Genomic DNA, 72,089 nt, shown 5'->3' with positions numbered 1-72,089 from the left:
GTATCTTTCCGCCGTCTTTGTAGGCCTGTGATATTACTGGGAGTTTCAATAATTCCACTAGCAGGACTATGGATAGACTCACTACTACATACATAGTCAGAGAGTACTAAAAAAAGTCTTCTGTTTTTTTCTCTTGTTTTGCAAAATAAATCAATGGTACGTGAACTTGTGGTAGCCGGCATGGCAGCTCACACCCAAGAAAAACAGACACAAGCCATGATTACGCAGACTCGCAGTACTTTAAGCAGTACATGCAGGTGGGGATAGGAAGCTCTTACTTTTCTATAGGGGTGGCACTGCCACTGGACTGCTCAAAGTAATGATATCTTTCGCACTGCCACCCCCCCCCCCGGGCCTTGACTATTACAATGAAGATTATTCAATTCTGATCATATATCATTATCCTGCCGATCACATGATCTTTGGTTATATGATGGATGACTTTAGGTGCTTTGTTTTGATAGATTGAGTGAACTACAGCGATAGTCCACCCATGACACAGCTGAAATAAAATTATTAACATAGGGAGAGAGTGTGGTACCCATAATTGCCAGAGGAAGGGACTTGACTTGACTTGATATAATGTTGTCAACTATACAATACATACACAATAGATGCTGTGCTTGCAAAGTAAAGTACTGTACCGTTAGTCAAGGCAGGGAGTATTTGTGAACAATCACAAATTCTAGTATTTGGATTTCTTCAGCTTTGCTACTCTGGCACGGACATGCTGTTCAAAGTACCAATCTTCATCCACTCAGTGTCTGCTCTACTACATCATACACCTCTGCTATCGATGAGGAAAAAGAAGATAACATCCAGGCTTCCAAAGTACGTCTATCATTGTTCTTAATGTATCAAATGTACCAAGTTTTCTTTTTCTCAACAACCAACTAACACCATTTTCATTATATTTTGCAAACCACCATCTTCTTCTCTTGACTTGCATTCAAAAACACCATTCTTTACAGTCATAAAAGTTAAGACTCGCTCGTCCTTCGTTTCACCTTTCTTTCACTTTTCGTTCTTCACATCCCTAAAGTACATCTGATATGACCTGGCTTCACGATAAAAGTTTGCCAGCTGAGTTGAGGCCAAATAGAGGGGGCCATTGCTTACCCGAGAAGTACCGCCGCTAATGCTATTACAATTCAAGGTTGACTGTCTTCTCCGTGATAGCCAAAAAAGTAGTTCTAAATTAGTAACTGTTCTTAACAGTACAGTGTACTTGTCCTAGTGTACTGTGTACTGTACAGTACAGCATACACTGCTTTGCGAGCCTACTCAAAAATTTCAATAAGTAAGGAGTATAATAACTTACCACCATCCACCGCCGCTGAGTCTTCCCCACCAGCTCCTCCTGGTGGCGCTGCCGCATCCGCCCCTAGAGTGGACCCCTCCGCACCGCTGGCCCCGGCACTGGTGGTCATCTGTGCCACATCAGATGTTGTGATGTCTAGAAAAAACATGTCATATTTTCAGATGCCATATACAACCCCCTATTTCGTCTCGTAATGGAAGAAAATGTTACATAACACATTTTTTATTCCTGGGATTGAAAAAAGTAACGGTTTTGTGGAGGGTGTTAACTTTTTATATGCTTATTCCATTAAATGCTACACTTCTTAGGACAACTGATGAATGCTTGCTTAACGTGCACCATTTTTCTAATTACAGAAAGAAGATTACATTGCCCTTCTGCCAACAGGACGATTCACCAACTACTAGTAAGTCTTCACCAGCAGTACTTTAAGTACTTTAAAGAAGGTGGGGGCTCCCGCACAGTTATTCTAATAATTTCATGTGTCTGATAACTATTTAGTTAAAGTAATTTGATTCATGGGAATGTTGTTTAAACTTTAACGTCATCTATCAACAGTGCTCGCTCAGAATACTACGCTATTAAAATAAAGAAATATTTTTTTCATTTATTAATTGAAAATAAAACTTTAAAACTAACAAACACTGTGTGGTTTTTGTTCAAGAATGAGTGAGTGGAAGGGTATGAACTACTGCACTTGGCAGTCATGTTTCAGTGACTCAGATAGGCCGGGACTCGGCGGTAGTCTTCTTCTGTTCTTCTGGGTCGTAAAATCATTGGTCAGACACACTAGATAGTCGGTCAGGGGATTGGGGGTGCAACTTCTGTACTGGATCAGAGTTTGGTTTAACACCGTTTGCCGACTGTGCAAGCTTAGCTACATACACAGACCGACTCATAATCGTAAATAGTAGTAGCATAGAGAGTGATGGTAGAGGCAGGATAAGAATGTAGAAAGTAGTCTAGATTAGAAGAAGATCAAAGACTATTTAGTAAAAAATAGAATTAGGAAACAGTTTGTAATGAATAGGAGCTGTAAAAGTTAGGGAAGTATAAGTATTAATATAACAATAGAACAACTTACTAGGGCCAGCAAGGGAGTCTGCAAGGGACCGATCCTGTGACTGTCCACCTTCTTCCACCGGAATCTCAATGGTGCAAGTCGCCTTGCCCCTGGGAGGTGCTGATGATCATGAAATAAAGAAACACAACATGGATGATTGTTTTTTTGAAATATTTGATATCTTTGAACACAATCTAAAATTATCTCGGGGAAACAAATTAACAACAATTGCACTACATGTATTGACCTATCTGATCTGGGCAACTAGGAGGATAGTACAGTATTGCTGGATTCGCAGACCGTCTAATAGGAAAGTTATGTAATTCACTAACTACACCAACAACAAAAAGGTTCTACTACGACTGCCATCACTCATCAGCACGAGACATCACATGACAGACACAGTCAGTCCGTCATCATGATTGCAGATCACTAACAAATGTCCTATAACAAGTATTAAATAATATACTCAACGTATCAATCCACCACTATCTCTTCTTAGTGGCAGCAGGAGTACAAAGAAGGACTAGGCTTGAGTCTCTACTGTCTCTAGCATTACGCAGTTATGCTCTCAAATGAGCAAAAAGTTGCAAACAAGTAAGCATAGTAGTAACGCAAATCACCAGGCGAGCAACTGCAATGACAGAAGCTATTTAAACATTAATTTACCTGCAATGTAATGGAATCAGCAGCATTTGTACTCTTACGGAAAAAAATAGATTAGCAATATAACACAGAGCAGAAGAAAACAAAGTAGTTATTAAATAGCTACTCACCAAGGCCAGGTATCTCCACACCTAGCAGGTGGAGCAGGTCCTGCTCCCGGTCGACGACGTCGGCCCACCGGTGCATCGCTTGGTCGTAGGTGCGCCGGACCCCCGACTCCCTCCGCATGGCCCGGCAAACCTTATCCCACCGCTGGCGACGCTCCCGGAGGCCATAACCTTCACCGGGCCTGCCCCCTGCTGCCACGGTCTTAGGGAGGTGGCGCAGAACAAAAAATATAAGGGCGGCCACCTCCACCGCGGTACTTAACCTCCCTGGCCACTACATCCACTCCCCTCAATCGCCCGCAAGGGAGCCGGCTACGGGGGTGCGGGACCCTTTCCACTTGCCGGCTCCCTTTGCCATGGTCCTGGGCGAATGAAGAAAGGAATAGGGGGAAAAAAAAAGAGAGAGCTAAACAAAAAAAGAGTTATTAAAATAACAAAAAGTTTTAAAAAACACAAAATATAGATCTAGACAAATAGAGAGATAGATAATGAGCAAAAAAGAGCAAATAAAAGTTCAAGGAAACAAAGGATTGCAAAGATTAAAAGAGGATAGAAAAGCTATGCCCAGAACCATAGCAATGAATGAAAAACAAGATGGCTGCGCCCATTGAGGACAGTGTGGGTAAGTTTGCGCGATATTTCCCCCGCGAGCATGCAAAAACACACGCAAACTCGTAATAGCGCGCCACCCACAATGCGAAATTGCCAAAAGCGCCCGGAAATGGAAATACACAACGCGCACAAGATGGCCGCGCCCATGTACGACGCGATCGGTGCACTGCAAGCGGCCCACGAATACGCAAAAAACCCTGCGAACACACAAAAAAACAAAATCCGCAAATTCGCACAAATTCGCGAATTTTGCAGTTCGCAGATTCGCTTTCGCACGAATTCACGTACCGTGAATTCGCACATTTAGCCCATACTTAACCTTGACATGTTCTTTTTACTCTGAGAACTTAGGAAGGTTAGCGTTGGTAAAACATAGGGAGCGATGTGGTTGGTAGAGTAAGACCAGGTGTCTAACATACTTTGTGTCAGTGTTTGATCATAGTTTGAGCATATAGCACATTGTTTTAAAACAAATTCTTCTTTCCACTGGCAACCAGTGGAGTTCATTCAGCAGTTTAGCTATAGAGGTACATTTTGGTGGCTTTAAAAGAAGTCTTGCTGTAGCATTTTGTACTAGATGCAGTCGGTTGATAGCGCCTTTGGTAGCACCCAGGCATAGAATGTTACCGTAGTCCAATCAGGAGAGAATCAGCACCTGTATAACTGTTCTTTGAGATGAGGGTAGCGGAGACTTTTTTTCAGCCAACTGAGTCCAAAGCAGGATGCTGCTACTTTGGTGATCTGGGTGTTCTTTGAAAGCTTGCTATCTATCCACATATCCAGATTCTTGACAGCTGCCATTGGTGTGGGACGCGTCTCAAGGCTCTTAGGCCATAGATGAGGGCCCCTCAGCTGGGGTTGGTTGCCTACCACCAAAATTTCGGTTTAAGACTTCTGCATTCTGGTTTACCTAGGCTGTCAGAGAGACAATGATCTGGATGTTGTCCACATATGAGAGCAGAATCAGACCACAACTCCACAATGTCAGCCAGAGGATGCACATACACATGTGTTCTCATGGCATTGACAATGGCTATGTGATATGGTGTGCTAAAATGCACCAATGTTGACTGGGGATATATCTAGGCAGACTCATGTAGATTGGTTCTCTGTGCTGAGATCGCACACCGCTTGAAGCCATATTTTCTCCTTTCAACTATTCAGTACTACATGTGAAACCTAGCTAAGCAACTCATGTGCAACTTTCAACTGCATCATTTGTCAGTGGACAGATGTGTAAGTGTCATTTGGGAAGTATGAACAGTGTGGGATGGGCACTGTCATGTCACCTTCTTCTTGGTAGTTACATTTTGCAGTAAAGTAGCTGTAGCAGTTGCCCAGTAGTTCTAAATTTTGTGGGTTAGAGACACCTGGCCATTTGCTGATTGCAGTGTCTCGCGTGGATAGATAGTAATGCATTCCATGTGGAAATTCTCTTTGATAACATCAGGTAACTATGGTATGCTACAAGGGCCAAGTTTGAAAGGGTGAAGATATCTCCTGCTACACACATGAGGCTAGATTTGAAACAATGTCACGCATGCAGTTTGAGCAGACTGTGATTATAGCACCATTATGTGTGACTCTGCACAGGTTTTGTAGCTTTCATGCATGTGCTCATGCCAATGTTGGAACCAATGTAGTCATCCCAGGACATGTTGTGATCTGTGCAATTGTGTAATGGGTTAAGTTATGATCTGTTTGGCCAGTATGTTAAAGCAATAGTAGTTTACCTATTTGTATTATGTTTTTCAGTCACAACCCAGGGTCGCAAAAGAGACAGGGCAAAGACTATTGGGGAAGCAGCTGGCCACAGTCGTCCCTGTTACAGCAGTGGCACAGAGGAAGACAGTGGCCCAGATGGTGAGGTAAGTGCCACAGAGGACCAAGCTGACATCAATTGATTGTCATCTTCATCTGAGTCGAACTCTAGGGAACACTCCCTGGTGGTGATGGAGTCCCCTGGACCTACATCTGCAATATCCAAGTCCACCACCCCCTGTTTCTTCTCCACTCTCGCTGCTGCTCCCCAAACAGCTGTCCGGGCCTGCTCCACTGAGAGGGGAGGAGTCTCCTTTGTGCCAGGCACCGCACCCCTTGCCGCTGACTCCCGTGCTGCCCTGAGTGTGGAGGCCATTGACATCCTGAGGCAGATCTCTCTGGGTCAGACAGCTGTGCTGAATGTACTGCAGGTACTAAGCCATCAGCAAACACAGATAGTGTCCTGGGAGGGCATTCACTCTGATATGTCTTCCCTACAGAGATTGTTTCAGACTCTAATTTCCACACTCCCGGCAACCTCCTGCCAATTCCAGATTTCAGCCCCAGATTTTTAGCACTTACTCACTTCCGACAGAGGGAGGTTGGCGCTCTAGTGCCCCAACCCTCCCTACTTAAATGGGAAGATACAGGCTCCGCGAGCAGACACACGCACTATATGGTGACTCGGACTCGATTTGTACATGCCATTTTAAAAAAAGTTTCTGTGTAGAATTTGTGCTGCATTCAATGTCTTTGAACTGCTGCTTACTTTTTTAGTCTGTTTCTGACTCCCCGGTCCACCGCGAGCGCCACTCGTTTGATGTGGAGGGAGGTTCTGTGATTTTGTTTTTTAGCCTAATTTTTAGCACCTACTCACTTCCGGCGGAAAAAGGTTGGCGCTCTAGTGCCCCAACCCTCCCTACTTAAATCGGAAGGTACAGGCCCCGCAAGCAGACGCATGCACTATATGGTGACTCTGACTCGATTTGTACATGCCATTTTAAAAAACGCTTCTGTGTAGAATTTGTGCTGCACTAAATGTCTATGAACTGCTGCTTACTTTTTTAGTCTGTTCCTGACTCCCCGGTCCACCGTGAGCGCCGCTCGTTTGATGTGGAGGGAGGTTCTGTGATTTCGTTTTTTAGCCTAATTTTTAGCACTTACTCACTTCCGGCAGAAGGAAGTTGGAGCTCTAGTGCCCCAACCCTCCCTACTTAAATCAGATAACACAAGCAACGCCCAGCGGATGTACGCTGGGGGCGTGCGGGTGGGCGCCGGAGGCCGCCAAAGGCAAGTCCGTCTGCGCCAGTCTGCGGCCAGCCGGGGCCAGGGGCCACTCATTATGCCAAAGTTATCTCCTACACGGCGATGGAGCTGAGGCGCTTACAAGATAATTGGCCTATCAGCCCCTGCACTAAGGTCTCTTTGCATACTACAGGGATTTTTAAGCTCAGGAATACCTTTCCTGACCTTTCTGCCTTACCTTCTGAGCAGATCTTTCCTGCTAGCTTAAAACCTCATCTATACCTGTAACATTCCTCCTTCAGGAAAAAAAGACCTTGACAATTAGCTACTTGAACACTCGCTCGCTAGTTAAACACCAAGTAGAAATATTTCAGTTACTCGATTCCAACAAACCTGATATACTTCTTTTATCGGAAACATGGCATAATACTGAGTCTGTACCCGATATTCTAGCAGCAGTGCCCACGGTCTAATATATACTTCAGGCCAATAGGCCACCAAGGAAGCCTGGAGGCAGGGTTGCAGCTATTATTTGTCCAAAACTTAGGTTCGCTGCTCTTGAAGTCGCTAGCCTCATCCTAAAATTTGAACCGCCCCAATTCTCTTTTATTTGTGGTCTTTTCTATCGACCCCCTCACCACATGCCCCAGTTCCCTCAATTGCTAGGTGAAATGATCTCCCAAATAATTATTATTAACGCTAGGATTATTATCATAGGAGACTTCAATTACTGGCCCACGGATGTAAAAGAGAGCTCCGGCTCTTTAGAATTTACGGATCTCTTATCCGGACTTAGCTGAACCAAGCATATACAGGTCGCTACTCATATTAAGGGACATATTTTGGACCGAGTTTTAACCTCAAACCTGGACATTACATGACTTTTAATCTCCCCATGACCGTGGTCAGATCATCAAATTATTACATTCTCCTTGGACTGCGTTCTCCCCATAAAATCTTCACTCTTGGAGAACCACCTAACTAGAAACTGAAACCGGGCTAATATCAGCGACTTTTGTACTCTTTTAAAAGCCTCCTCTCCCAGTGAGCAGGTTTCCTTAGGTTGTCATGTAACCAGCTTCAAGCATTGACTTGAATCAGCTAGCAATATTATTGCCCCATTCAAGAGAACAAAATCTTAAACGCCCCCCGGATGCTCAGCGTTGGTTTAGTGACGAGTTGAAAACTAAGAAACTTGCACTCAGGCAAGCTGAGCGAAGATGGAGACGAGATTATGCCCAAGAAAAAAAAGTCATCTACACTTCTCTGTTAAAAGTTTATAAAAATTCCATTCTTCAGACAAAGATATCATACTTTTCTCTGAAAATCACAAATTCCGCTTCTAAGACTTAAGACATCTTTTCTATAGTCGAAGAACTTTCACAACCAGACAGAATGATAGTTAGACCTGTTCCCTTACAAACACTCTGTGACTCTTTAAATTTGTATTTTATGGAGAAAATTGCTACTATAAAAAGCAGCATTCCTTCCCCTGTCTCGCCAACAACTTCTCCCTCTCTGTTTAAAAATTCTCAGATATTGGATAAAATACCATTGATATCTAGAGAGGTGTTCCTAGTCCTATTAAAAAAAGTCAGACCAGGCTCCCCAACAGATTGCTACCCCCCACATATCTTACGAGAAGCTTTCTCCACTTGTCCAGACCCCCCTCTTGCACTCCTCAATAATTCTCTTAGACAAGGCATCATCCCTGATATCTTTAAACTTGCTGAAATCGTTCCCATCTTGAAGAAGCTCAACGCCGATCCTCTGATATTGAGCAATTTTAACCCCATTTTGTTACTTCCCTACCTCAGTAAAATACTTGAAGCCCATGTAGCCAACTGCCTCAGCTTCTTTATCGAACATTCACAATTCCTTGACTGTCAGCAAGCAGGATTTAGACCAGAACATTCTACGGCGCTGGTCATCCTAGCAGTCATGGATAAACTTAGGAAGCGGGCCGGCCAAAACATCACCCAGGCACTGGTGCTCCTGGATTTGTCTGCCGCTTTTGACACAGTCGATCATGATCTCCTGATCGACCGAGTCAATAATGCTGGCATCCACGGACTGGCCCTTAGGTGGATCTCCTCCTTCTTGGACTATCGTTTTCAGACAGTTCGTCTTGGCAATTTTACGGCTAAGAAGGTTCGGTTGACATGCGGAGTCCCCCAGGGGTCCTCTCTTTCACCCCTTCTTTTTAATTTGTATATGTCACCTTTGATCCGCTCTCTTCGCAACAGTAAAGTTGCTGTCTTCAACTATGCTGATGATCTTCAGTTGGTGTTTGATATTGATTCTTCTACCACTTCAGTGTCTAACTTCCAATCCACCATGAACCTCATTAGCGATTGGATGTATGCCAGCCAACTTAAGCTCAACCTGGACAAGACTGAGCTGATTCTGACCGGAGGCACTTCCAATCCTTGGAACTAGAACTTTTGGCCTCCTAGCTTAGTTAATCCCCCTTGCCCAGTTGAATCTGTAAAAAGTCTTGGGGTTACAATAAACAAAGATCTGTCTATGAAATCCCAGATCGGTGCGGTAGTATTATCCTGCTTTTTTCTTCTACGGCGAGAACGGAAAATCTGTAGATTTTTAACCACTGAAGCTTTAACTTCGGTCCTTCTTGCGCTGGTTATCTACTGCATTGATTATGCCAACTCACTTTATGTTGGCATTCCTGCCTATCAGCTCCATTGCTTACAACAGGTACAAAACCAAGCAGCCAGGCTCATTTTCCATCAACCAGACATCAACATGTTCGCCCTTTGATGAAGAGCCTTCACTGGCTCCCGGTGGCTAAACGTTGTGTATTTAAATTGGGATGTACCATCATCAAAACCCTGACCGGCCTAGGACCGGCATTTATTTCTTCCTTGATACATCATTATACTCCTGTCCGTGAACTCTGTTCTTCTCATTTGAACTTGCTTATCACCCCCTTTGTTAAACGAAAGAAGCATGGCGGTCTGAGATTCTGTTCTCTGGTTCCTCAATTTTGTAACACCTTCCTAATGGAATTCAGATCAGTAACTTCCTACACTCAGTTCAGAACTCTTCTAAAAACCTATCTTTTCTCTCAGACATATGAGTAAGCTTTTGTTACTATTCCACTGCTGCACCCCGTCCACAGCGCAATAAAACCGCTTGGTGTAAGTGCGCTATATAAACGATTTTAACATAACACCAAACTCACAGACACACCAGCTGCCAAAACCCATAACAGACATCACATAACATACTTAGTCACCCCACCCTACCCTTCCACATCCCCCCAAAAAACAGCCCACCCACCTACTAAAGCCCAACCGACCCCACAATGCCATAAAATAAGAAAGATTACCCATCCTGACACTGATCCACCCCCTCCTAAAACTACAAGAAAAACTCGTAACTGGTCTAAACTTCCCATTGACAACTGGTTGCAAGCTCTATGCACCACGAGACCCTCTCTCTCCCAAGACCCAACCTCTAATAACACAAAATACGAGGAATGGATAACCACCTCTCTTGACTCTGTCCTTCCAGAACACTCATCAAACTCCAAGAGACAAAGCAAAACAGCTCCCTGGTACACAGAAGAGCTCAGGAACCATAAACGTCTCTGTAAAAGACAGGATAGAAAGTGGCGCACCTCATACAATCCTGAAGAAAAAGCTACCTGTAGGGAAATGATCAGGAACTACAAGCTGGCCATAAAATCCTCGCAAGCTGCCTACTACAACCTTAAAATAACTACGGCGAAATCTAAACCCAAAGAAATCTACCGTATAGTTAACTCCCTGATCAAACCTCCGCCACCGGTCACAGATAATAACAACTCACCAGCCAAGTGCAATGATCTGGTGGAATTCTTTTTTCAAAAAATTAATAAAATGTATCTCTCTTTTTCCAATCCGTCCACCGACTCCCCTGTCCAAAACCCGCACTCGACCTCAAACCCGACCAAGCGGTTGGAGTCTTTTCCCCTGATAGCACTGGAAACCGTAGAGAAATTGGCACAACAAATAAAAAACGGCTCCCCATGCGACCCTGCTCCCCCAGGCTCATTGAGCCTGGCCAGCACTATTATTTTTCCCACGCTCCTGGATCTAATGAACTCCTCTATAGTAAGCAGGACAGTTCCCACAACATGGAAGCACGCTATGGTACGGGCTCTACTGAAAAAACCTTCCCTTGACCCGGCCAACTCTAGTAATTATCGCCCGATCTCTCTACTCCCATGGGCGTCGAAAATTTTGGAGAAACACGTCAATACCATCCTGACAAAGTTTTTCGAGGAAAACCACCTCCTCGACTCTTCCCAAACAGGCTTTCACACCAAACATGGGACAGAGACCGCTTTACTTGCTGTAACTGAGGAGGCAAGACGGATTCTGGATCGAGGAGGATCAGTGGAAGTGATCCTCCTTGATCTAAGTGCCGCATTTGATACGGTACATCACAAAATCTTGTTAACCCGCCTTGCCGACTTAGGAGTGGCCGGAGATGCCCTGATATGGTTCGATTCTTTTTTATCTGACAAAACCTTTCAGGTCTTCGACGGCACATCCCGCTCATCCAGTCATCCTCTGGGATGCGGAGTCCCCCAGGGCTCCTCTTTAAGCCCTACGCTCTTTAATGCATACATGAGGCCACTGGCTGGGGTTGTTCGTCCGCATGGTGTCAATATCATCTCCTATGCGGACGACACCCAGCTGGTGGTCTCCCTTGCACAGAAGAGCGGCCTCCAGTCGCCACCAGACCTAGCGGCCTGCCTGGAAGACGTAAAGAGGTGGATGATGAGCTCATGCCTAAAGCTTAATGATGATAAAACTGAGCTAATGCTCCTGGGCCCAGCCTCCCCTGCCTCCATAGAGCTGATCTGGCCATCAAGCATGGGAGTGGCCCCACCCCCCTGAGACAACATCAAAAGATTAGGCGTCTGGCTCGATAAATATCTGAGCCTTAACACACAGGCCACCAAGATTTCAGCCACCTGTTTTGGCCTCCTCAGGGTGATCAAAAAAGTCCTTCCCCTCCTCCGCTTCGAGGCCAAACAGATAATCATACAGGGCCTCATCCAATCTCGTCTGGATTTTAACAATGCCCTGTACCTGGGAGCACCAGACTACACCCTACAAAAGCTTCAACGCACCCAGAACTGTGCTGCCAGTGCGCTGCTGGGAATCCCTTGGAGGACCTCAATAAAAACCGGCCTAAAGACCTTACATTGGTTACCTGTTAGGGACAGAGTAAAATTCAAAGCGCTCTGCATTGCCCACCAGACATTCTGGGAAACGGGCCCAGACATCAACCGCTCCCTGATTTCTCCCTACAGGCCCAACAAGTCCCTCCGCTCCTCAACAGCATTCCTGGCCAAGATTCCCAGAATCCGTAGAGCCAGAGCAGGAGGACGCTCCTTTTCGTATAATGTCTCCAAACTTTGGAACACCCTCCCTCTGCAGCTGAGAAACAACCCCAACCTGACTAGCTTTCGCAAACAGCTAAAAACCCTCCTGTTTAATGCTTAACAAAGTAACCTTATGAGGGCTTTCTCTGTTTTAGCGCCTGGACGCCTCAGGGCAGCTGCAGCGCTCTACAAATCACATTTTCATTTCATTTCATTTCATTTCTTCCCCACCCCACCTCTTCTGAGAGGAAGAAAAGGAAATCCAGTCCCCCATGACCTGCTTCTCAAGATATATCAATTAACCCTGACGCTGCGCTGCAACACCCTCCTTCAAGCAGCACAGCAAGAGCTCAGCTCGACGCTCAGTTCTTTCTCCCAGCAGAGGTGAGGAGGGTATTGGGGGTAGGGAGGAAGTCCTGTGCTTATGTTTTAATATCAGTGGCACACACTGTTTGTGTGTGTATATTATATATATAAAACATGTAACAAGTATAGAAGTGGAGGACTAAAAGTGCATATTTATTTTTTTAGTCCTACATCAATGTTGGGCCTGCCCCGGTTTTTTGATTTTCAAACTTGGGCAACCATATGGTGACACCCCCTCACTTATGCTGACCATGATGCGGCCCATATTTTCAATGGCCGACCATCGACTTGCTGTTTACTCAATGTCTATGGATAGGTGTGTCACTTACCAGCAGTTGCATCCATAACGGTTTTGATTTTGCAGCTAATCGAGTAGATAGAGCAGCGGCATGATGTGTGCAATGGGCTCCATGTCTGCACTGGATGTAACAATCTGTGTAGAGGTGAGTTTCGGCAATCTATCCTCACTTTCTGCCTCCTCTGATGAGATGGTTGGATTGCCACAGATGGCTTGTTGGAAATGTATATCATAATTGAGTAGGCGGTTCGTAAAGCGGTCCGCTCTCGGATTGGCTCCATTGGTCCTTTCTGACACCACCGAGGTCAGAATTTCCTGTCAGAGTCAGAGGAACCACAGCAGTCAGAAAGCTATGTTTTCGGCTGCATCATAATCTGTCAGTTGGAGCGCAGAGGTCCAACCGCCTCTGACAGGACCGCGGAATCGGGTCCGACTGGCATCGTAATGAGGGCCAATGTAATAAAAATATCCAAATATGAATTATTATAATATAGTACTATTTATTATATACTAAAAAAGCATATAAAACCTGTATACATTGACATATGTATGTGTAAAAAATATATATTTGAAAAATAAATATGTTGCACTTTTTAAAAAATGTTTATAAATGTTTAAAGTCTAAAAGAAAGACATTACTTGCACTGTTTTTGGACAAAAAGTGTCATAAATTTTGTACCAAAACAATAATTCAAACTTTTTATTTTACCTTAAAACAATGTATATATATATATATAATATATATTTGTTTCAATAAATGTAAACATATAATTAAATAAAATGACAATCTAAACACCATAATTGTCAAAAAAGAAACAAATATATCACGTTTTTATGAAATGATGAATACTAAAAACTTTGCATCTATTACTCACACTGTTTTGCAATATATCAGGGTGAAGGTGTTGAACACTAAAGGGGTCACATTTACTATTCCCACTTCAACTGAAACCACTTTGGGGAAGGTGTTGGAGACTAAAACTTTCAGATTTAGTATAACAGCTCCATGTTAAACCAATTAGGGGAAGATGCTGGACAATAAAGGGGTCACACTTACTATTCCCACTCAGATCAAAAATATTTAGAAGAAGGTGTTGGATATTAAAGAGAGCACATTTACTATTCTAACTCCAATCAAAACCAATTTGGGAAGGTGTTGGACAATAAAGGGATCACATTTACATTACAACTACTATCGAAACCAAATTGAGGAATATGCTGGACATGAAAGATATCAGATTTTATATTTATCACTCCATTATAACAACTATTTTCTTATATTTACTAGACCAAATAAAATGTATTTTATATTCATAATCAAAAATATATATTATATATAAAACACATAAAAACACATTCCTTCAGTTAAATAATATAATCTAGAAATCTATATTACTAATGTATTATCTAATAATAATAATGAGATATTTAAATATTAATTCTAAATATAAAATAGACACCACACATTTTACAAAGTAACAAATGAAACGGTAACACATCAAAGTAAATAGATAGTAAATAATCACAAATATAACAATAAAAATATACAAAGTATTGTTTTAAAAAAATACAAATTATATTTAAGTGAAGCTAATAAAATTATACTACAACAATAAATAAAAAAATGATGTCTTAATTTGTAATATTTTATCACACCCTTTCCAACAAATGTATTATATAAAAATATAAATTATCATTAATTCAATAGAAATAAAACGTAGTCTTTGAAAACATAAAACACATCTTATTAAAGACGAAACATGATGTACTTTTAGTTCGAATAGATTCGAATATTTTTTGAATTACATTTACAAATTGTATAAATTATTTCAAAGAGTACACTTTTATATTTCTAAATCTACAATAACATAAATAAATATTACAATATTTGTAAATCACTTTCAATACACAAAATAGATAAAGCTTGAATATTAGTAATCATTTCACATAAACACAAACCTTAAACCATATCAACAGAAAAATAAACAATCTAACATAATTATTTTAATGATTCTTTCAATACAAATTGATTACAAAAAAGCAAACTATTTACCAATCAAAGTAATTTTTAAAAAAACACAATAAAAATCAATAATTAGTACAAAACAATGAATTAAGAATTAATAATTGATACATGAAAATGTATTTTAAAAAGTTATACAAATATTTGTAATGTAGAAGAACATAAATATTTGAATAATGCATTATTAATGTTTTATAAATAATTTAAATTCTGAAAATAAATTCTCGTGTAATTTAGAATATGAAATATTCAATGACATTACTAAACAATTATTTTATCCATTTTATATTTATTCTAAAAGTATTCCCCTAAAAACAAAATGACTACAAATATATTTTACAAATCTTCCCAGGCTTTTCCTTACAAACCCATTACCGCGCTACTAACATTTTTAAAAACTAAAATGTTATAATTTATAATAAAGTAAATCATTAAAGCAAACTTTAAATGTAACCTCTTACAGTAAAATTTACATTTGACAATAAAAGTTGATGTAAAACAATTAATAAGAAGCAACACAAAAACTACAACATATTGTCCTAAAAAATTAAATTATATACAGCAATATTTTTGGTAGTAATTTTTTTCACAATATTAAAAACAAAACTTAACTCAGTCAGTCAAAACACTTTATTCAATTAATTAAAATCATAAAAGACAAGATAAAAACGTGGTACATTTAAAAATTTAAGATATTTACAAAAGATATATATACAATTATTGCAGTCGATGTACGTTCTATTATACAGTGCAAATGTTCATCAGCAGTTTAGCTAAATCGATTCAATAAAACAATTCATCCGAGTAAGGGTCCAACAAGAATATTATACACAAACAATCTTTTTGGTATTAATCCGGGCAGCAGCCAACAAAAAACTAGCAACGCAATAGATGTAAGGCGTACTACTGAGCATTTGCAAAAAAGCAGGGCGGTCCTAACTTGTACATAACCTGCCTCTCTTAATATTGGGGTTAAAAAAAAAATCTGTATCTCAGAATAATACTCACAAAACATGACAAAATGCAAAGTGTCTTGTGTGGAGACATTATCGCAGGAACATGGCATAGAATTTTCTGGTTTTCCCCAAGTTGAAAAAACTCCTAGGGTGAGGTGAATTAAGTTAAACCGAAATCTGACCAGCAAGTAGCGATGAAATGACTTGGTTACAATTTTTAAATATGGTTCGATAGAGGGGAAGGTTAGCAAAACATAATTAGCTTTGACACACAGTTTCTCAAACTCCTGCTCCTCCCGTTCCAATTCTAACATATTTAGAAAGTTATACTTAATCCAACTTATGTCCTCTTTTTTTATACATTCAGGTGATGTGTACAATTCAGGTCGTACAAGCTTGATGAACGCCGCTCTAACGTACATCAACCAAGGCACCCTGTTTGCCGTGTCTAATACTACACAATCACTGAGGATCTTGTGGTTCAGAGTGATTTCCTCATTTAACCATGTTTTCACCCAACAGATTAACAGAGCCATTTTTAATTGATCTGAAATATAACCCAATCCTAATTCTGTGTGTAAGGTATAGGTTGGGGTCGACTGGGGAACTGCCAGAAGAGATCTTAAGAACCTATTTTCTGCAACTTGTATTTTGTTCTGAGATGTGTACCCCCATAGAGATGCACCATAGGAGGCAATCGCCAAATATTTAGATTTATAAATCTTCAGAATTGCCTCCATTGGTCTTGCTCCCAACCGCTTAGAGAAACCTAGGAGAGCTGAAGTTGACCTAGCTACCCCATTGCTCTTGAGCTTTTCTTGTGGTCCCCAAGTACCCTTTTCATTAAAAAGGACCCCATGGTAGGTAAAAACCGGGATCTTCGATAGTTCAACACCATTGCAGGAAAAAGATTTTGACTTCGCATTCCTGCCTCTAGTTCCGGCCACCATGACGTTCAAATTTTTGATATTAACTTTTAGGTCCAAGGAGTCCATAAAGCTGCCGAAATGGTCCAGCAGCCTCTGGAGACCAAGACCCGTATGTGCCAGTAACACTGCATCATCCGCGTACAGGAGAACCGGAATGACCGATTCCCCTATACGCGGAACATCCAGAGTAGCCACACCCAAGGACTTCTCTAAATCGTTGATATATATAGTGAAAAGAAGAATACATCCTTGTCTGACGCCCCTCTTTGAGCTAAAGTGGCTAGTGCACCGTCCTTCCCCGGGTCACCCTAACTGATGCTGAGAGGTCCTGATGCAAATCACTTAAAAAATTTACCAGTGGTGGATCTATACCTATTTCCCATAGAATTGCCCACAGTGTGGAACGGTTGACTAAATCAAACGTTGAGGAGAGATCCATAAAACCCATATATAAAAACCCTTCCTTAGCCACTGTGTACTTACTTATAAGGAGATGAAGGTTCAAGCATTGGTCCAGGGTGCTCCTATGTTCTCAAAATCCATATTGGAGGTTAGAGAGGACCCCCCTGCCATCTAGCCAATCCCTTAGTTTATGTAAGATAACTCTGCCCAAGATTTTCACTGCTACGTCTAACAAAGAGATTGGCCTGTAGCAGGCGGGGTCCCCTCTATCCCCCTTTTTAAATATTGGGACTATGGTTGATTTTGCCCATGAAGACGGGAAGCCTGCTATGCTAGAGGCATTAAAAACGTTGGTCAAGATCTTGGCCCAAAATTTAGGGTCAGAACTATATAAATCTGCAGGCACCCCATCAGGGCCTGGTGCTTTATTTTTGACATGTCTTTAATCGCTTTTTCCACCTCACTCTCTTCAAAGTTTACAAGGTGTACACCTTGAGACAATGTATCACCAGCATCCAGAATCTCTAAGTGCTCCTTGTCATAAATTTCATTAAAGTGTCTGAGCCATCGTTCATCAGGGATTACACATTCCATGTTTGAGTTTTCTTGCTCAGAGAAGACCGGGTGGTTTATAATTGCCCAAAACTTCTTACTATCCCGCAAAACTTCAATTGAGAGAAGGTTATCACACGCCTCCTCTTTAATTTGTTGTTTGCGTGTAGCAAATACTATTTTATCATTATTCCGATAGTTAGCAACAAGGACCCTATCTCTTGGCCTTATTTTCAACGCCTGGAGATGGGCCCCATGTGCCTTGGAACAACTACTATCAAACCATCTTTGTGCCTTCCTTGGTTTATCTCTATCTTCTACCTCTAGGTTCTTCGCAATCTGACTACGTATGGCAACATAGGCTTCTATAATCTCAACACTCGGAGCAGAGCTATCAAGGCAGATTGCCAAATTTGCATCGGCCTTAATAGCAAGCTCCTCAAAAAAAGCTACCGGCACCATCCTGTCCCATTTGATCCTTCTCCCTTGGTCTTTTGTAGACAGGCTTCTTGCCTCCCCCCTCCCATTACCCTTTGGGCCACTCAATTCCACTAAATCTGCCTCTAAGAGGACTGGATTATGGTCACTAAATGTTGAGAACACCACTCTATAGGATATGGTCTTATCCAATACCGTGGGTGATAAAAAGATGTAGTCAATAACTGTATTAGACCCTCTTCCTTTGAAGGTGGGAACTCTCTCCCCCTCTTCCTAAACACCTTATTCAAATAAATTCATATTAGCTAAAAATTCCTTTAATGCCTCTCCCTGATTACTATGCTCAAAGTGAGGAACCAGAACACCGGGCGGCCCACAAGAGTCGCCCATGTAGCAGTCCTATTTACACGGATGAATATTAAATTCTCCCATGAGGATCACTTCGAAAACAGTGTTATAATCTGACAAAAATTGATCCAAAGCACCTAAATGCTCATTATACTGTGAGCCATCTTTGGAATTATAAAAATGTATTATTAGGTACTTATGTAAATTTGTACTACTCCATTCCAGTATCATAATATTACTAGAGTCTAAATCAAACCTTTTAAAAACGCCTTTCAGGTTGAGTGAAATGAGAAAAATTAACTCTCCCTTCGGCCTTCCCGCAAACCCTGCTACAGATGGGACGGCAAAACTTAAGTATCCATTCATACTAAAACTTCTTGTAAAATCCCACGTTTCCTGCAAGGCAATGATGTCATACTGTTTCACAAAATCCACCCATAACTCATCTGACCTTTTATGCCTAATACCTGCCACATTCCAGCTAAGGATCTTCCATGGTATAATCTGTTTAGCCCCACCCTCTGAGCCATCCTGGCATTGGTTGGTAACATAATGTCAACCGTTTGAGTCCAATTGTGTCAGGTGAGAAAAACGATTTGAAAGGCCTATCTCCATGTTTGCCTGATACAGAGGGGAGCGGGTAGGTAATAGGGCTGGAAGAACCCTGTCTACCCTCTGCAATGACCCCCCTGCTGGCCTATTCTGTGTGGTGTCATCCAGTTTGTTTGGGGTAACAGGCAAGCTACACCGGGTGGCCAATGACTGGTGTCTAATAGAATTTTTTGGGTATGGCCTAACTGGGGGGTAAAAGTAGCCCAGAGGCACAGGTCTAATACCCATGTTATCCATCTCTGAGGCATCCTAAAATAATCTAACAGCGATTGACCTGGAAATAAAATTCACAACCACACAGTCTCCCGTAATACATTTAGGGCGACAACCAATCCAGTCGACTCTCCTTGCCATAATAATGGATTTAGTGATGTCTAGCCCACCACTACTGTGTTGTGCACACCAGTGGCTGGCTAACTTCTGGAGATCATGAGTCGATTCATTTATACCATCCCTTAGTGGAGGGACCCCGGTAAAGATAGCCACCAATGGGGCGGCAACTGGTGGCAAATTCAAGATAATACCCTGTGGGTTCTACTGTCTAATACTAGGTGGGGAAGGTCTCCAGATATTACTAACTCCACAATTGGTGTTCCCTACTCCTACCTTATTAGTGGTAAGGGAGTTGCTTCCTTTGGTCAATTTCGGACTCTTCCCCCTTAAAACCTGAATCTCCCTCTGCAAATTTTCATCCCTAGGCTTATCGGACTGGTTTTCTTGGACCTGAATGGGGCGCCCTTGTTTGCCTGTGTGCTGTTTCATAAATGAATCCATTTTTTTCACATTTCTTTAATAAACCCGCTACGCAGGTGTTAAGAGTGTCCACAATGTCTTTAGCGATGGCCACTAAAGCAGGCTCCAGCCGTGCTGTAAACAGTTCCTCCACCACTTCTGCAACATATTCCCTACGATTAGGGTCCATATGTTGAGCAGCAACAAAATGTTTTTGTCTCTTAGGGAGTTTCTTAGTCGGCCTGCGCTTATACAATAGATGTACAGAAGGAGCTTCAGGGCTTTTGACCCCTGGTTCCTCTGGCGCCACCACTATATCAGTCAGGCCTGGGTGAGACTCAGTCACTGTAGGTGGTTTTAGAATCACAGTGTTCAGCTCCAAGGGTATACTAAGGGTCCGGTCCAACCGTGAAACACCTGCTTCAGAGTTTTAAAAGGGAAGAGGAGCTGCGTATCATCTCGTATGATACGGGGATGAAGCCGTACCTACGCAATACTCCTGCCAGGGGTGCCACATAGATATTAAAAAGGGTGGGGCTCAAACAAGAGCCCTGTGGCACCCCCTTAGAAATCTCTATTTCCGCTGAGCGATACGCACCCATGGTGACTCTCTGGGTGCGATCAGATAGGAAACTCTTCAACCAGTCAAGGGCTTTGTTCTTAATGCCAGCGTTCGACAACCGTTCAGTCAAGATGGTATGAGACACGGTGTCGAACGCTGCCGACAGATCTAATAGAACCAAGATGACTGAGAAGCCCTTGTCCTGGTACATGTGAAGGTCTGAGGGATCGTGCTGGAACATAGGGAACAAATTTCCGCTCAAGATAAACGGGCCCCTGTCCATTCAAACACTTATGGATCAGGCAGCATATTTTGAATTTGGCTCTTTGTCGGAATGAGAGCCAATGCAGCTGTTCAAGGAGGGGCTTGGAGGCAGTTCTCGGGGGGGCATTCAGAACAAGGCGAGCTGCCGTGTTCTGAATGACTTGTAGCTTAGCCAGCACTCCTTCATTTGCAGAGAGCAGCAAGCCATTACAGTAGTCGATCCGACTAAGGATCAGTGCTTGGACAAGGGTTTTCCTAGCAAAGTCGGGTAGTAGTGGGAAGACTTTGCGAAGCAGACTGATGGTATAGAAGCATATCCCTGAGATGTAGCTTGTATGTTGTTTCAGTGACAGATCGTGGTCAAACCGAATTCCCAAATTCTTCATGACCTGTTTAGGTTCAGTGACTGCTCCTAGGTCTGATGGCCACCATTCCGGAGTTATTTTAGCCTCCCCGAACAACATGACCTCCGTTTTGCTGACATTACATTGGAGGTAGTTGGTGGACATCCATTTTGCCACTGCCTTCATGCCTGAAGAAAAAGAGTTCCTAACCTCAGCGGAAAGAGTTTTAAAAGGGAAGAGGAGCTGCGTATCATCTGCGTATGATACGGGGATGAAGCCGTACCTACGCAATACTCCTGCCAGGGGTGCCACATAGATATTAAAAAGGGTGGGGCTCAAACAAGAGCCCTGTGGCACCCCCTTAGAAATCTCTATTTCCGCTGAGCGATACGCACCCATGGTGACTCTCTGGGTGCGATCAGATAGGAAACTCTTCAACCAGTCAAGGGCTTTGTTCTTAATGCCAGCGTTCGACAACCGTTCAGTCAAGATGGTATGAGACACGGTGTCGAACGCTGCCGACAGATCTAATAGAACCAAGATGACTGAGAAGCCCTTGTCCTGGTACATGAGAAGGTCATCAGTGACAGACAGGAGGGTGGATTCTGTGCTATATTTGGGGCGAATCCCTGACTGGGAGTAGTCCAGGGCATTAGCAAGTTCAATATGTCCGGATAGGTGGCGATTTACATGTTTTTCTATAAGTTTCCCCAGGAATGGTAATAGGGAAATAGGTCTTAAATTGGTTAGGTCAGACCATGGAGTGGCAGTGTTTTTTCTTATAGGTCTGACAAGGGCTTGTTTCCACTCCTTAGGGACAATGCCTGAAGTAAGTGAGAGATTCACCAGTTCAGTAATCGTTGGGCATAGTTGTTCTGCCAATGCAGGCCTTATCCTGGCGGGGATGGTGTCCTCTGGACTCCCACTCTTAATCTGCTTTATTAGTGTAGATGTTTCTTGTAGTGAGATTGGGGGAAGGATATCTAGGGAGTACATATCCGATATAGCTTCTGTGTGTGTCTGAGGGGGTACTGGGTCTGAAGGTGTAGCCCGGTTTGTGTACACTATTTTATCATAGATTTTCTTAATTTTATTGGTGAAAAAACAAGAAATTTCATCACACAACTGTTGGGAGGCCATCTCAGGGGATTTGCATGCAGTAGGTTTAGCGAATGTTTGTAGGATTTGAAAAAGAACCCTGGGGGAGTTTCCTGCCTCTTGTATTTGTGACGCAATATGGGTTTTTCGTGCTGTGCGAATCGCTTTGTGGTAGAAGGATAATGCGTCCCAGTATTTTTTCTTATCCTCTTGAAGATGGGAGGTTCTCTATCTTTTTTCTAGTTTCCTTGCACCAAATTTAAGTGTTCTTAGATGGTCAGAAAACCAGATTGCTTGCTTTTTGGCTGGCCTAGATTTGAAATGCTTCAATGGGGCAATTTTATCTATAACTTTCTTGGTTTCTCCTTCGAATTTATTAAGAGCAATTTCAATATTATCCAGAGGTAGAAGGACCGGGGGATTACATTTTTCACTGAAGGTGAAGTTGGTAATTTTATGCCACTGTCTACAGACACTAGGTAGTGAGCTGGGGCATGAAGGAGTGGGCACATGGAGGGGGTAGTGAATTCTACAATAAAATGGTCAGTCCAGCTCACCTGAGTTGCAGGTGGGCAGGCGGCAAGCGGGGCGTTGGAGAGTATCAGGTCTAAGGTGTGACCTGCCTGATGCGTGGGTCCACAATTCCTTAATATTAATCCTAAGGATGATAGGACTGTTAGTAGGGATTGTGCTTCATTGCAGTCTGATCTCTCACTGTGTACGTTAAAATCTCCAACTAATATGAACTCACTATCGTTGTTGATATGTGGGGCTAGTAGTTCGACCAAGGTATTAGAAAAAATTATTGTAGGGACCAGGCGGGCGATAGACTAGAGCACCTTTATAGTTTTCTTTAGGGGATGTATGTATTTTGAAAACTAGAATTTCAATATCGGAGGAGCTGAGTTCTTCTAGGACCGAGATGGCCAGCTCTTCTTTGTGTACAATAGCAATCCCACCGCCAATTTTTGGTGGACGGTCTAGTCTAACTATTTTATAGTTACATGGGATTCCTAAAGTTATGGCTGGGGTACAGTGTGGTTTAAGGCACGTTTCCGTAAGATAACTTACATCTGGTTGTTTGGAGGAGATTAGTTCCCAAACCTCAGCGGTATGTTTCGAAAGTGATCTGATGTTACACAGGATGTTTTTCCTCCCTAATGGAAGGTCATCTGCAACTTTCGAAATAGTAGGAATCAAAGGATTGGGACAACTTCTATAGTACGTCTTTCTCATATGCGTAGAAAATTGAGTGTGGCACAAGCGGCAAGAGAAAGGGCCTTCGACCTCTGGCAGAACGCTGCAGCTTACGCCTAATGTATGGTGCGTATTTAGACTCAGCAGTACCTGCGAAGTGTAAGTTAGCCTTTCCGGGATGAATACGTGAGGTAGAATTGTATGATCCTCCATGGCCCCTGGCCCGTTCTGGCGCGGACGGGCGCAGGCGGGCAGGTCTTTGGCTTGTCTTCGGCGCGTATGAAGGCGCCACCCTGCGCGCAACCGCTGCGCGCTAGAGCCGACGAGTGGCTAAATAGCCCTTAGTGTTCAAAGGCTAGAGCGCTAACCGCTCGACTGAACAATCAGGAAGTGTTTTGGGCATGTCACTCTGGCTCGTACCTGTCCCGCCCTCCGCTCAACGGTATTGGATACCGAGTCGGACCAGGGCAGGCAGGCTGCAACACTGAGCACATAGTTTGAAAGTGATTCCTATAACCCCTGTTATCTCCGTGAATGAGCGTGATGCAGGGGAAGTAAGTGTATTGAAATTATTAATCAAGATTAACACAGTGTGGTGATTTAAAATTCATTATACTAATGGGATTGTGCTCCAGGTGGGTGACAGTCTTATTTATAAGAGATATTTTTACATCTTCCATTATCACATTAATAGAAACAAAGTTCTAAAGGTAAAATTTTCCCAAACATATGCTGTATGACAATGGCACTTATTTTTGTTCAAATGTAATAGAGGATTTTCGGAAGTCGTGAGGTATTCAACACAAGAAAAATTCCATTTATCATACTGAGACCAGTAGGGCTGTGGATTGGTTTAATTAGCTTTTAATGATGGCACTCAGTTAGCTAGGGACATCACTGTATGTTGCATGTCTCCTCACACATGCACAGGAAAATCACCACTAGAAATGTTCAGTGGGAGACCTCCGTGCATCAAAATGAGCCCAGGGTGGATGGTGTGGAGTATAAGCGTAATGTAAAATAGGTGAGTGGAGGAGAATGAGAGAAATGAGATACAAATCAGGACTAAGAAGTATTCAGATGCGAGGACAAGGGTGAAGGTCACCAATGTCAGTGTGGGTGACTGTAAAGGTGACGTCCCTGTTGGTTGGGAGAAATGGTCTAAGTATACTAGGGCATTGAAGGTGAGCAGGTTGTGCAGAAACAAAAGGGGCTATTGGTGTGAGAATGGAAAAAATGCATTGGATTTTAGGAGAAGTGGTTTATTGTGCATCAGCCATGTTATTTGCATGATTAGTTCAGCTCCTTTGTTTTCAAATACATCTTTGGAATACACTTTATCTTCCTTTTTAATTTTCACATACATTTATTGAGCTGTGTGTATTTCCAAACCACTTGAAGTCCTTAAAAAACACAGTGGGAACTCTGATCCTGAGGACAATCTTGGTGAGGCCAGAAAAATGGCTGAAAAATGAACAACATATTCTGCAACTATTTTGCTGACCTTTCACCTTCAGGAAAATACAGAAAAAATACAAAGCACACATCTTAAATGAAAAATAAATGCCAAAATATTTGGTGGGGAATACATTCTTTTGGGCTATGAAAGCTGAATTGGTTAATGGGGTTACTGCAGATGTCTCCGTGTGTGACGAGAAAGTCAGGTGGGCACTGTAGAATACTGATGTACATTTTTAGTGCTACTCGGTACCAGCCTGTGACTGAAAGTACCGTGAATATGCCAGCCCTTATTTTAAAATTGCATTAAACCGCAGTATAAAAGAGGCTGCCACAAAAGAGATGAAGGGGCAGATTTACTAAAGTTTCATGCAAGGCAGCACAGCAGCCAAATGTATGCTGGGATACATGAAAATGAGCAGTCAGGGCAGAACAACATGTACTAAAATGCACACTAAGATATGGTACTGGTATCTCCTCTCCCTGTGTTTTAACCCTTTTAGGGTGATGTGCACCAACAAGCACACCCGAGCACTGGGGCAAGGGAGTGTATGTTCGGGCAAGCATAGATTTTGCACAGGAAGGGTACCCTTCCAGTGCAAAATACTATGCTCAGACATGTTTAACGCTTTTCCCTCTTTGTACATGTGCTGTACAGTGCAGCACTTGTGCAAAGTGGGAAGAATTGAAGAAATAAAAACATTTCTCCAAATCAAAGCCAGCCTCAAAGATGTGTTATTTTCTGTGCAAAGCCCTTTCTACAAATGTTAGTAGATAGGACTTTGCATTAAAAGCCATAGGTGCATACACAGGAATTACCATACACCACCCATGATATGTCACCTGGATGCAAAGCAGTACTAGAAATACTTTGCATTATTTTAGGGCCACTTTCCAGAACAAATATGTTTTGCACTGGAATGTAAATACCAAATCAACTTCACCAGTTTGTGTCACTTTTGTAAAGCCAAACCGGCAAAAATTGTCAGAAAGTCTGCCTCTATGTGTTTAAGCTAAAAAAACTAGTGTGCTAAAAATATATATGTTTAGCAATGCACAATCAGACTGTAGCTATTGCAAACCTTTTTAATACGTTTTCATTAGAAGTATGCTCTCTACAATTCAACTGGTAACACCGTTACTTTACCTCTCAAAAAGAATAAACCCTTGTCATCATTAAGCCTCAAATAACTGCATCAAGTAAAGACATATCTTGGCTCCTAAGCACCACTTGGATTTGTCGATGAACCATTTGTATGCATTTACATTTCTATCATGTAGAATGCACCCTGGAAATTATAACTGTTTCCTTTTTTTTGCAGGCTGCCTCTCCTTTGCTTCGCAGAACAGAAGACCCTCTCTCCCCTCCTTTCAGGCAGAGGAACCTGACGTCATATTCATTCTGGAATGATTGTTATTTTTTGTTTAAAAAAAAGTATGGAAACTGTTACTATAAAATTGAAAAAAGTTTGGAATTGTCGTTCCCAATAGAGACCACCCACTTCAAGGACTGAGGTCATCCAAAAGCCATTTACTGGTAGAGGAGACTTTGTTTGTTTTTCCTTGCTTCTCATACCTGATGGTGTTGCACTCTCTGCTCACTCAGCCCACCTACAAGATGCCTGTAAAAGAAATAGGCCCTGATTGGAAACAGCGTGGAGGGAAATTGCCATGTGGGAACTAATTTCACACAAATTTAAAAGGTCCAGTGTTCCTGAACCCAGATTTACTGGGAGCAGGAGCAATGAGCCATATTTTACCGACCGGAAAATCCAGGTGCTAAAATCACTGAAGGAAAAGTATATATTGTTGCCAGGACTCTTTCCATGACTCCTTCCCAAACCTCAAACATAGTATAGGGGGAATCATACATGCAACCCGTCAGAAACTAATCACTGCTCCATTCGTCCCCCATCTCACCTTCCCACTCCACCCCTACCTTAAAACAGCCTGCTGCACACTTTTATCTAAGCACCCTCACACTTTTACAATCCTGCTGAAAGCATGGGGCTACCATGCAGAGTGCCACCAGGTTAATCCGGGTCCTCACATTAATTCCCCCCTTCTGTGGGGTTTAACTCATAATTTCATAGTGCAGGTGGGTTGTTACTGCCCAGTACTGGTAATTACTGATGCGCAGCATGCCCACCACCCCAGAGCATTACAACTTATAATCAGGGCTATGGTAGGCTACTTAAAGTGCCTAGGGATAGATCAACAGGGTTAAATGGACTAGTTATCACATCCTACCACATTTACAAATAAACAAGAGGGCAAATTTGTCACACTTTATCTTTAAAAAAAGAAGAGGGGATGCAAGATTATTTCACATATTGCATGTATAGGTTTTCAATAAATGTTGAGGGTGCTTTAAGACACTAAACGCAGGGCTGGTGGAAAGTTAAATAATAAATTGAGCAGAGATGATGGGTTGTGGCCCTTGTCCTTTAGAGATGGGGCATTCTCATCTGAGCAATAACTCAGGTATCTGGCGTCTGACTTACTAGGAGACTGAGAAATAGCTTAGCTATGTGAAGCCTCGCTATATAAGTTATGCCTAACCAGACGGATACCTATGCCACCTTAAAGCAAATGCCTCTCTGGTCAGTTTCTCACAGTGCATTGTGAGACTGATGCAGAATTTGCTTTAACAGATGCCCAGTGTGTTTTTCTCAAGGATGGAGCTGGTGCAGAGGAAGCACACCAGCACGCCATATGTGCAGACTTAGCATCATTGTGTCCTGCCTCTTTGAAGTAGTGTAGTTTGGCAGCAAAATGCTTATGATACCTTATTCTGCTCCCAAACTAAGCCTGAGTCTCTCAAAAGCAGCTTAACTCTGACACTGGGTATATTACCAATGCAAAAGCATTGAAAGATAACACTACTTTGTGTAATACTTTTTCCAATGCTACTTTGAAAAAAACACATTGCCTGCCTTGTCCCTTTCTCTACCCAGGCCAGCCTAATTGCTACAATCAGAGTAGAATTTTCGGGACAACCATTACAGAGAATATGGCAATTCTTTTCAAATTAATGTTGGAGAAACATGTAACAAATGTTACATTCTAAAATGCAAATTGCCTCTACAGCATTTAAAAATAACATTGGTATTGCAATGGACTTCACATCGTATGTGCCAGGGCTTCAGAACAAAATGAAAGCATGGTTGCTGTTACTATAACATATGCTATTAAGTGCCACTGTTTCTGCGGGAGTGAACGCCTTGCAGGACCTTACCCACCAGCCTGACTTTCTATGTGCACTGTAGGTTGAAGGAATGTGTGTCCCTCATAGGCTATACCTCCACTTGTTGCAGAGTTATTTCAAGAAAACTAACTTTCTGTAGTCATCTCACGTGAGAACAGCTCAGTGTATGATGCTACAAGGCTGTTTTGTTTTAATTTAGAGTAGCACAGATTCCCGTCAGAGTAATTAACATGTAGTGATATTACCAATTGATTGGCGTTTCACAATTTAAACTCAGGATGATTGAGGCGCAACTAGAGCCAAATTTCGCAGGGGTAGGGGGGCGCCCAAATTTTTTTGGGGGGGGGCTGATTCTTCCAGCAATATGCAGAATGGAGATGCAGGGGCTCTAAGAAGGGGTGAAAACACAACAAAGCCTCATTAACAAATAAATGGTCCTTTAAAGACCAGTGAAGTACTCCGGTGCGGCTGTGTGTGTGCCCGGGAAGCTGTCACAGCCAGGGCTGACACACACGACGCCCTTTGAACCCAATGAGTGTTGCACGCCTGACTGGAAGAGGCATTAGGAATCAAACCGCATCAAAATCTCCCCCCTCCTCACAAAGTTCTGGTCTGGTTCTGCCCCTGCATGTCCTAAAACACAAATAAACAAAAAGGGAGCCAACATATCTTGCACTTTCTAGCCCTGACAGGGCCTTCAAGAGCGACTAAAAAAGGCTTAACCGCTGAAGCGCTACTGAATATGGTTTAGAGTATGCATATTACATGACATAATAAAATGGGGTGTTAACTGTGCCCCGCTTGGGCACACGCCAGTTTTCCAGAAGACGTGTAAATCGCCTCACGCGCCACATCTGGTGTAGCTCAGGGAGGTTCTTTTCAAATAAGCACAAAATGTAAAACTGGAGGTCCCTTTTTCCCCAGAAACGAAACACACGCTCCCCACAAACACCTGTGTAAAATGGTGATTGCACATAAGGGTCCCATAATCCAGCATGGGGCAAAAGACAATGGGAGGTGCCCAGAGGCTGCGCCAGCACCGGTAGGTGCGTATTTCGCCAAACCCCGCAGCCAGGGGAAGCATGGTGTATTTTCTTTCGCAAGCTCCTCCTTCTCTGCGCGCTTTCGTTTCCATTGGTGGATGAGTTTAGAGGGTCACGAGCCAGACCCGCCCCTTTGTACTCACTGCTGCCTGCCAGAACTTTACACCTGAAGGGATGTACAGGCACGGTGCGTCTATATATATAAGGAGGGTGAGCCGGGAAACTCAGTCAAACGAAAGAGGGAAAGGAAACTCGCGAAGGGAGATACAGCCGGTGCCTGACGCAGCCATGATCGTCCCCGCTCCTCTCCACTGCTGCGTCCTCCTGGCGTGCATCCTCGTCAGAAACTGCCTCTCCTTCAAGAACGATGCCACGGAGATCCTGTACTCTCACCTGGTGAAGCCCGCTCCGGCGAGCCCCAGCAACAGCACGCTGAACCAGGCGAGGCACGGCGGACGGCACCCCAGCCTGCAGGGCGCGGACCGGCACAGTACGTGTTTTATTCTTCAGTGCTTGAGACGGAAATAGGAAAGTGCATGCACCCCTGTGCCAGATTACCAGATTACCTGTTTGCTTCTGAGAAATGCATGTACTCTTCCATTCAGAGGGTTCGACTCTTGCTGCTGAGAAGTGCCAGCACTGTCCTTTTCAAATGAAAGAAGTGCGGGTACTCAATACCAGGGAGTGCCTGCCCATTTAAAGCAAGGACATGTAGCATCCATTAAAGGCTGCTTAGGTAACCTTGCGCGTACTGCATTGAGAGCATCTAACTCTTGTTATTCGAATGGGAAACAGTATGCCAATGTGGGTATCACATAGTTCAGTGGGTCAGTGCACTTATTGCAAAAAACGTTATGCTACCTCGGAGTTACAGGTTCAAGTTTCCTTAGGGCTAACACATCATTTCATCCTTACAAGGACAAGAGAGACAAAAACATTGATTTAGGTGATCTTATAGCTTCTTGTTTTACCACTGTACAAAAATGTACGGCCCCTCTATATGTATGCGGTATTTGTATAATGCGAATTTAGGCGCATGACTGCGGAGTCCTGGAAGGGTGTCATCGAAAAGTTGCATAATGATTACACCGAATTTAGTATAGGGGCCAGTGGATGGGTGAGGCCTGGACTGCCAATAGCGCGATTGTACAACATATCCAGTTTGTTTTTAAAAATGCGAAATATCACATAGCCTTTTGTCCAGAAACCTGTTTTTTTAGTTAGATTGAACTCGGCGGTACAGACGCACAACAACGGAAAAGGTTAAAAACAGTTCAGGCATTTGAGGGGAGAACGTTTGGCTGATGAGAAAGACCACAGGAGTGAAACTGACCAGTGTCTTACTAATGGAAGCTTCTTTTTATTAAACTCTTAACTCCACAATTTACACTGTGTCTCATCGCTGAAAAAGTTGCCCACTTTTGAGCGTACTTCATTATTTATCGACCCATGAAGGATGAAGGCTTTGTAACCCACCCAGAATTTAAACTGTGGTCTATAAAGGTGGCTCATAAGGATAATAATATCAACAGTTCGCACAATACAGGCGAGCATTTAATTTGACCCCTGAAGTGCCCGCCACGAGCGCTGCCCCGGCAAACGTTCAACTCTTTGGCATGCAGACACATTTTAGCTTGTTTTAACGGATTGTGCTAAATTGTTACCTTAGTGTTAAAATCTTCAAACTCCAGGTGTCGATTCCTCTTACTGAAGGATTTGAAAACAACATATGAAGAGAGCAGAGGCGCAACTAGAGCCACATTTGGGGGGGGGGGGGGGGGGGGGGGTAGGGTGATGAACCTTTAATCAGTAGGCAGAGTGGAGCTGCAGGGCCTCCAACAAGGGGTGAAACAACTGCAAGGCCTAATTAACATTCAAATGGTCTTTTAAAGACCTGTGAAACGTTCGGGTGCGGCTCTGTGTGTGCCCGGGATCTGTCTCATCCCGGGCTGCCACACACGACGGGGGGGCTGAAGCCCGGTGAGTCCAATGGGTGTTGCGCGCCTGGAAGAGAGTGCAATGTAGACTGCGCGGACGTCTCTGTCTTACTTTGTAGCGCCTATGGATTCGAATTGAGGATTCTAGGCACATGTATTTTATGCGTAAAAATACTATTGTGCAGAGTAAAGGAGGTATTGTCTTAGATGTTAAGATGCAGAGGGAGAAATCAGGAGATCTGAGGTAAAAAGTTCCCACTTAACTAAATTACCGTGATCCTGGGCATATCAGCGTATCCTTATCTGCTTCATTTTATTGACTCCTGATACACTTGGTCAAGACACACTTTTCTGTTCAGCCTGTAGCACCAAGAGGCAATTTCGTCTGCAGTAATTGCGCCTTTCGAAGGTGCTCTTCAGTGGTTTTCACCACTGATCCACACTGTAGTGGGCGAAGTTCTATGCTACTGACCTCTTCTATAAAAAGCATTTAATAAGCCACTCGATCTGATTTGGAGTTCTAGTTCATTGTGGGAACAGACTTCAGTGCTTAATTTGTAACATAATAAGTGCCCGGGTCCTTTCCAGGAGGCCACAGCAGCTTGCACTGCCCATTGCTCCCAGTGCAGCCAGTGCAAGTAATAACACAACCATTAACCTTCACACTTTTTCAGGTGTGATTATTCTAGGCCTTCAAAGCTATGAGATCGGCTTGGGAGGCATGCATTAGTCCAGTTTAATATAGATTGAACTAATAAATAGCTGTTGCTGTGCTCATCTCCAAAATACAAAAACAGTGCCGCCACGTTGCAGGCTATCATAAGTGCCGGTGTTGACAATTAATTGCTGGTAGTGAGCACCGGAAACTACCTGCTCAAATTAAGCACTGGAACTCATGCAGATGCTTGAGAAGCAGCTGTCAGAAGTGGAGCCACAGGGCTGTAGTTGTAAATAGTCCCTCATGCAGTTCAGTGCAGGCACTGGAATGGAGGCAAAAGGATGTACCCAAAACCATTAGGTGAGAGACGAATACTCCATGGCAAGTCTCAAGCCAATGGTTAGAAGAGGCTGGTTGAAGAATGCCAATGGCTGAAAGGGACAGACACAGACATACAAAAACGGGGTACCTATATGCGTGACTGCATCTATTCTTCTCATAGTCTCTACAACCGCGTATGCTCAATTGCACGTACCAGTTTGCTACGCCGTCATTGAGCACACCTCATGTCCTCACCCCCCTCACCGTTACGCAAATCAGAGAGCTTTGAGGACCTGCCACGGATATGAAGCACAAGCATTATAATAATGCTACAGTGCAAAACACACATTCACTTCCTGACAGCAGGCTTCCGTGCCCCGGGCCAGCGAAGCACAATAGACTTCAAGCAGATACAATTCTGTGTGGAAACCCTCTTTTGTGTCAACGCCCAAGTGTGGGAAGCACGCCTGCAGGCCCAGGCTAAGCCCCCCCAGATCCGTGGGCTTCCGGGCGGCACCCGCGCAGCGCCCCCGCCCCCAGCCCAGATGTAATGGAGCAGGGACGGGTTGAAAGAGGATGCTGGCGTTGTCAGACCCAGTGGTTTCACTCTCTTGTCTGTAGCACCTCAGAAATGCAGCGCATTATCCGCAGATAAAGGGCTTTGGACATGCCACGGCGTTTGTTTTCACTTCCTGGCTTAGCACTTATGCCTCCGACGCCTCTGGCGATGGCCAGGCATGTACCATTCACGCAGGAGGCCCCTCCCACTACTTGCGTTTTCACCAGGCAAGGAGGGGAAAGGGCAGGCGGAGGCATCGGGGCCTAGAAGCCCGCAATGAAACCGAACTTGTCCCGCTTCCAACACAGTACATTAATCATGTAAATAGCTCCATGCCTGGAACATTGGAGGCAAACAGAGCTCTCTCTGTCATTCAGGAACGCCAAGGTGTGTCAGGACTGCTGAACCGGGGATGGCTAGCAGCACATGAAATGGTTCTTGATTATAAGATTACCAGAGCCCTGCATATTTTGGGAGCAGCCGCACAGAGGGGGTATTCATTTCCAACCAACTGCTATTGTAAACGTGCCTGTCTGTGGAGGATTACAGTAGAGCCAGGCCAGCTGCTGGCCGCGTGGCAGACGCGGTGCCTGCCGCTGGGGTGCTGCGGGAGTCGGCTGGGTGTGGATTTTACTGGGGTAATGGATGAAAGACCCAAGAAATGCGCTCCATTGAGACCGGGCAGCAGCCAACATCTGCTGCACGCTTTGTCTGCCAATATCAGGGCACACCTCCTCACAAAGCAAACACAAGGAGATGATGGACGGAGCGCTGACACTTTTCAGACACTCACCCCCAGTCACAGATCTGGGTTGAATCCATCATCGTTCTTTAGCTCACTCTGCCAGCACAGTTCAGATTCAGCCATATGCAAATCAGCCTTGACCCTGCTCCACAGGGGAACAGTCCAGCCCGAACTGCCAAGGTAGGTCTTCCCTGGACTGGAAACAGACATCCTGGGACCGGTTTCGGGGAACACACCTCATCAGCCAGGCTAGCTTGAATCCAGTGGCAAAGAGAGCAAGGGACCCATGTTTTGGCTTACCCTGCCAATTTCGGACGAACAAAGCAAACAAAGAGAGATGATGGACGGAGCGCTGAAACTTTTCAGACACTCACCCCCAGTCACAGATCTGGATTGAATCCATCATCGTTCTTTAGCGCACTTCGCCACCCCAGTTCAGACCCAGTAATATGCAAATCAGTCTTGTTGCCCTGAAACCGATCCCAGAATGCTTGTTTCCTGTCTAGTGAGGACCTAGCTTGGCAGTTCAGGTTGGACTGTTCCCCTGAGGCACCGGGTCAAGACTGATTTGCATATGGTAGGCTCTGAACTAGGGTGGCACAGTGAGCTAAGGAACGATGTTGGATTCAACCCAGATCTGTGACTGGGGGTGAGTGTCTGAAAAGTTTCAGTGCTCGGTCCATCATCTCCTCCTGTTTGCTTCGTACCTCTTCACAGACAACAGATTATTATTACAATGGTGTTTTATAATGTCTACTGTGTATTGAAACATGCACCTGAGTGCACATTTTGCTAAATTTACCGAAAGAAAACAATTGAAATACACAAGGAGCAGTAATACGTTTTATCACGTGGCAAATGCTGGACAAAGGGACTGTTTCTTTTTCCATGCTACAGCATTTGATAAAAAAGGCACATTTGCGCCTCTCCTGCTATGTTTTTTTAATTAACCGTGTTCGCTGGTGCACCCTTCAGCGCAATGGCACCCTCGTGCAAGAGCACAACCCCCCTACTTTGGCCACACTTGCCAATATGAAGAGGCACCGACTGCCACTCGTTGGCAGGTTGTCCATCCGCTGTGTTACTCCTGTCCCTTCTTTTTGAGTGATGATTACATTGTATTGGGTTCAGTGTGAGTATTCACAACACAGAAATTAGCTGACAACTAATCCCGCTACCACACCTGTGCATTCAACAACAACAATACTTGACATTCAAGGGGAGGCAGGGGCTTCCTTTCTTTTGCCTATGGACTTAGTGTGCACTCTATGGGTTGTTTGGAAAGTTGCTTCGCTACTCTCATCCACTATCTCCTATTTTTTTTAATCAGGTTGGCTTATGTTAGAAGTGTGTGTCCCTCTATTCTATGTGTGGTTTTAAAGCCACTGCCACCCGATGCGAAAGTTTAAATATATCGCAGAGCCTGTCCTAGAATTGTTTGTGGTTGGTTCAAGAGCTACGTTGCATCTCAACTCTCAAGTACACATAGGCTCACTGTCCAAGGCACTCCCTTCCCGCTCCCATCCCAGCTTCATAGACTTGGATGCCTCTCACCCTCATATCCCACTTCCTATTCTGCTTGCAGAGCCCTTTCCCCACCTACTTAAGATCTTCTAAGCATGCTCACCACTTCTCTCCATGCTGAACAGAAAACACAGTGACATTCACACCCTCAGATGAAACAAGTGTGGAGCCACCTGGGTTCTGACACCACTAGGCGTTTGTTTGTTGAAGTGCCTGATAGAAGATTCTGCTCTGCCTGGAACATGTATTGTGTTTTAGAAATGAGTGACCTAAGGGCGTTGGGTTCATGTGCATTGATAATGACAAGCAGTATTTGACTTTAGGCTGCAGTGGTGGAGAATTGCTTTAGGATCATCTGTTCCCAACAGTGATGTCCTCTGATTCCCTTTTGTAGGTCGCCAGCAAATGGGCTGCAGGGAGCTGAGGTCGACAAAGTACATCTCTGATGGCCAGTGCACCAGCATCAGCCCTCTCAAAGAACTGGTGTGTGCGGGGGAGTGCCTGCCTTTGCCAGTGCTGCCCAACTGGATCGGAGGGGGCTATGGCATGAAGTACTGGAGTCGCAGAAGCTCACAGGAGTGGAGATGCGTCAACGACAAGAGCCGCACTCAACGCATCCAGCTTCAGTGCCAGGACGGCACCACCAGGACCTACAAGGTGACGGTGGTCACGTCCTGCAAGTGCAAGAGGTACACCAGGCAGCACAATGAGTCCAGCCACAACTATGAGGGATCCCCACCAATAAAGGCGATCCACCCTCACCACCACCACAAGGACAAGAAGGAGCTTGCAAATACAGGAGCTATCCAGCGCGGCTCAAGAAAATCCAATAACTGAACTCCAATTTAAGGATTTGCAGAATTGACTGTGTAAAGGAACTGCACCTGCCTTCCTTTCTTAGAGCAGTGTAATGGATCAACCCTCTGATTTTTGTCAGACTCAAGAGGATCACTGTTCTTAATGCTTATATTCAGAGACCAGATCCTAGTGCGATGAGGCCAGAAACCACAAGCCTTCTTCTACTGTTTAGACAACGGCTTCCGTAATATGCCAAAGTATCCACACAAAAAAGAGACAAACTCATTACAGTAATTTCACCAAACTCTGTTTTTACATCAAGATTAGAAATGTATGTCTGTGATTTTCATAAAACAGTGGTCGTATACAGGACTGCGATGATCACAGGAGGTGAGTTTTACATTTCAAGTGCCATACATACTCCAACATTCATGAAAAAGGACTTCACTTATAGTTTCTTTGGATACAAGCATGTAAGAGTTAAAATCCCTCAGAGGAATGAAATAATACACATGAGACTAGAGGGTGGGAGACAAAAACATTGAGATTGGGAGAGTGGTTGTAAGGAGAGAGTTTCTGGCCTATTATACGGAGTAAAGTACCCCCAGCATAGGCATACTTGGCTGTAACATGTCTATATGGTTTTCTAGGAGCTTGAATCCTGACTGCTGCAGTCTTTTCCTTTATATCATTGAAACTGCATGTTTTCAGAGACATTATGTAGAGCTGGGGATAACATACTAAATATTTCAAACAAGATGTTGTTTGTTTATGTTGGGAACAGTTCATGACCGGCATACTTTTCGTTATTTTGCTCGGTTGACATATCCATCAAATTATTTCTCGTAACCAAAATGTCTTTGCAGAAACTGCTACATTGCTTGCTGACTTTTAAAGTGTAATATGCCATAACTTGCATGGCGGCAGCTGAAAAACCAAACCCAACTATTTATTTGCCAATGTAATTATTTAATAAGCGTTATCTTTGTACAGTGCATGCTATATTGTAACAGAATTGTAATTTTGATTACATTGTACATTTTGTAAATAAAAGAACGTTGATGTATTTTCTTCCATTTCATGTAATTGTTTTGTACAAGTGTACATTTATGTCTAATAAATGCGCCATCGTTATATGAAAATATTAAACTTCGTGTTCTACAATCATTTATTGTTTTTTTAGTTGTAAAAAAATAACAGGTAGCCATCATTTGTTTAAAAAAAAGACTCCTAAATTTGAGCTGCTGCCCATGGAGACCTCCATCCAGCCCCACCCACCAGACACCCATGAGTTCTTTCCTAAGGTACCTTTTTCTGTAACACCTGATGACACAGAGCTAAGGTGAGGGACCAATCTTGCACACATCTGACCACTTTATTGCTGATTTAGTAAATTATTTCCAACCTAAGGCCCACAGGTGTTAAGTCAAGAGCTAACCCCACAGTAAATCTATTTTGTATTATTTACACAAAGATTGTTTAATTTACTAACGCACACTTTGGATATTAACAAGAATGGAGAGTGAACACGCTACTCGCGAACTGCTCGAGAAAAGTTAAAAAAGTATTTGCATCCGAGTTGTGATCTCAGGAGTTATAACAACGCCTGGGGCAGGCACTTGTCTGTCACTCTCTTAGAATTTAGGCTGCAAGAGAGGGTGCTCCAGGGCTGGGTCAGCTACTCTGCTCTTCCTTCCTGGACTGCACCTTGCTTCATCCCTCTCCAGTCAGACTTTAAGTAGCTGAGAATATGGTGAACTTGGGGGTAACAGGAGGCTGCACCCAATCCAATGTCCTTTGCAGTTTTAACTGAATGTTTTGAGATGCATGATTTATAATGCGTTCTGCATCATGATTGGCAGCAGGCCAATCAGAGGCAAGACTTGTAGATGCCTTTTCGAGGTTTCTGATTGTCCTCTGCGGTAGATGGAGAACAAACAGTTCAAAGCAATCCGTGTCTAGCTTGAAAGGCAATTGTTTTCAGCAAGGTTTGGAAGTATAATTACTACTTGAACAGAGGTCTGTACATCAAGTATAATGAGCCGTTCCTTTATCAAGATCTCGTACCCGGCATGAGGAGACTTCAGAGCTACGCTGAGAGGAAGCATGGGGGACATAGCCTGGAGAGGGTCACGTGGGACGAAAAAAGCCAATCAAATACAGAGCTTACAGACTGGCACTTGGGGCCCACCATCTTTCTGATCCGAGGTAAGTATGGCTGCAGTGACTCCCGCCTCAGTGCTGAGACGAGGCCCTCAAGCACACAGCTTATGCCCACCTACTGGGAACTAACCACCGCCATTTCCTACCCTCTTCTGGTGGGCATCCTGCCATGGGCTGGAGAGCTGGTCCCAGGCAAGAAACAAGTGATGACAAACACAAGCTCATGTGAAATGCCCAAGAACACCTCTATGGACCCACTCCCTAACCCTCCTGTGCCCCATTACTGTCTAGGAGGAGGTGCTGGCATAGCTTCTCTAGCACTCTCTTTTCTACTCACTCCAGGACAAAGAGGCGGGTGTCAAGAAAAAGCAGTCCTCTCTAGGCTCTAATTCACTGCCCTTCCTCCCGAGAGATCATCTACTGCCCGGGGAGGGAGTCAAGCGAGGAAGGTTAGGGGAGGCAGTGGAAAGCCAATCCAATGTCACCTTCCTCCAGGCACTCTGATAATCAGAAGATAAATAAGGCCCCATCACTCTATCACTCTTCCAAAGACTACAGGCATGCTTCAATCAGGGTGTGAAAAATGGAAATTGCATAAGATGACAAGAACAGTACTATTATGCTAAATGCACAACCTCGCCCTCTTCTTGTGTCTGCACTTGTGAGTAGAGAGCTCTGTTGTTGCTGTGCAAACAGAAGTGCACTGGGTAATAGAAAACATCCAGCTAAACACATCAGGCAGAAAACTGAGCACACATATAAGAGAGAGCAGACGCTCAACAGTTCTCACCGAGCTCACAACGGTACCAGCCATAAGGGTAAACTATCAGCATCTCCATCAACACAAGAAACACTCCTCTGTGTTGGAATTCTCAAGAAGTATATTGATATCTGAACCTGGCAGGGCTGTGAGGCCATACTAATGAAAATACAGCACCATACACATCTCTGTTACCTTAACATAACATTGTATGACATAAATCCCTTAAATATTTAACTTCCACTCATTTATGTAGTCAGTAACTGCAATAGATAGATGGATAGATGGGTAGAAGATAGATAGATAGATAGATAGATAGACAGACAGACAGACAGACAGACAGACAGACAGACAGACAGGCAGGCGGGTAGGTAGGTAGATAGATAGATAGATAGATAGATAGATAGATAGACAGACAGACAGGCAGGCGGGTAGGTAGATAGATAGATAGATAGATAGATAGATAGATAGATAGATAGATAGATAGATAGATAGATACACCATTCCTTTAAAATGGAACTTCTTTCTGCCCACCCACACAAATATGCAATTTGTCAAACAGTAAAAATACCAAAAGGAAGACCTTCGGATAAATGGGGATCACATTATATATTATATATATATTTTTAAAGTCCATTGAGACAAAGGTGTTTTACAATTTTGTTGAAGGGCACAACAATTATATTTTCACCCAGGAAAAATGAGGTACATAATTTGGGGCGGTGAGCTATTTTTGTAATAAAGCAAAATAGAAGACAAAGCATGCGTGTGCAAAGGGAACATTCTTGACAAACACACATTTAAACATTTTTAGCCACATGCATCAAAGGAAATTGCATCCGCAAACGGTGCGAATCGCAAAATTCGGCCGTTTGCGAATGCAATTTCCATTTTTGGGTTGCATGAACATTTTAGTAAGTTTCGCAATTTAAGAAATCGCAAAATTGCGATTTCTTAAATTGCAATTGCATTTAAGGAATCTCAAATTGAGATTCCTTAAATGCAATGCATCAAAATTAAAAAATTTGCGAATTCGCAAATAAGGGGAGCAAATTACCATGAAGTTGATCTTCATGGTAATTTGCGAAAACTTTGAAAAATGCACTAAAGTGCATTTTTCAAAGTTCCATTTTACACACACACATGCCATTGGGGCATGTGAGTGTGCAAAATGTACTCCTAAGAAGATTTCAGGGGTGCAACAGGGTGTCCTTTGTACACCACTGCACCCTTGAAATTGCATTCTTAATTTGCGAATTTTCAATGGTGAATTGCAAATTAAGAATGTCTTTCCATTCATTCCTATGGGACGTTAGGCCCATAGGAATGGATGGGGAAGTATTCCTTAATTGCGATTCTCAATTAGAGAATCGCAATTAAGGAATTTTAAGAAATCGCTATTTTTATAGCGATTTCTTGATGCATTGCATTTTGCAATTACTTAATTGCGATTCCTTATTTTTCGCAATTAAGGAATCGCAAAATGCAATATTGATGCATGTGCCTGTTTATGTCTAATCATATGTGTAACTAATTGACATTCTTAAACAATGTTAGTCAAATACTTATATACAACAAACATTTTCTCAACCAGTATATGCTACTAACAAGACATTTTAACTAAGGTAACATAAACATACACCTCCTCAAACACCTGTACACCCCATAAACTTCACACACACAAACAATAGCCAAATACAGATAAACATATATGCTTCTAGACAAGACTTCACATGGGCACATAGACAGTCATATTTAGAAACTTGTTTTAACATGCCCCCAAGCACACATCACATAGCAAGCCGCCTTTACATTGAGATTTCCACAAACCCGCACATATAGGCATCATCAGCTACCAGAGCAGATGTTGTTGTCAGCCCTTGTAAGAGTACCACATAAGGATTAGCCACACTGCCCCTCATCGATTGACACATTGTCATTGGTGGAGTTAACAGCAAAACATTGGTCTATCCATGCCTCAGCAGTGATGTGGACAGTTACTTGTACAGAGCATGATACAGGGGATAAAACGTCTTACACTGCCTCCCAGAAAGCCTGTGTATCTTTTTCTTGGCGATAGCCTCCCATTTCTCATCTTTAATAACTGATTTTCTCTTTTTAAATGCCAAAGCGTACACCTTTCTACAAGCTCGAATAGGAATCTCAGCGCCTTGACGCCCTTGGGCAAAGTTTGCGTTTTATAAGACTAATATTAATTTATTCAGTCATTCAATTCTGGTCTTCAGAAACTTGCTTCAATGTTCTACGCAAGCTATCGTTGGCAACTCTGCAATCTTTGTCAAACCAGGATTTCTCCTGGGAGGGGACCTTACCCACTGGTCTATTTAAAACCTGATTACTGATAGTGAAGGCTCATGATGCTTAAAGGCACCGCAATCTCGGCATCTAACAGATTATGGTCACTGAAGGCTGATACAAGGATCTTTGCCCCCATAAACAGAGAAAAAAGGCTCAGCGAGCTGAAAAAATAGTTAATTAGGGATACAATACCCTTCCCAGTGAAAGTCAAAGTAGTTGACGAGGAAAAATTGGAAACCACATCCTGAAGATCATAAGTGGCACCCCCTTGCATCCATGGCATTCAGACCATCTTCCCTAGAAAGTAGGTCAACAATTGCTTCAGTCAAGGGGCGTAAGAGCCCCAATTTAGCATTGAAATCACCTGCCAACAAGAGGTTGAAGGGTTTGCCAGACTCTACTTCTTCCTCCTCAAAAGAACAAAACAGGGAAGACAAGCTCTGCAAGTTCAAAGAAGAAAGGAAGGAAGAAAAATCATCATTATCTAAAATTCACCATGTGTACCCAGGGTTGGATTGGGATTAAAAATTGGCCCGGACACCCCCCCAAAAAAATTGCCCCACATTTGCATACTGCCTTTCCACAAAACACTGCTGCGGGAGGAGGGCAGGGTGGGAGGGTGGGGCGGGGGTCCTGGAGTGTGAGGTAAAAAATGCACAGATTAGTTTACACTGGTGAAACACACCTGATAACAAGTGAGGCCACATTTGCTCAGGCCCCCTCCCCCTGCTCAATATGCATATATTAATGGGCCGGCCAGGGAGAGAAAGGGAGTGACACCTCTGCCGTTGATAAAAGGGAGGTAAGGGACACCCATCTGCCTCCAGAAAGGCCAATCAGGCACCCACTGGGCTGCTGGCAGCATCGAACAACGCAGAAACTGCCAAAATCGGCCCCTGGGCTGCTCAAAAAAGCAGGCCACAGCTGGAATTCCGATAACGGCCCCTCCCGTGGTACCAATCCGACGCTGTGTGTACCCTAAGGTTGGACCCCTAGCAAAGGTCAAAAACCTTAGCCACATTCGTATTAAATGCAACCAATACAATTGTGCAACCAATATCCACCTTAAACCTAACAGCCAATCACTCTTTTGCATGGCCAGCTGGAGAAGGCAAAGTCGGGAAGTAATAACACATGTCCCCATCAAAAACAACATTGTTAACATTCCAGGTTTCCTGAATTAATATAATAACTTAATTGTTAATAAACGATTGCCACCCCACATCATATATTTTAGAGGCACGGTCAGTCATATTTCAGATAAGACACCCAACAATAGGGCTTCATATAGCCACAAAGTCACCTTGTGCAAATCACCCTTGGACATAGTTGGGGTAATGTCATAATGGGATTAATGTCAGAAGCATATTCAACATAAATCTTGCTGGGTGTTTTCAACTTCAGGAGAGTGGCTGGGGGATGCTATCCCTGGACACTCGGTAAGCACCCAGAACACCACAGACCCATCCCGATCGAGATGTCAATCAGTTTTTCCCAGCGCAGACGATGCTGCAAATCGATTCTGGAGGGGCAATAACCCATCCTGATGATATCTAATAGATTGAACAGAGGGCTGGGACCCACTAAACCTAGTTGATGCCGAAGCCAGATGCCTGTAAAAAAAGCCCAAAGACAGGATCATAATCAGATTGGATTTAATCCTTCCATCTCTAGCTTGTGCCAACACCTCACCCGCCACACAACGATTACAAACAATAACAATAATTGTGTCTCCATTGAACTGCTTTACCAGACGACAAATACCCCCTACCTGCCATGCACAAAGAATCTCATTACAAAGGTCTCAATGTCTGCACACATTTGAATTCAGCCAGTGAGGTACTTTGTTCGTGAGGACCCCCTTGTAGATTCAAATGGACCTGCAGACAGGCTGTGGACATTTGCCAACACAATAACATAAGGACATGGGGCGGGTGTCAGATCTACCACAGGGAGAGGTCACATCCTAGGATCACTGGTATCAGCCTGATGGACAAGAGTAGCTGAAGGAGCCTGTACCGCAGCCCTCTCTGACACAAAAGATGGAGCACTTCCAGGATCATTATGGGCTGCATGGGGCACAATTGGTGTTCAGGGTCTTTGCAGAAGATTACTGCCTGTAATCGGATTGGGATGTAAACTCTGAGAAGGGGCCGATCCTAAATTTTCCAGTTCAGACTCTATAGTGTCAATGCGAGCAAAGAGTGGGAGTAATTAAGCATCCAGTAGATCACTTTAACATGTACTTATATTGACCCAAGGCCCGACGGTCACTGCAGGGGCCACAGCGGAATCATCTGACCTATGATCAGTAGGTTTAACAACACGCGCCCACGGCTTGGTTTCCAAGGCTCTTTTCCTGTGTTTGGCCACTGGCCCGGGGTCTGGATCATGGTCAGGAACTATATCTTGTGAACAACGCTTGACACATTTTCATCCAACACACCTGGCTCAACCCCCTCAATCAATGGCCAGCATGATCTTGAGAAACCTCCTTATTCCGAGTGCAGGCTCTGAGGCTGTCCCTTATGGAAGACTAAGTGGCTGGTTGCACTGTAATGGCAGAAAATGCATCACTTGCAGCGGTACACGATGGGTTGTCAGTAATAATTGAGATGCAGCAAAGTCGTCAGCTGTTAGCAAAACCCGATGTTCTGCTATTTTAATCTCATTTGCTACTAAATCAACAGCCCTCGTTAAAACCTTATCAATAGTAATATGTGGGCACGCTAAAGGTGAATGAGAGGTCTCCAAGCAGCCGGGCAAAGCCTTTCTCGTGCCCATTTTGATGGCAAAGTAAACTCAAAATCATAAATGGGCAAACATATATTTAGTTATTCATTCAGTTTTGTATAGTGGTATCTTGACCCAATGGTATCAGAGCGCTTTACAGAGTTGGCATAGGAGCAGTTACAAGGGTTACATTTGTAGCAAATATAAATACAAAGTGACAATAAGTAAGTTGAATTATACGAAAGATATCAAGATACAGTGTAGGTACAGTCAATAACGTATACAGTGCTTTGCAGAGTTTTCACAGCAGCAAGTGCATGGATTAAGTGACATAGTGGCAATATATATAGACAGATTTACTATGAACAGTAGAATAGAAGGACTATATTTGAAGTAGACTTTATATATATATATATATATATATATATATATATATATATATATATATGCATAGATATATAAGGCAGCATTTAGGGTGTATGCAGTGTAAAACATATATATCACTTTGCAGAGTTATCACAGTAGCAGGTACGCAGGCATACCCAATCATCTCTCCAATGTATGACACACATTGAAATTAGCTCTATCCTCATCTCTGACCACACCCCATTATCCTGGATATGGACTCACCCTCACACATATCTACCTCAAGCAGATGGCGAAGTGTGGCTCAATGGTTAGAGCCTCAAATATAAAGAGAGGGGTCCAAAAACCCAAAGGGATAGGACACCACACAAGACCTTGAAGTCTAAAAACAATTCCCTTTGGGATTTATAACATACCGATTTAACAAACCACATGCAAATTTTACTCTTACACTAATAACACTCCAGTCACAGTGGGTCAGTATATTGAGTTGCCAGAAGAATAATTCTCACAATATCATTTAAAACATTATTTCATTCCTAAAGGAATTTATTAAATTAGTTCTGCACAGAAAACTATCACATCAATATAGTACCTTAAAAACAGTATGTATAAAAATTATTTTTACCTTTGATTAAAAAATTCATAGAATAACAATATATATATTCATAAACAATGACAAGAAATCATATACTGCACAAGCAATTTCATAGGAACATGTTATACATGGGCCAAAGAGCAAGGCGTTTCGGAGGATTAACACAGGTCCAACCTCCTTCTTCAGGCTTGTTTTAAGGATGTTCCAACCATCAAGGTTGATACAGGTCGTTGACCTTGTATGTGGGTGTTCTTATGATCTTCACCATGCTAGGTAGTATTGCGCCACTGCTATAATGGACTTTCAGACAGCTAGAATTACTGCCTCACCAGAATTATTATATGTTCCTGATTACTCTGCTGATTATTCAGTATTCCCTCCAATATGGTAAAACAGGTTTTTCCTTCTCAGTAGAAAATGGTAGCGTGACCAGGATTAAATAATCTCCTACTCCACACGCATCAATCAGGAAGTCCTGATTGATGCGTGTGGAGTAGGAGATTATTTAATCCCGGTCACGCTACCATTTTCTATTTACAGTTCTAGCTGCCACAATAAAGACATAACAAAAGTATGAATCATACTGAGAAGGAAAAACCTGTTTTACCATATTGGAGGGAATACTGAATAATCAGCAGAGTAATCAGGAACATATAATAATTCTAGTGAGGCAGTAATTCTAGCTGTCTGAAAGTCTATTATAGCAGTGGCACAATACTACCTAGCATGGTGAAGTTCATAAGAACACCCACATACAAGGTCAATGACCTGTATCAACCTTGATGGTTGGAACTTCCTTTAAACAAGCCTGAAGAAGGAGATTGGACCTGTGTTAATCCTCCGAAACGCGTTGCGTTGATGTATAACATGTTCCTATGAAATTGCTTGTGCAGTATATGATTTCTTGTCATTGTTTTTGAATATATGTATTGTTATTGTATGAATTTTTTAATCAAAGATAAAAATATTTTTTATACATACTGTTTTTAAGGTACTATATTGATGTGATAGTTTTCTGTGCAGAATTAATTTAATAAATTCCTTTAGGAATGAAATAATGTTTTAAATGATATTGTGAGAATCATTCTTCTGGCAACTCAATATATTGACCCACTGTGACTGGAGTGTTATTAGTGTAAGAGTGAAATTTGCATGTGGTTTGTTAAATCGGTATGTTATAAATCCCAAAGAGAATTGTTTTTAGACTTCAAGGTCAATGGTTAGAGCGGCAGACCCTGATGCAGAGGTCTGGCCCATTCCCCGCCTCATCGGGTCTTGGGCTCAATTTCCCCGGACCTGATAATTCTCGCCTCAGTGCCTATCTAATCATGGGTTTCACTCTGCAACTCTGGGCAATAGCTTGCTTAATCTCCTCAATGGCCCCAACAGCGCTAGGATGCCTTGCTTCACCTTGGGGGTGCCCAGGAGTGGGCACTTCACAGGGAACGGCCAGGCAGGGTTCCACAGCGATAAGTGCACAGCGCCTGAGAGACCCCTTCGGGGGTGATTCGGGCGCTATATAAATGCACTACAGTTACATTTACCTGTGGAGTAAATAAAATACATGGAATAGTATAGAAGGGGATTTTGCACAGACTGTGATATAAATGGATGGTGTACTTTCAAAGGTAGGGTGTTGTGCTTGGAGAAGAGATTAAAGGCACAATTTTCTCCCTGGTAGTGATGCTCAGAAATATTCATAGGGCGTGGAGTGGGAGCGGCAGATCAGCCTGAATAAAGGCACAGAAAAAGTTTCCTTTCTTCTTGAATTGTGGGAATGATTGATAGTCACATTAATCTTGAGGCAGTAAGTTTCAGGTTCTGGGAGAATTCCCGGAGACGGAGCGGGTGCGAGCATTCTCTTTCTTAAATTTTGGTGGAATCAATAGTAGGCTTTCAGAACTTCGAGGAGGTCTGTTTTTGACCAGCTTTTAAAATGTATTTGTTTTTTGTAATGTATATGGTCCTAATTGTATTGATTTAACTTTTTGAATGACTTCTCCGCTCTTCTTTCTTTTCATGATTCTAAGGATTTGATTTTGGGTGGGGATTGCAATCAGTTTATGGACCCCTTTTTAGATCGTAAGTCCCAATCTAAATTTATCTCCATTAAAATGCAAAAGTCTTTCCACAGAGCACTTACATCTAGATGGTTGTTGGATGCATTGAGAATTGCCCATCCAGATGTTTTCGAATTTTCTTTCTTCTCCCCTGTTCACAAATCTCACTCATAATTTGATAACATTTTTCTTACCCACTCATCTCTCCAATGTATGACACACATTGAAATTAGCTCCATACTCATCTCTGACCACACCCCCATTATCCTGGATATGGACTCATCCTCACACATATCTATCTCAAGCAGATGGCGATTCAACAATGCTCTTCTGTTGCATACACTTTTCGTTCAACAATTCTCACAATTCACACAGGATTTTTTCGAGAACAATCTTACTTCTGTATCACAATTCCATCTTATTTGGGATGCTTTTAAACCACTGCTAGAGGGTTTATCATAAGCTATGTCCCTTGGAAAAAGAAGAAGGCACTTTCGGCCACCACCCTACTCCTCAAACAAATTAAGACTCTAGACCACGAATATTTAACTACAAACTCTGCAACTACTTTGTCCACTCTAATTCAAACCAAAATGCAGTACAACAGTCTTGGGATTCCGCATGTATCAATCTACTTAAATTCAAAGCAAAAATGTATGGGGTCGGAATAAAGCCGGCAAAACCCTTGCCACTTACCTTAAAATGAAAAACCAAAAAACAAGATCACCGCTCTAACTGATAGTAATGGAACTCAACATATTACAGATACTAAAATTCTTGAATCTTTTACTGATTATTACTCCTCCCTTTATACTCCCGAATCAACCCCTTCTGCTGATCAAATAGACTCTTTCTTTCAATCCATTCCCAAATCCTCTAACAATCAAACAGATCTCACCTCTCTAGATGCCCCTATCTCTGAACAAGACCTAATCAACACTATTCTCCACCTTCCTAAAGATAAAACTCCTGGTCCAGATGGATTTAGTGTATGCTTCTTTTTACAATTTAAATAACTCCTGGTCCCGCATCTGTTGTCTGTCAAAGACTATTTCATGGCTTCCGGTTCTGCTCATGGCTCTTTTACCCAAGCTATGCTATGTTTACTTCCCAAAAAGGATATATAAATTACCGACCCATTTCTTTAATTAATACTGATTGCAAGATTTTTGCCAAGTTACTTGCCCTTCGTATCAATTCAGTCATTACAGATTTAGTCAACATATACCAATCAGGATTTGTTAAGGGAAGGTCCATAACAGACAACGTCCACATACTTCTCAATATTATCCATTTGGCCTTCAAGGCGGCCTCACCGATTGCTGTGGTCATGTTGGATGCTGAAAAAGCATCTGATAGGGTGAATTGGGAATTTATTTTTGGAGCACTTAAATGGCATGCATTTAGCTCTACCACTCTCAGATACATGCAATTGCTTTATTCCTCCCCTTCCACATCCATTTGGGTCAATGGTTGCAAATCCAAATATTTTCCACTTTACACGGGAACCAGACAAGGGTGTCCCCAATCACCCCTTTTATTCATTTTAACCTTGGAACCATTTTTGGCAAAATTGCGTCGCTTTCCCCACTATACTGGTTTCCAGTTTAAACATGCAGAAATTAAGTTTACTGCTTATACGGGTGACATTTTCTTATATCTTTCCAACCCTACTTCTTCCTTACTGACTTTCTTTTCTCTCTTAGAGGATTATTCCATAGTCTCTGGTTACAAACTCAACCATGATAAATCTGAGGTTATGCCACTAAACAAACACTGCTTCTCTCACTTCTTCCATGCCTCGGGTTTCAAATGGAACCCTAAGAATATTAAATGTCTAGGTGTCCTTTATATTAACAACATTAAAGAAAAAAATAAAATCAACCTAGCTGATATCATTAAAAAACTCTCTGCCCTTACTGATAGCTGGTCTCCACTTTTTTTTGAACTGATGGGGTAGACTCGCTATGATTAAAATTATGTTACTTCCTATTATTATTTTTTATCTCTCCATGCTCACAGTTACTCTCCCACTCTCCTTTTTTAATCTCATTAATTGCTCCCTCACCCAATTTCTCTGGAATAATCGTAAACCTAGAATCTCCCTTGCTAGACTTCAACAACCTGAAGAATTGGAAGAGGTACTTTTTCCTAATATTAGACGCTATACCTCGGCATTCACCTTTGAGCAGATCTGGACTTTCCTCTCTGATTCTTCCCATACACCTCTTACAGCTTGGAGTTCATTGGAACAAAGTCAATACGCCCCATTCTCCTTTCCTGTAACCATTCGCTCATCCCAACCTCCCAGACATTGTACATCACCTATTCTCACACACTCTATTTCTATTGCAAATTCCCTGCTTATTCTTCACCCTCCTCACTCAGATACCTTTTCACTCACTCCTATTTGGTACAACAGACATTTAAAGATTAATAATCGAGTCCTGTTCTGGAAAGAATGGAGAAGTGTGGCTCACTGGTTAGAGCAGTCAGACCCTTGAGCAGAGGTCAGACCCGGGACCAGGGTTCGATTCCTGACGCGGCAGGGTGTTGAGCTCAAATGTCCACGGACTCGATAATTCTCGCTTCGGTGCCTGACCTAATCATGGGTTCACACTCTGCAACTCTGGGCATTAAGCTTGCTTAATCTCCACAACTGCCCCCCGCGGCGGGATGCCTGGCTTTCACCTTGGGGATGCCCTGTAGGGGCTATCTCACAGGGAAAAACCAGGATGGGTTCCCAAGGCAAGCGCGGAGATACCCCTTCGGGGGTCGATTCTGGCGCTATATAAGACATATAAGAATAAGAATAATTGATTAAGGTATTTTCATATTTGATCATCTCATGTGCAACAGGTCTTTTATGAATTACATGGACTTTCAACATAAATATGACATATCTCCGTCTCATTCTTCTGATTATTCTGTTCTCTTATCAGCCCTTGCCCATCTCCAATTCCAATACTCTTCCTCTACCACACATTTTTTGCCCTCCTCTCTCCCTGGACTTTTTTACTTAATATAAGGGCTCTCACATATACAAATTACTGTCCCACTCTTTCCTTGAACTAAATCCAACATTGAACTATTACGAGAAGAGAATCTGGCCCATGAATTCTCATTTTCCACTTGGAACTCAATGTGGTCAAGGATTCATACTTCCTCATGTTCTGCAAGTATAATGCAGACCCTCTACTATTTTTACAAAAGGCTCTTCCTTACCCCAACAGAGCTGCACAAGTTAAAGTTATTGGATACTCCAAAATGTTGGTCCTGTTCCCACACTCCTAGCGGTTTTTTTCATATGTTCTTTCTCTGTCCTATGGTTAAGACTTTTTGGTCTTTTTTCTGGAGGAAATTGAATGAAATTTTGTCTACTAATGTCCCCTTTGAGGTTGTTGACATTTTTCTGGGTGGCTCTTCTCCTGTTTGAGAAAACATTGGCAAATTCATTGATTTGTTTTTAGCTATTACTTTTCAGAGTATCACCACCAATTGGAAGGACACTTCAAGAATTTCGTACCAAGCCTGGTGGAACCTGCTCTGTCATCATCCTAGACAGGGTCATGCATATGCTAATGTTAATAACATTAAGTTATTATCATTTTATTTTTCCTTTAGTTTAGAGTGGCGATGCTCCTCCGCCTTAGTGGTGGAGCCGCCCCTGGATTGACAGTTCCATTTATGCCTGCACTCTGCGAGAGGGTGTTTAGGAGTATGCCATGGTTGACAGTATCAAAGGTATCCGAGAAGTCCAAGGGGACTAGATGGCAGACCTGGCCATCATTCCGAGATCTGTGTAGGTCGCCTATAATGTTCAGCATTGCATTCTCTGTAATAATCCGGTATTTGTAAAGTGAGAACTAATCACAACTAAAAGTATCAAGGTGCTGGGGGCCATCAGGGAGATTAAGTGAGCTATAGCCCAGATGATGCTGAGTTGAGCTGCCACTGGTGCTGGGGATCGAACAGTAAGCCCTATGCTCCGGAGTCAGCCACTTCGGTCGCTGCGCCACACCTCGATGATTGTTTCTGTGCAGGTAGGTATTTCTTCCTGCACAAAAAAAATCATCCTGAAACATGACACAAGGGTGTCTGTGCTTGGCTTCTGTTTCTGCTCCCGCGCTGAGGCAAAGAACAGGAATATGTCGTACCTTGTAGATACAGCGCATTCTTGTCCTTTTATTTTGATGCACGGCTGCGCAGCAGGAAGGCTTGCTGCCCTGTCATGTGTCAAAATATAGTAAATGGGGCCCACAGTGTGCAAGGAAAGAAAGAAAGAAAGAGAAAAAGAAAGGAAGAAAGAAAGAAAGAAAGAAAGAAAGAAGAAAAGAAAGAAAGAAAGAAAGAAAGAAAGAAAGAAAGAAAGAAAGAAAGAAAGAAAGAAAGAAAGAAAGAAAGAAAGAAAGAAAGAAAGTATAAATACATTTTCAGATAAATAAATATAATATCCCTTTGTAAGGAAGCCAGAAAAGAAAGAAGTCCATGTTTGGGCATTATGTTCAAGAAAATGGTACGTCCATGACGACAAAGGTCTCCAATCAAACAAACGACGAAGGGAGATGTGTGTACATTTGAGTTCCTTATAATGTTTCTTTATGTCCCCTATTTATTTTAGTTTCAAAGGGTTAAAAAGTGAAATGCCAGTTTACTAAAAAGTAATATATTCTTTGACTTCCTTTTCTAGTGCCCAGACTCTGTCAGGAAAAAGGCTAGCAGGACTGGGACAGGAATATGCATCAGTTATCCTCGTCTAAATGCAGTGCTTGAATATGAAAGTTGACCCTTTCTTGCAACAATCTGGTAAGACCCCTATCTCACAGACTCTGCGGCGCAGAAAGTACTGGAGATTTGATCACGAGTGCTGACAGGCTGCCAGCATGAGAGATAGTAGATTGGAGCCTCCAATGTGGGCGTGAGGCGTTTGCACATTCCTGAGCAAGATGAAGGACAGTGTCTGTGTGCAGACCTCTAGCAAGGGTGACAGTGCTACTGAGCCTCCATGTTGAGGCATCAGTAACCTGCATGTACTTGAGTGGGTTGAGGGATAAAGCTCTATTCCTGTTCTGCCTCTGTGATTCAGACCTAAAGACCTGCAGAAGGAACAAGCTTTGGCAAAGCCAATAGGTCATGCATATGAAAGAGCTATTGCCAAAGATTTTTAGCCATGTTGTACAACAGTGTGGCTGCTGTTACACATGGCTAATGGTTAGTGGCACAGAGAAGAGTGGTGGGTAGTGTCATAGAGTGCAAAGGCAAAGAGTGGAGTAGAGTGTTGTAGAGTGGAGTGGCAGAAAATGTCATTTATTGGAGTGGCACAGTGTGGAGTCGCGTAGAGTGGTGTACAGTGGAGTGGCGTAGAGTAGAGTAGACTGGTATAGCCTGCATTGGTGTAGAGTGCTGCAGCATATAGAGATGTAGAGTGCAGTGACATTGAGTGCAGTGGTATTGAATTCATCAGCATACAATGCAGCATCATGGAATGCAGTGACATAGATTAGCGTGGTGCATAGTAGAGTGTGGTGGCGCAGAGTGGAGTGGTACAGAGTAGAGTGGCGCAGAGTGGATTTGTGCAGAGTGGCATGATACAGGGTGGAGTAGCATAGAGTGGTGCAGAGTAGAGTGGTGCAGAGTAGAGTGGCACAGAGTAGAGTCGTGCAGAGTGCAGAGGCGGAGAGTATAGTGACGTAGAGTACAGTGGCACAGAGTGCATTGGTGTAGAGTGGCATAGAGTGGTGCAGAGTGGAGTGGTGCAGAGTTGAATGATATCTAGGGCAGTGGCGTAGAGCAGAGTCAAGTAGCATAGAGTGCAGTGGCATAGAGTGTTGCAGAGTTGAGTTGCAGACATTGGTGCAGAGAAGAGTAAAGTACTGTAGAGTGCAGTTGTGTAGAGTGCAGTGTGGAAGAGTGCAGTGACAGAGTGGAGTGGCGTAGAGTGGCGTAGAGTGCAGTGGTTCATAGTAGATTAGAGTGGCGTATACTGGAGTGGTGTGGAGTGCAGGGGCATAAAGTTGAGTGTTGCATAGTAAACAGCATTGGTGTAGAGTGTGTTGGCATAGAGTGCAGTGGCGTAGAGTGCAGTGTTGCAGAGTGGCGTAGAGTATGGTGGCGTAGCGAGGAGTTGAGCTGAGTAAATTGGTGTGGCCTAGACTGGAGTGGTGTAGAGTGCAGTGGTGTAAAGTAGAGTGATGAAGAGTGCATTTGCACAGAGTAGAGTGGTACAGGGTAGAGTAGAGCGGCGTAGTGTGTTAGAGTGCAGTGGCGTAGAGTGGAGTGCTGCAGAGTGCCTTGGCGTGGGGTAGTGTGAAGTGGAGTGGTGCAGAATAGAGTGCAGTGGTTTTGGGTTCAGTGGAGCAGAGTGGAGTAGAGTGCAGTAGTGCAGAGTGCAGGGGGGTGGTGTAACGTGGCGTTGCGTAGAGAGGAGTGGCATAGTGTGAAGTATACATGGTGTGGTAGAACACTGCTATTGCAGACAACATAATTCAATTGAAATGACCATTACATCTATACAGACATACACGTTTACAAATAAAACTATAAAACTATACAGTGCGCAAACAAAAATGCGTGGAAATTTCATCACCTCAGTGTAATTTATTTTGATCATATTAAAGTATTTGTTTTCAACACACTTCAGAAATAACAAAAAATATGCTTCATTACTTACACAGCTCATTTAAATATTGTTTTGTGCTAGAAAAAACTCTTTCCTACCTACACACAGTATTAGCAAGTTTGGCTGAAGACGGCTGTAATGTCAGAAACCGGTCCTAGGAAGCTTGTTTCCGGTCCAGGGAAGGCATGGCTTGGCAGTCCGGGCTGGACTGTTCCCATGAGGTGCAGGGTCAGACTGATTTGCATATGGCCATGTCTGAACTGGCGAGGCAGAGTGGGCTAAAGAACGGTGATGGATTAAACCGAGATCTGTTGACTGGGTGTGAGTGTTTGATTGGTTCAGATGCTCCGTCCATCACCACTCCTTTTGTACCGCTACACCCAGTATCCAGCAAGATTGTCACATACATCCTCTCTCTTTGAAGTCAGAGACAGAAAAGTAAACAAACGTCCTTGGAAGACAACGACTGACATTTGACCCCAGTCTTTGAATGCAGAGCAAATGTGACGAGATAAGAACAAGATTTACAGTTCTGTTTACAGAAAGGGAGCACTCGGAAGGACAAGGCAGCGCCTCACATTTGACCTTGGTCTTTGAATGTCCAGTAAACATGACAAGAAGAGAAAAAGATGTAAAGGCCTGTTTTCAGAAAACGATTTTGTGGAAGAATACCGTAAATATGGTTTAAGCAAGGGGAGGGAAGAATTGAGTCTGGACAGCCTAAAATAATAAAGATAGAAAACTGGAAAGCAAGGAAACATGAGTTACAAACCGCAAAGCCAGTAGCAGGCAACGGACAGAATTTCTAGGTGAACTGTCTGAAAGCACCCAAAATAGTAAATGCAACAGCTGTGCTGTCTGGTTGGCTGCGACCTAAAAAGCAACCGAGAAATAAAGCCCATTCAAATATTTTGTGACAAAAGCAAACCTTTAAAAGTCTTATGCCTATTTGACTTTAAAGTACAAGCAGGTCCTTTACCTCTACGTCATAAACCTGAAGTCATTGCAAGTACCTCAGATAAGGGTCCTTGTTTAAAGACGTGTTCATTTTTTGCATGCTATTTAGGAAGCATGCCATTGAACGTTCATTTTGCTGAGAACAGTAAATCTTCATAAGAGATTTTTTTTGCTTTGGCTTGAAACAATCACTGGCTGCATCCTTACTAACTGAGCATAGTTGCTGCGGGACACATTGTAGAAAAAGGTAGGGCTAGGACCTTTCTCAAGATTTGCCCGGCGCTAACCGCCCTTGTACCATTCAAATTACCAAGCAATGAGGCAGGCGCCGGAGACCAGAAGGCAGGAAACAGAAGTTTATTCCGACGGAGCAGAACACATCAGATCAGACAACAAGGTATCGTCTCGAGGTGCTCTAACAGCCTCTCGGAGGCCTGGCCTCTTATACACTGGCTTATGGCATGTGACCTTTCTTTATTACAAACAGAACATTGTGGAGTAAGGAAAAAGACATCCCCATAATCCTCGTGTCAATCCCACCCCCATATACCTTCACAATAGAGGTCCTCAACCTGCTGATAAGAGGAGGGGGTCATCACGCAGCTGAGTGTTTCGCCAAGTCTTAGGATGTGTGTGCCGATCATACCCCGGGGGGGTGGGGAGGCCCTGGTCAACAGTGTGGCTATTGAAGAGGGACGACTCCATACAATGAGGGGCAGTAAATGGTATCTCCTGGCTTGGGCGATGGCCTCGGACCTGCGTGGACAGTCGGACACGGGGTAGGGGTCATCAAAGGAGTGGTATTCATGCCGCGTGGACAATCGCGCGCGGAGGGAAGGTTTATCGACAGAGGGGCATTCATGGGAGGAGAGGAGATGCTGGTCAGGCGCTGGCGTGACTCCCAAGGACAGGGTCATGCAGAAGGGTCATGCTCATGAGGGGGAGGGAGGGGGAGCCAGGGTACGCGGAGGATGCTTGCTGGGTGAGAGGGGCGCGCTGGCGACTGATGGCGGACAGGGAGACCATGATGCCTGAAATGGCGATCGTGCATGTTGTGCGTGGGTGACAAGCTGGCGCAGATGATGTTCAGTTCGTTAACTAAAATTCCACAACATATGCCCCTGTTCCCAGCTCAAACTGAAGTGTTTTTCTGCATTACCAGAACTATGTGCACTTGGGGTCTGAGACGGCACCGCCTTTTCTGAGTCTCAACCAAAGAATTCAATTACCATTTATTGAAGGAAAAATCCTCGGTTGACATTAATAGCCCAGTGCTTCATACAAGATGCATTCACTTTTAGGAACTAGGCCAGTAGACAATGATTTGCTTACAAGTGAAATTAGGCTTTTTTCTCCTTCTTCACAGCGAGACCATGAATAACAATTGATAGGAGGTTTCATATACCTTGGGTTTTGCTTAAAGTAGGGCTTGTTCAGAGCTATTGTTTACTATTATTACATTTAACAAGTGTTTTGGTTACCAGGTTGCCCTTTCTCTTTTTTCAAGATGAGATGTAGAGCACAGGGTATGTTGATGTTAATACATGTGAGGTTAATATGTCCTCCTTGTCATCCATTTTGGATGGCCAGCACCATCAAATATTAATCTAGTCTCTGGTTAGAGCAATCCAACTTAATTTTAGCCCTTTCTAGGTCTTGCCTGAAACAGCACATGCACTGTCGCTTGCAAGAAATGTAGTTTACTTAAGGAGGCTTTAAGCACAACAATTTCTTACCATGGGGGAACTTCATCGTCCCTCTCTGTTCCTTGCTACTCTTTGGTCATCATGTGCCGGCTTTACTTCCTTGCCCAGTATCCTTCCACTTTGCGCTTTCAGAGTTTTTTTTTTTTTTTAGTTTCAACAATGTTTATTTCAGTTACAAGGTTACAAAGCTGCAATATGCCTACAACCCAAGGGCCGGCAGCATCTAAAATGGTATACTGCAATTTGAAACACAGCTGATACACCGACATCCCGGGGTTTCGTCAGCGTAGTTAGTGCATGAACTGAATGTCGCACAAATCTCAGTTGCTTAACAACAGTGATAACATCAATGTACATAAAAAAGTGTTACGTTGTTGCCCTACTTACATATCTTATGGAAACTATTACCTAACTTCCCCTCAACCCCTTAACTGCACACATCTGCCAGTATATCGCGCATCCATTTATTACTTCCATTGCACGACTTCCAGTGAACAGGTCCCACATATAAGGTATCACCCTGAGCAATGCACATGCCAATTCTGAAATCTTATCTACAGCAGTCACTCCAAATTCACAAATCAGTCATCCACAACAGCAGACACATCCGCGCCTCCCGCCGCCAACCACAACACATACGGTTCCCATATGTCCACTGGTCTAGAGTGACAGGGCTGTAGTTCCCCGTATCGGGTCAGCTGATCTTTACAATATGTAACAGTTTGTCAGCCAGCCAGCGACAGGAGGCGGTCTCTCCCTTTTCCAATGCACTGCCACCTGTCGCTTAGCCAAGAGCAGCAGCATTGCCACCAATTTGCGAGAGCCCACCGGCGTTTCCCCGACATAGCGCCACTAATGGGTCGGGTGGGATCGAGATGTCTACAATATCGCTTATGTGCCTGAGTACGTCCAGCCAAAAGTTAGCTATCTCCCTACAGGACCATGCCAAGTGGAGGAATGTTGCATCCACACATCCGCAGCGCCAGCAATTTGAGTCTGCTCTCAGATTCGTCTGTCTTAGTTGCACTGGAGTGCGGTAAACCCTATGTAGGTAGTTAAAATGGATCAAACGGAGTCTGTAATTCGGAGACAAATGTTCTAGCTGTGTACAGCAGAAAGACCATTGGTGGTCTGTTATGGTCATGTCCATGTCTGTTTCCCAACTGCCTTTGGACGTAGAGGTCATCACAGGAGAAGTATTTTGAGTTACACTATATATACGCGTGATAGGTTTTTTAGAGGAGGAGTTGCACAGGACATTCTCCAAAGCAGGGAGGAAGCGTGGATCCTGGGGATATTCTATGTGATGGGCTTTGCACGCCGACCTAATTTCATAATAAAGCAATGTGTCCGACAGTGATGGTGCCCGCCCCTGGCACATGTGTTGTAATGTCAGGAACCCATGTGCCTTAGCCCGCAAAGCAGTGGCCCTGTCCATCATAGGGGCCAGCAACGGATTTCCATCGAGCGACATAGATGGGGCGCACAACTCTAACATTCCCGCTCTTTTCGCTATACTCTTCCAGGCCCATCTAGTCGCCTCCACCGTATCGATTTTGCCCTGTGGACGTTTATAATGCTGATACACCGCCACGTGCAAGGGAGTCGGCGCTGACCTGCCAATCTCAATCGCAACGTGCGGCTGAAATGGCGTCGGGTGTTGCCAGAAGTGAAGGAACTGCGCCTGTACACTGTAGGCATATAATTCAAAATCAGGGGCCCCCAGTCCGCCCTGGTCAAAAGGGAGTGTCAGCAAGTTCCAGGACACCCGAGGCTGTCGTCCCGCCCGAACTAGTTCAAGAACCGCCGTTCGCAAACGTCTAAAGAACGGCACTGTAAGTGGCATTGGTATATTTACAAATAAATATAATAGTTTGGGAAGTATGATCATTTTTGTAAGCGCTATGCGTTCCAACAGCGACAGGGGAAGGCGCCTCCAACCCCGCACCCTGGATTCAATCCAGTCCATCACCCTACCATAATTATCAAGCCAGAATTCGTGCATGGATCTGCTTATGAAAATGCCAAAATAACGAATCCCGGATTCTACCCACCGTATTGGATAGTCCGTTTCACAGGGCGTCATCTCGTCCATGAGTGCAAGAATAGTGGACTTGGCCCAGTTTATTTGAATACCTGTGAGACCCCCGTACTTGATGACTTCACGCATTAATGTATTGAGGTTGTCTGCCGGATCCACCATGTAGATGGACATATCGTCTGCATACATAGAGATCAAGTGGCCTCTGGATGTAAAGCCAATACTTCTGTGTGTGTGATGTTGACGCAATCTCACCGCCAGTGGCTCAGTGGCGATGGCGAATAATAGCGGCGACAGTGGGCACCCCTGCCACGTTCCACGCTTTATGGAGAAGGAGTCCGATACCTGCCCGTTGATCCGCACCCTGGCACGTAAATTATTGTATAAAATCTGGATTTGCTGTATAAAAGGGAGACTAAGTCCCATACGAGTCAATAAGACAAACAGAAATTTCCACTCTAAAGAATCAAACGCCTTGGTGGCGTCCAGAAGGGCCACCACTGCCTGCACTTGTGGCGCGAGGTAATGTAAAACACCGAACAGCGTCCGGAGGTTGTGCGACATAGCCCTGCCAGGTATAAGACCGGACTGATCCGGCAGCGCTATCTGCGGGAGCATGGGTTGCAGTCTATTCGCTAACAATTTGGCGTATATTTTCGCATCGAGGTTAATGAGCAATAAATGCCTATAGGAGTCTGGGGAAGTGGGATCTTTGTCTGGTTTCAATAATGAAATAATCATGGCTTCCCCCAGGGTAGGGGGTAGCTCACCTGTTTCAATTGCCTCCATGTATAACTGCCACAACCAAGGAACCAAGAGATCAACATATTCCTTATAAAAGGCGGCTGTCAGGCCATTCGCCCCCGGGGCTTTGCCTGTCGGCATAATACTGATCACCCATCGTACGTCATCAACCGTTATTGGCAGAGTCATATACTCACGAGCCCCGTCATTAAACCATGCCAGCGCAAGTGTGTCCAGGTACGCCACTATATCATCTTCCGAAGGGCATACAGAGGTGGAGTACAGTTGTTTATAATAACCAACCATTGTGGATAGTATATGTCACGGCGTAGGAGCAGTATCCCCATCTTCTGTTTTCAACTCTGTGAGAAACTCAGTGCCTCTAGGTGCGCGCAACATTCCCGCAAGTGTCTTCCCAGCCCTGTCACCCTCACCATAACGCCTAGCCTGCGCATATTCATGTAAATACGCCGTTTCCCCCTCCGCTTTGCCTTGGTATTCTGTCAATTTGGTTCTGATCAATGCTACTGTGGCTGCAGAAGGGTGAATCTGGAACTCCCTCTCTAGTGTACCAATTTCTGCCTCCAACCTTCCAAGCGTGGCACGTATGTTTTTTAAAACCCCAGTCTTCGAGGTTATGCAGTCACCCCTAATTACCACCTTAAATGCCTCCCAGAGTGTACCAGGGGAATCCACCGTACCCTCATTCAACGTGAAATAATCTTCCACCTTCTCTCTAAGACCCTCCCGGAAGACCTGGTCTAGCAAGGCTCCCGATGGAAATCTCCAAGTAAATGGCTGTACGTTAGGCTCGAGAACGCGCAGCTTCATCACTGCAGGTGCATGGTCTGAGAATGTGCGCGGATAGTGCTCTGCGTCCGTGACTTGTGTATGAATGTCCTACGACATCAGCCAGTAATCCAGCCTCGACCACGAGTTACTATAGTGTGTTATGCATGTTCCTGTCCTGTCCGTGGGATGCAATGTCCTCCATATATCCACCAAGTGTAGTTCTTGGATGATGTCCCTCAATGCCTGGGCGGCCCTAGGATGGTGTTCGCGAGAGGCCCCCTCCCTGTCAAGCACCGAAGACAGCACCACATTGAAATCCCCGCCCCAAAGAAGCAACACTGGCATTAGAGTCTGTATCTTCCGACAAATACCATAAAAAAAATTCTGGGCTGTTGGAGTTCGGGCCATATACATTCACAATTAAAGTAGGAACACCATAAAGTGTACCGTGCAATAGGATAAACCTGCCCTCCCGGTCCAATATGGTTGTGTATGTTTTCCATGGGAGTCCTTTACGTATAAGGACAGCGACTCCTCTAAAGTAGGACAAATAGCTGGCCACAACAATCTCGCCCCACCGCGCACTCCTAAGGGCATCTGACGCACCTTCTCGCAAATGAGTCTCCTGTGGGAGGCAAATATCTATCTCCTTCCTTGACAAGCAAGACTGTATCAACCTCACCTTTCTACGGTCATTAAGCCCTCTCAGATTCCAGGACAAACATTTGAGTGGCGCCATACGCACAGCGTGTCCAGCCACATCAGTGGCATCAGGCATTAACAGCTATCTTATTGCATCGCGTGCACGAACTTAGCCCAGTCCACTGTATCGCTGAACGCAAAAGCGGCATTATCATGTGTGACAAACTAAACGCAAAAAACTGAACTTCCCTCCCACACCAACCCCCCAATCAGGTCGTGTCCATACCCACCCTACCACAACTACCCAATAACATTCTAACCAGGGTTGTGAACTCTCTGGAATCTTCCCTGTGGGGTGCATGAGTCATTCGGCTGTACTCCCCTGCACTTATGGCAGGGTGGCCGAACTATAGGCATGCGGATCAGGACCCATAGGCAGCATATGCATTAGATTCAGCGTGTTCAGCAACCGCACACCCAATCATGTAGACCACACAAATATATACAGCAGCAGCCAAATTGTGTATCACAGTAGCCCCGACCGCCACCCATTCCACCTGCACATCTAGCAATTACTTGCAATTTGCACTTATCTGAGTGTCCGATGCGACTGGCTTCAGTATGACACTCAATGTCACTGCAAGATTTTTCCAGCTGAGAGTCCGGCACCACCTCGCGTTGTTTGCGTTCTTTTGCCATTTGTTTGGCGTATGCGAGGGCAGCCTTGGCGTCCGTGAAGAACATAGGTTTACCGTGTCCCAGTATTCTGAGCTTAGCAGGATATATCAAAGCATAGCGGGTGCCAATCTGCTGAAAAATCTTCTTAGCAGGGATAAACTCCCTTCGAGCATTTTGGACTTGCAGTGTAGGGCGATGTTATTACCTCTATATTGGATATCCCCCTTTTCCCTGGCGAGTTTCAAAATCATATCTCGATCTCTGTAGTTCAGTACTCTCGCCAGTATCGGACATGCCGGAGTGCCTGGCTTCGGCCGCGGACCCAGTGACCTGTGAGCGCGCTCTATTAGGAACTTTGCCGATAGATTCTGGCCAAAAAGTTCTTTCACCATCTCCTCCACATATTTTTCCATGTTCTGTATGTCTGTGGACTCCGAAACCCCTGTAATGCGTATATTATTTCTACACGATCTCGCTTCTAAATCCTCGTTCTTTTGTTTGATAAGCTGAAGCACGCCATCCATGCCACGCAATGTCTTGTCCAACTCCCTCTGACCTTCTTCAGTTTCGGTAACCCTCGTCTCGAGCACACTGACTCTTCCCTCTTGCTTGTCCATACGCTGCGTGATGCGGTCCATCCTCTCTGCCAGAGAGTCCATCTTGGCGTCCAGACCCTATAGGCTGGTCTTCAGGTCCTTGAACATTGAGCGTATTTCATCCTCGGGCAGTGATGGCGCCGTGGAGCCCATAGGCTGGTCCTGTAGGCCGCCATCAGTATCCCCAGCCTTGTTCGATTTCTTTTCAAAATTAATTTTCGGCTGCCTCGTCTCTGGCTTGCCCATCGCGGCTCGAGATGTCCAACCAGCCAGTCGTAATGCAGGCCGCGTGTAGAGTGACGCAATACTCCTCTTAGTGGCACGCTGGAGCCGCGGTAGTGCAGGACCCACTGATGATCTCCGTCCCCCCGCCGCGGGTAAGTGCAAGTCCGCCAGGCAGTTATTCCAGTGCAGCCGGGACTCCGCAAATTAAGCCATTGGCGCTGCCAGTACCGCCACGACCGCAATGCCCCACTTCACTTCAGAACAGTCCGGCAACCTGTAGGAAATCATGCAGGACATGAGCTGCAAGCGCTTGCCAACTCCGGCAGGCCACAAAAGGGCCCCAGGGTGCAGCGACCTCAAAACCCACCACACAGGTTAATCACCAGCAAAGCGTCCCAGAAATGTGCAGCAGTTAACGTATGAGCCAGATTACACCATTACTATCACGCTCATCTGGGTCTCAGCAGCGATGAACGTTGAAGTCGCCGGCCTTGCACCAGCGCAAACAAAAGCGCTAGCGTTCCAGCAGGGCAACGTGGGGCACCGCCACCTTATAGTTACCAGGTGTAGTGAGGTCGACACTACCCAGGCCCGACCTGCCCCGCGCAGTCGTACCAGTCAGTCAGTTCTGGCACCCCTATGTGGCCCCCAGGACCCCCCCAAGCTGGGTCCGCCCGCAGATAAGACACAGTTGACTCAGCTGTCCGCTCTCGGCTCCGCTTCCTTGCTCCTATAGCGGCACGCCGGAGACAAATATCATCAAAATGGCAGTCAGTCCCCCACAATCTCTGTCCAATGCCACCCACTGCCCCCGGGGATCCACAGCCACTCGCCTCCTTACTGTGTGACTGGTCGCGGTGCTGCAGCCACCCGACAGCCCAAGGCAGCCTCGGCCACAAAGCAGCCCGGTCCCCGGGGCTGGTATCTGCGGGCGGCAGCCGCCGTCAGTCCTGCGGCCCCGCCGCCAATCTCCCACGGTGTGCCGGGGGGGGCCTCCGCCTCGTCGCAACCTGCCAGCGATATTCCGCCCGGCCTCCGCCTCCGGAGCGCCAGGTCTCCCGTACGGATCGCCCTTCTGCTGTCGGCACCACACTCGCAGGGCGCAGTCCGCGCCGGAGCCGACCAGAGCTCGCATGTCACAAAAATGTAAGCCCCGGCTCCGCCTCCACACACTTGGCCTCAGGCGATCTCAGCGGCCCAGCGCTCCCGGGCTGCAAGCGTTCAGTTAGGTGCTCGGCTCTCCTCGAAGAACAAAGCGGGACGCCTTCTGCCTAACTACTGCCGTGTTGGATCCGATCCAGCACGCCTGTTGTCGGATTATGTACGGATTATTGCGGTCGGCTGGCGGAGCTGCTCTAGCAAGCAGCCAGTCCGCAGCTCGCGCAAGCCACGGCCCGCGCTTTCAGAGTTAACAGGTTGAGCCTAGGCAGTGCATGCTCTGTCTCTTTGAGACATGTTGTATTCACTCTGTGAGATTGCACCCGGCTCACTATTTTTCATTTGTTTGTTTCAGTGTCCTTTAAAAATCCTTGATCTACATATGGATTTCCACCGAAACCAGATGGACGGTCACCTGACCCAGGCCCTCGTCAGCAGCAGGTTGGACTATGGCAACGCCCTCTATGCAGGATACTCGACCAAACTACTGAAACGACTACAACAAATACACAACGCCTCTGCATGCCTCATCCTCGCCAATCCTCGCCGCAGCCACATCACACCCCACCTGAGAGTCCTGTACTGGCTCCCCGTTAACAACAAGAGGATCACCTTCAAGTTCCTCAACCACTCTCACAAGGCACTCCACAACACCGGACCCACATACCTCAACAGACGACTCACCTTCTACACCTCGAACCACCAGCTCCACTCTGTGGATCTCGCCCTCGCTACCATCCTCCGCATCCAAAGAACAACCTCCGGCAGTAGATTGTTCTCCCACCTCACCGCCAAGACCTGGAACACCCTTCCCATCCACATGAGGCAGACCCAGGACTGCTAACCTTCAGGAGACTTCTCAAGACCTGGCGTTTTGAGCAGTAGTAGCGACAGCCCCCGCCTCCCAGCGCCTTGAGACCCTCACGGATGAGTAGTGCACTTACTAATAATTGATTGATTGATTGATTGCTTCTAAGTGGTTATTTTTCCTATTTGTCCCTCCTTTTTCATGGTTTGTACACTTCATGGAGCATTTCCGCATTTCTTGTAGCATTCCACTTGACCCATTATAGTTACTGGCTCGCGGGCTAGTTTTTGTAAACATGAAAGAATATTTCAAATGGGTTTTCATGTTCTGACTAGCTATCACTCGTGCCCTCCCCGGCAGACAGTTTCTTCTCCTCCCCAACCCTACCCTGCTCATTCATATCGATCTTCTGGCTAGCTCATTAGCAGCATTCGTATAGCCGCTTTTAAAAGAAAGGTTGTAAGCTCCCCATGAGACAGCTTGTGCGATGGATCTCATGGTAGTCTCTTTAACAAAATGGCTGCTAAGCTCTACATGCTAGAGCCAATCTTTTTCCCCATTACCTGCATCCCTCCTCTTGCACAGGCTTTGGTTTCTGAATACATTCGTCCGCTTCCTTGAAGAGACTTTGAGGGCAACATCGGCGGACTGTGAGCTGGCATTGCAGCAAGAGCACAATACTGTAAGTACAGGGGTGTGCCGGGGTGAATATATGCAGGCCCCAGGGGAAAGGTCCGGGGAGCGACACACGTGACTAGGGGGAGGCACAGTGGTGGATTTTTTTTTTACATAGGATGAAGGATTTCCTTTGTTTGTGGTTCCAAAAAAGCTTAAAAATCAGAGAGGGTCTCAGTGATGGCCTAGTCCTGGGCTTAGCAGGAATACACATTTAGGGGGTCATTAAGATAGCGGGCGGAAAACCACCCCGACCGCCATGGAGGCGGAAACCAACCGCCCGCCTGCTCCGCGGATACACCGGTGGACACATTAGGATCAACCGCCACTAAAGACCGACCGCGGCGGTAGCGGGCCAAGCAAAGCAGTCCGACATGGGTGGTGATGGCCAAAAATCGACAGTGGCAGTCGGAAAAGCTGAGGAAAGCTACAACCCGCTGCAAGGACAGCAGTGCTTCTTTTTAGGTCAAGCATGCACTGTTTCTGAGACATGCTGTATTCAGAATAGGACTCTGATCCCGCCTGCTGCTTACTGCAGGTTGACTCCAGTGTCGCTCTTCTTTGCTGCCTCCGAATTGGTTCGCCCACCGATACGTCACTTCAGTTCCTAGCTGAAGAGCAGGGGACAAGTACATATTCTCTTTCAGCCTAGGCTTTTCCCCCTGCTTCCGCATCTGTTGTGTTTCAAATCTCCACAAAACGCCTCCTTTTCCAGATAGCCTTCACATCAGTTTGTCATTCTGCTCCTATGAGCGGATTGGGTCAGGAAAGCTGTCCCTCAACCCCTCAAAATTACCCAAAGGTTGCCCCACTGCTGATTCCTCGCCCTCATAGTTTACATCACTTATCTCGCATGGCCGACAGCGGTCCAGCTTGAAGTGCTATGTACGCACATGCCCAATTTCAGTCTCTGCTTTTATATTAAAGGCTGCGAAACGCGTGTTTAGGTATTTCTCTCTAATTCGGTTTGTTGAGAGCGATAGTGAATATCAGTTGTACTCTCTGTATTTCTCTTTGGAGACACTTAGTATGTGTTTTGAACTTCGTGATTTAAGGAACGTAGCCAGTTTGCTTAAGTAATTCTGTCTAAAATATTGTGTGCGTACAGGTACAGTGCCGTAGCTAGAGCCTTTGATGCCCAGGGCGATCCCTTAGTTTACTGCCCAGTGCCAGTTAGAGGCGGGCTGGGTGGAAGACTACGAGTGGAGGGGGTGCTGGCAACAGACAGCAACAAGCAGTTGCCCTCGTGCCTCGCCACTGCCCCTAAAGAACTGATGCCCAGGGCAGACCACCCCCCTTGACCACTCCCGTAGCTACGCCACTGTACAGGTATTAAAGTTATGGCTGGCAAGTGTGTATTTCACGTCACTGGATGCACTGTGCTTGAATTGATAGTCCTGAGATTCAACGTTTCCACTTTCAGACATGTGCAGCATTTTACAACTTGGGCAGACAATGGGGAGTGGCTTGAGAGAAGCACTGAGTTGCTTGTAGGGAGCTTTTTGAGCAGAGAATTCCTTTGTAGATTTTGTGTAGCACAATGTGTCGAAGCATTAGTGTATTTTTTATTAAAAGACAGGTCCTATGGCTGGTATGCAGCATACCTTGTCAAGTCACCCACATTTTAGCTTGTCACTCTTTTCACTCCTGCTGCTCAGATATGAATTTACCTTGAAAAAATGAAAAGACAAGAGGTGTTTGGCAAATCAGGAACAAGTTGGTTTAATTAAATGCAGGGGCCGGTAATATATACAGTTCTTGAGGTACAATAAAATGATTACATATTCTTATAAAGCATGTAAATCCAGGCCCAGTCATGAACCATAAATACAATCATCTGATAAGTGGGACACAGATGGCTCTCAACCTTGTGGAGAGCTAGTGTGGGCCAGTGTGTATGTGTTCAGATGTCCGGCATGGGGAGCGAGTGGTATGCATGCTGTGCTCTTATTGGCTGAGTGTTCCAAACTACATGTGCAAATGAGAAACAATGTCCTGATAGGTAAGGATATGTAGACAATTAATTATGCATGCATACAGCATTACTTGCAAGGAAAGAAGGAGAGTACTCATTGGTATGAAAAAAGATAGTTAATCATCTTTATATTATGACATAAGTTTCATGGTCGGAGGTTATACAGTTAGAGGCAGCACTGCATAAATTGAATTGGTGACAACCATATAATATATAATATAAAGGTGATTAACTATCTTTTTTCATACCAATGAGTACTCTCCTTCTTTCCTTGCAAGTAATGCTGTATGCATGCATAATTAATTGTCTACATATCCTTACCTATCAGGACATTGTTTCTCATTTGCACCTTGCTTACCCATTCCTGAATTGGTATATGGGTTACACTCCTGTAAATTTTACCAAACTACATGTGGCATCTGACTTTGTGGTATTTTGGGAAAGCGTGCATTTGGCCCAACGTGTTTTATTGGAGTTAACTTCCTCGGATCTGTTTATGGTGTAACTGCCTATCTATGGGATCAATCAGGGTTTTCAATGTTTGCATGTTTGTATCGTGCTAACTGTAACTGTAACTCTAATCCCACCTGTGGTAGGCTTGGGTTTAGGTCGTACAGCCTGTCTGACCATATATCTCTGACTCTGGGTTGATGGGGAGGTCATCTCGGTGAATTCGACAGCAATGATACTTGTCTGTTGTTATACCTACATATATTATTATTATTATTATTAAGGCGGTTTTGTATAGCGCATGGTTTCCCTGGAGCATCCCAGCGCTTATCCAAACAGAGTAACGCTCATGTGAGATGAGGGACAACGGTTTAACAGAAAATAAATGTTTTCAGATGTTTACGAAAACGCAAGAGGCATGGCTCAGAACGCAAACTTAAAGGGAGTGAGTTCCATAGAGTCGCAACCTTCACGGAGAATCTCCTTCCTCCTGAACGGGCCTTTTTTACCCTAGGGATCTTAAGTAGATGTTTTTGGTCTGAGCGAAGTGTTCTACTGGCCTTGTAGTGGGGTCACCAGCTTTTGCAGAACGGGGGGGCCTTTACCCTGCAAGATTTTATGAAGGCAGAGAGATTTAAATTTCACCCTTTCCGGCACCGGTAACCAATGCAAAGCCCTCAGTGCGGGTTTGGCCGACCGTGACATGGGGATGTTATTGAGCATTCGTGCCACCGCATTCTGAACTTGCTGTAATTTATTCAGAGTGGCCTCAGGGGTGCCCAAATAGATTGCATTACTAAAATCCAATCTTGATATGATCAGCCCCTGGATCAAAAGCTTCCGAGATGGAAATGGAAGAAGAGGCAGCACTTTGCGCACAGATCGAAGAAGGCCAAAACAGACACCTGCCATCTTAGTAGCCTGGGTCCTAAAGGAGAGATCTTGCTCCAACCAAATTCCAAGGCTCTTGATCTCAGCCTTGGGTTTGGGCGGTGATCCCAAACAGCTAGGCCAGACGGACAGGGGGAGTGAGGGACTTTTCTTCCCCATCAGCATTATTTCGGTCTTTGAACCGTTCAGCTTTAGTGCTGACTCCCCCATCCAAGTGTAGACTTTGGATAGGCAGGAGTGCAGCACCTGGGGATTTTCCGTGGCCTGGGAAAGGGCAAACACCAACTGGGTGTCATCGGCATAGCTCACGATTTTGATGTTAAATGGAGCCACCACATCCTCCAAATAATGTGGGGCTCAAGGAGCAGCCCTGCGGCACTCCACAATGGAGGTGGGTGGATGCCGATCGTGCGCTGCCCTCCCAGACCTGAAAGGTCCGGTCGCTGAGAAATGACTGCAGCCATTTCAGCGCAGTCCCGCACACTCCGACGTCTGACAGCCGTTGAAGTAACACTTGATGGTTAACAGTGTCAAAAGCTGCACTAAGGTCCAGGAGGATCACTGCCACTGATCCTCCCGAATCCAAAATGCTTCTTGCTTCTTCAACGACTGCCAGCAGGGCGGTGTCAGTGCCTTGACCCGGGCGAAAGCCCGTTTGAGAACTTCTCAATAAACCGTTGGACTCAAGGAAATTGGATAGCTGGAAATTAACCAATTTTTCCGCGATTTTACTTAGTCCTGGAAGTGGAGAAATGGGCCTCTAGTTCGCCATGTCAAGGGGATCAAGGCTAGATTTTTTTAGGAGGGCTTTCACTACTGCTCCCTTCCAATTAGGTGACACCTCACCGGAACCCAACGAGGTGTTGATAACCTCAGTTATCGGTTCCGCAATAGAAGGGGCAACTAGTTTAAGAATCCTCATGGGGACTACATCACGGGGAGAACCACTCTTAACGGTCACCAGGACCTTAAGAACCTCATCCACAGATACTGGTCCAAAAGACTCGAGGGTCTCCAGGGGTCTCCCTCCGTCCTCATTGGACTCTACTCCTTTGCTAATTTGAGGCAGGGTATTCAAAATGTTTTCTATTTTTGTGTGGAAGTACTCTGCTAGGTCATTACATTTTCCTTCCAAGTTGTCTGTGGAAGCAGGCGGTACCGGGACCCTCAGGAGTTCCTTGACCACTAGAAACATTTCTCTGGAGGAGTTGGAGGCATTGCTAATTCTCTTCTCGAGGAACTGAGTTTTAGCGCACCGGCTGGTGAGTTTGTAATTCCTTATCGCAGCACGATATTCCGTCTTACTGGCTACTTCCCAATTCCTCCTCCAGGCATGTTCCAGTTTTTTACAGCCCCTCCGCATAGCTCTCAACTCTGGCGTATACCAGGGAGCGGAGCTCGTTCTTTTCTCCCTCCTTTCTGCCGATCTTATGGGGAGGACGGAGTCAAATGCATTGGACATCCATCTGCAGAAATCTGCTTCCGCCAATACAGGATCATTCCCTAGAGGGGGGCGCGAGCCCTCTAGTCTAAGCGTCAAGTTCTCCACAGACAGCCTAGACCAGGGTCTTTCAGGCGCACATACACTGATGGTAGAAGTACTATCCATCTAAGTTTGCCAGGCGAAGGGGATCATAAAATGGTCAGTCCACGGGAGGGGAATCGGGGAGGCGGCTTTCATGGCAGTAACATTTGTAAAGATCGGATCAAGCAGATGACCCTTATTATGGGTGGCCTTTAGGTTTATAAGATTGACCTCGTAAGCTTTTAGGTCACATTGGAGGTCTACCGCCGACCGAACTTCCTGGTCGTCGAAATGAAGATTAAAATCTCCCAGTGTGATAAAATTTGTCGTAGAAGCGCCAAGAACCATCACGGTTTCCATAAGAGAGCTCACGAAATTCCCAATACTTCCTGGAGGGCGGTAGAGTAATATCCCGGACATCGCCACAGTAGGTGAAATTTGTATGGATAACTTACAGCTCTCACAGTCCTCCACCTCACCATTTTGGGCTCTACATACCAAAGAGTTCTTGTAAAGAATGGCAACACCTCCGCCCCGCCCCACTGGCCTGTCCTGTGAATAAATTAAAAAACCGGGAGGAAGGGCTTTCACTATATCTGCTTCTGAGCCTTGCATAAGCCAGGTTTCTGTTATAAACAGAATATCTAACTCATGCTCCTGTATGAGGAGATTGATTTCCAGTGAGTGCCTCGGGAGGGATCTACAGTTCAATATAGAGCAATTCAGTATAACATGGTGGTTATTGATATCGTATTTACAGACATTCTCATTGTTATGCGTACATTTGTCATAGCGTACATCAACATAGTTTTTACTGGTATTGACATTGCTATGCATGCATAGATTATGGCATACATTGACATTGCATTTTCTGATATTGACGAGGTTATGCATGCATATATCATGACGTACATTGACATTGCATTCATCAATATATTACATTCCTGATCACACGCATGACAAAACGCCTCTCTAGATGTCAAACTTTAATTAAAATATTCAATTTTCCTTAATTGGATGACTTTCTTTATCATCTGAGTTTAACTTTCCTTTTTAAGTCAAAAGCTGGACCGGTATGAAGAGGGGCTGTACCAAAGTGAGGAATAATGAGTTATAAACTATTATTTGGAATAATTATCGATAAAGTTAGAACCACTGGAAGCTAGTGGTGAGCCTTGGACATGGTGCTCATGGTTACAGTCACCACTCATGCAATGCACAGCACACACAGAGCAGTTTCTTGTTGCTAATATAATATTACTGCAGTGATCCTACCCACTGGTACTCAATTGTTGACTTCAGAAGGGTGAAAGGCTGAGTTGGCCCTGCAGATGCACCTGTGAAAGATGTTGTTTGCCCATTTATGTATATATTTTAACCCACACCATGGAAGTGCAAACGCGCCTATGGAAACACACAATCATATTTCTATATTGTATACTGCTTAGGTTGGGTTTCCGAGTCCAGGGCTGCTCGTTGCGCTCTATGGCCTCATGCGTGTGATAATCACACAGCGCTTTACAAGCTGAGCTGTAGTGAACTCCCCTGTGTCAGGAATGTGCTGCGCTTCCATGACTGTGGAACTGAGGGCCGTGCCCAGCAGAGTATAACGCCTCAGGTTACAACTCTATGCAGCCCTCATGCTGTTAGTGTTTTTATAAACCTCCTCACCCATCAGCATGTGTTCACTGCTGTCCCATCCCAATGAGCTGGTATTGGTAGGATTTTAACTTAATTATAGCAGACGTCAGCGATGAGCTTTGACTCACTGCACCATATAGCAGGCAGTCTCAGATACATGCTGTCATTAGTCAATGTCTCTAAACTAAGGTGGTGTCATAGTTTTCCCTTTTCTATTATTAGGAGACTTCACGTTTCCACGCCATGTGGCTGTTGGTGAGGACTGATTACAAGTGGTACACATGGAATGGGGAGGCTTGGCAGTAGTTTGCATGACTTGCTAGGTATATTGTTTGTCTTTCCTATGTAGGTGTGACAATGTTTCCATTTAATTTGCTAATTGTATCTACCTTTAAAGGATGAAAGGCAACATTAAATTTACTAGGATCTTAACTCCTAATCTGTGGCTCACACTTGCCAGCACTTATCTAATTTGCCAAAAATGAGACACCTCACATTTATTTTTTAGTACTATTGTTATTATTATTATTATTATTATTATTATTATTATTATTAATTATAATAATACTTCTGAGAAAATATCCGTAAAACTGAATATTGTGGTTGCTAGAACTTGGAGTCTCTAGCTGGAAGAGGTAGGTACCATTGTCCAAGTAGGGACCCTTGCTTTTAGTCAGGGTAAGGGGAATACACATTCTAGATAACCTCTGCTCACCCCCTTGGTAGCTTGGCATGAGCACCAAGGCTTATCCCAAAGGCAATGTGTAAAGTATTTGTACTCAAAATACACAGTAACAGAGTAATGACACCTCAAACGGACACCACACTAGTTTAGAGAACTCAACAAGACCAAAACTACAAAAATCCAACATACATGCAGTAAAATAGTAGTCAAAAACAATTATTTCCAAAATAAAGCTTGTAGAAAACAAATAACTCCATCTGGGGCTATTACCATATTATGACAGCAATGAATCCAAAGAATGGCACCGACCGCAAGGTGTGCGGCATAGGGCATGGAGTCACACGGACTCATAAACAAACATTACCTTGGAAAATGAAGTCTGTGACTAAGCACAGCGTCACGGAGGTGAGGCATCGTGGCCGAGGTCAAGGCCGGCTCTCTGGCTGCCACAGAGGAGGCGTGGTGTCGTGTCCATGAGAAGGAGACGTTTTGGATCCAGAACAGGAGAAGTTGATTGCGTCAGCGGTGAGACATCGGTTCCGGTGAGGCGATGCGAAGTTGGTGAGTTTGTGGAGTCACCCTCAGCAGGTATCAGCATCATGATAACTGAATGCAAGCGCTGGCAGTGATGGAGTCGGTGTGAGTGTTGGCGTCGGGAAGGCCTATAACTGCAGGCGCTGGCAGGCGTCGAAGGGCATCAGAGCTGTGGCACAGGCCAGGCAGTGCGTGGTGAACTT

General features: G+C 44.4%; 1 protein-coding gene across 1 annotated transcript; it reads left to right on the top strand.

The window, feature by feature from the left end:
- Positions 1 to 29,186: 29,186 nt before the first annotated feature.
- On the top strand, positions 29,187 to 36,687 carry SOSTDC1 (sclerostin domain containing 1). The gene is made up of 2 exons (XM_086941967.1): positions 29,187 to 29,493; positions 35,142 to 36,687. The coding sequence occupies exons 1-2, from the start codon at positions 29,292 to 29,294 to the stop codon at positions 35,582 to 35,584; spliced, it is 645 nt and encodes a 214-aa protein (XP_086798093.1). The 5' UTR covers positions 29,187 to 29,291; the 3' UTR covers positions 35,585 to 36,687.
- Positions 36,688 to 72,089: the final 35,402 nt, after the last annotated feature.

This window comes from Lissotriton vulgaris, chromosome 10 (assembly GCF_964263255.1).
Source record: "Lissotriton vulgaris chromosome 10, aLisVul1.2, whole genome shotgun sequence".
Taxonomy (NCBI): Eukaryota; Metazoa; Chordata; class Amphibia; order Caudata; family Salamandridae; genus Lissotriton; species Lissotriton vulgaris.
This window is presented reverse-complemented; position numbering and strand designations above follow the sequence as displayed.

Excerpts from the sequence above, each read along its gene's own strand:
- SOSTDC1 (XM_086941967.1), top strand. The coding sequence starts at position 29,292 with ATGATCGTCCCCGCTCCTCTCCACTGCTGCGTCCTCCTGGCGTGCATC. Across the intron at positions 29,494-35,141 it reads GCAGGGCGCGGACCGGCACA|GTCGCCAGCAAATGGGCTGC; the intron begins GTACGTGTTTTA and ends TCCCTTTTGTAG.